Source organism: Cetorhinus maximus, chromosome 20, assembly GCF_964194155.1.
Source record: "Cetorhinus maximus chromosome 20, sCetMax3.hap1.1, whole genome shotgun sequence".
NCBI classification, from domain to species: Eukaryota; Metazoa; Chordata; class Chondrichthyes; order Lamniformes; family Cetorhinidae; genus Cetorhinus; species Cetorhinus maximus.
Window position 1 is genome coordinate 19,724,892 of NC_135898.1, and position 72,089 is coordinate 19,796,980.

Below are 72,089 nucleotides of genomic sequence, written 5' to 3' on the forward strand. Positions count from 1 at the left end.
TGAGCCTGGCAGTCAAAAACACAAAATGAAGGCAAGGCCAGAAGATGAAACTCAGCAAAAAGACAGTGTGTCGTCTTATTTTAAAAAGCTCAAAGTATTGAACAGTGGACATTCATCAAAAAGTGCGGGCATGGAAACATCTGAATTGTCCATCACTTGCCGAGTTGTGAGATGCTGCACCAACTGCAAAAGTTGAACAAGTGAACTCCGAAGTGACAATGGGACTACAAAGTATTGGTAATTTTGTGAATGCAAGGGAACCCTGAAGACATTGCATTGAGGCCAAAATCTGTTTCATTGGGTATGATGAAATATTTCTTAATAAACCGAAAAACCTGGGTAATAACGAAATTTTGAGGAAAGAGTATGAGGTTGGAAAGCAATTTAAGAGCTGTTCACGAGTCCCATTTTCTGAGGATGAAGAAAAATAGGACAACAGGAATGAGAAATTGGTGATTTTTTTCGGAAACCACTATGGCAGTCTACTGCTACGTTTGTGAATTATTCCCTGAGCCTCGTAAAGGAAAACAAACAATCGTCGATGGGCACTCTCATTGGAGAGACATTGGAGGAGATATTGCTGATCGTGAAACTTCCAAAGCTCACATTCACTGCTATGTATAAGTTCGTATGAAGGTATGAATTATCTGGAAGAGTTGATTCTGAGTTATTGGGTCAGTTTAAAAAGGAGTGTGATTGGAGGAAAGTGCTGAGATATGTTGGTGCCACGGTCAAACTGCTGCCTTCTTTGGGACTACCTCGAAGAGGACGTGATGAAACATCATTATTGAATCGAAAAGGTCATTTTTGAACCTGCCTCAAATATCTTAGTGAATTTGATGATTTTCTCAAACAGCATTTGAAAAATCGTCAGTATTGTGGCTCAGGGAAGACCGGCATTTTAATGCACCAAACCTGCGATGAATTCATCACTATAATGGCAGAACAGCTCAGAAACCAATTCGCTGATGAAGTGAAGGATGTCAAGTACTATTCCATAATAGTCGATTCAACACCAGATGTGTATCCTGTAGACTAATTAATATTAATTTTAAGATATGTGACCAATCATCATGTTGTAATTCGGCAACATTGACAATTAGGGGGAGGTGATGACATAGTGGTATTATCACTGGCCTAGTATTCCAGAGATCCAGGGTAATGCTCTGGGGACCCAGGTTTAAATCCCACCACAGCAGATGGCGAAATTCAAATCCAATTTTTAAAAAAATCTTGAATTAAGAGTTGGATGATAACCACAATATGATTGTTTTACAAACCCGTCTGGTTCACTAAGGCCCCTTTAGGGAGGGAAATCTGCTGTTCTTACCTAGTCTGGCCGACATGTGACATCCAGACCCACAGCAAAGTGATTGACTCTTAAATGCCCTCTGAACAGGGGTAATTAGGGATGGGCAATAAATGCTAGCTGAGCCATCCTTTGAATGAATAAAGAAAAGAAAATTGAAAGTGCCTCTTTATAAAATATTACTTACAATGACTTAATTGACGATTTTGTAAAAGTGTAGAGACAAAAGCTATCTAAACAAGTATTTTTTTCAAAGCGACTAAGTTTCTTCAGAGAAGTTAACTTTTATTTTTCCATCCATGTATCATCTTTACTTTTTTTTACACGTTTTTTCACGTTCGTGCAATGCTTTCATCTCGACCAAAAGTTCTCAAACTGTGGTCTGAGAACTCCATTCAGGTGGACCAAGGGAAGGTTATAAAGTTGTATTTTATATAAAGCGTTCTTATCCAAAGCACTTCACAACAGTTAGCTAATGGTACAAACAACATTTGGAAAGATCACTAAGTGGTCCGCTGAGATCCTCAGCAACTTTCAAGTGGCCTGTGAAAAAAAACAGTCAGACGACAAAAGCAATCACGGCACCTCACTTTATTTTCATTTACTTCCTATAATATAAGAGAAGGAAAAAATAATGAAAAACTGGGCGGGGTGGGGGTGAGATAAGAGAGAATGATCTTTTTCTTGGCTGGGTGCCGAGGCTGGGCAGGGTGGGTGGGGAAGGGGGGCCTGAAAATGACGCTGTGTGCAGGCCCCCACTAACTCCGAAACCAGCACTGAACACAATACTCTGTTTGAGGCTGAGCCTGTGTTCCACACAAGTTTAGCATGGACCTCCTTGCCCTTGTACTCTATTCATAAAGCCTGAGATAGTTGCAGGGCTGGAGGCAGTTAGAGAGAGAGCAGCAACACCATAAGAACATAAATAGGAGCAGGAGGAGGCCACTCGGCCCTTCGAGCCCTCTCCACCACTCAATGAGATCAATGGAGGGATTTAAACAGGAGGATAAGAATTTGAGATCTGTGGCATTATGGGTCTGGGCTATTGAAGGCAGAGGCAATGGGTGAGCAGGGCTGAGGTACAGGAATGGTTGTGGCTCGTAGAGTTTAAGACGAATTGAGACTTTGCGGAGAGAGAAGGTGAATATCGGGAAAGGATTGGATTGGATCTTTGAAGTCCTCTCCGGTCAGAATACCTGCTGCCAGAAAGCTTACCCTGGGTAATGGGTAAGGTGAGGAAAACCTGTGCAACTGTACCTCAGCAAGAAGACAATGATGCAGGGCAGGAATTAGATTGGTTACCGACTATGAAAGGTTTGGGGCGTGTACAGTTTGTGTGGGAAGTTTGATTGAAAGTTTGTGTTAAAGCTCGCCCGATGAACCAAAGGGCAAGCAGCCTGTCTCTAATTCCCAAAGTTACACCTTACCCAGCAGCCTAGCAACAATCTTTGGTGTCTTGATCTTTTTTTTTAATTCCCATCTCTGCACATCCCTGTCTCTGTAAAACTGGAATTTAATCGATGCCACCTTCGCTGATGATAATAAATGCCATTCTTGGCACGTGGATGAATTTGCGTTATTTTCTGAGAGTGAGGTCCAAACTCCGAATCTTAATTCAAACTCTGTTTACTCTCTGGTCCCAGATAAACCACAAATATCAGCCATGGCTCATTTCTGTGTCTGAAATTGTGGGTTCCAGTTCTACTGGACAGACTTGGGCACAAAAGCTAGGCTTGCGCTCCCGGTGTTGAGAAGCAATCCTCCGCTGACAGAGATAAGACAGGAAACAGACTCTGCAGTCTCCGGTGGATGTAAAAAGTCCCATGACACCATTTTGAAGAGCAGGGGAGTTCTCCCTGGCGTCCTGGCCAATATTTATGCCTCAGTCAACATCAGAAAAGACACATTCCCTGCTCATGATCGCATTATCGTTTGTGGGAGCTTGCTGTGTGCAAATTGGTTGCCCTGTTTCCTGCATGACATTCAGTGAGGACACGTCAAAAGTCAAAATACTGCGGATGCTGGAAATCTGAAACAAAAACAAAAAAATGCTGGAAAAGCTCCGAAGAAGAGTTATACGGACTGGAAACAGTTAACCCTGTCTTTCTCTCCACAGATGCTGCTGAACCTGCTGAGTTTTTCCAGCATTTTTTGTTTTTGGTTTACACTTCAAACGACCTTCATTGGCTGTACTAGGGCTTTGAGACGTCTGGTGGGCGTGGTGCTATATAAAGGCACGACTCCCTTTTATGAGACGAGTAGAGAATGGTGGGCGGGGTGGATTGCTCAGCAGAGGACCTGGAACCACTCAGCCAAATGCGAGAAATAACCTTCATAATCACCCGAACAAGGACCCAGAGCTGAGAGTTTTGGCACTATCGTTTATACAGTTACACTTTGGGCAACTTTCAGACAGATGCACACACACACACACACAGACATGAGTCACACTGACTGAACTTAACACAAATGGGCAAGAGCAGGGTTGGGCTTCATTGGAAGTGCAGATAATCGGTGTGTAAATTTGAACTATTTCACGGGCTTGCAGGTCAGTTGGAATGGGTCTTGTGTGCGTGTGTTTTTTTGGGTGGGGTAGTGAGCACACACAACGTGCTGGGAGAGAAAGCCTGCTGACTGCTGCAGCCTCTCTGCTGCCTCCTCTCGGCTGAGCTGTGGAGTGCCTGAAGGCACAGGGGCTGTTTGGAACCTTCCTTCTGTGACGGCCGAATTGGAACCGCTTCCCCTCCAACTCCTCCCAGTGTTTTCATTAGAAACTCGGCTCTGACAGACCCCCACCCCTCCCACCTCCTCTCAACCCAACGGTCAGAGGAGGTCGTGGGAACCCAGAAGGGAAGCCCTCGTTCGAGGGACGGGGCGGCAGGTTGGAATGGAGCTCTTTAAGTCGCAGACCGAGTACACAGTGCGAGGGGCTGACAGCTGCCTGTCTTGCAGTCGCTCCAGTGGGAGCATGGAGATCAGGGCAGGTCAGTGTGGCAGGGCAGGTCAGTGTGACAGGGCAGGCTGCCCCCTTCTCCACCCCTTCACTCCCCTGAGCTGAGGTCAGTCAGGTCCAGTGTGCCAGTTCCCTGTCACAGACCCCCCCCCAGCCCAGTGACTCCAGGATTCTTGGCCTTGCCCCTCTGCTCTACCCCTGTAATCAGGGGAAGTTTTCCCCAGGCCGCTGTTCCCACCCCACCTTACTGCCCGGGGCCCCCTTCGTTCTCCTTTCAGTTTTCCCGCCTCTGGCTTTGTCAAATGCCCTCCAGGTACCTCAATGCCCCTCCCTCAGCAGCCCCTCCAGGTACCTCAATGCCCCTCCCTCAGCAGCCCCTCAAGGCCTTCACTTTGCCCGAGATCCTGCTGCCGCCCTAGGCTTGCCTCTTCCCCTCCCAGAAGGGAAATAAGGCCATCAAACTTGGAGATGACTGGTTCCCAAGATGGCTCATATTGGACTCAAAAGGTTAACTCTCCTGCCAGACTGGCTGAGTTTTTCCGGAACTTTCTGTTTTTGTTATGGGAAATGAGTGGTCCTGTCTGAACTGGCCTTGTAATACCTGAACGCGGAACTCCAGTGGGTGCTGGTGCCAATGGTGCTGTGTTTTGACCATTTTGAACTGGGTTTTCCCTTCTTGTGAGGTGATTTTTTTTTCACATGGGCCAGCTGGACTGAATTTATCACGCTATCCGCTTTAGTCCTGCTTCAGAATATGAGTGCACAGAGTGCGTCAACACACGAGCATAGTATTGGACTGGGGTGTGGGGCGGCTGGGGACATGCGCAGGGCTTGTAGAGCTTTTCGGAGGTGCGACAGGGCTCTTTCTCACTGCAACTCTTATTTAAGAGCGCGTCGCAGCCTCATGAATGAAATTTAGTGCGCTAACTAATGGCTTCTTTTCCTCTGCAGCCTCTGATGTGGATCTGTCCAGTGCGGTTTGCCTTGGCCTGGTCGAAGGAGTTGTTGGCAAATTTCAGTTTCACGCAAGTAAGGCTGCATGTGCTGTGACAACAGGGCCCAGGTTACTAAAGTGCGCCCTGTTATATCACCATGGGGAGATGGTGACATAGTGGTAATGTCACTGGACGAGTAATCCAGAGGCCCAGGCTAATGCTCGGGGGACATTGGTTCAAATCCCACCAAGGCAGCTGGTGGAATTTAAATTCAATTAATAAATCTGGAATTGAAAGCTATAGTCTGAGAAATGGTGACCATGAAACTATCATCGATTGTTGTTAAAAACCCATCTGGAAATCTGCTGTTCTTACCCGGTCTGGCCTACATGTGACTCCAGACCCACATCAATGTGGTTGACTCTGAACTGCCCTCTGAGATGGACTAGTAAGCCAATCAGCTCAAGAGAAATTAGGGATGGACAACAACTGGTGGCTTAGCCAGTGATGCCCACCCACGTCCCATCAAAGAGTAAAGGAACTTCAACTGTGGCTGGGCTGTCTGAATTATTGGAGGGGGTGATCCCAGGCCACAAGATGCCACCCAAGCTACTGCAGTGAGAATGGAATTGGTTTCCAGGGTTACGCTTCAGTGCCATTGTTGATAAGTGCAGTAGCTGGCATACAGAGGAGATGGTCACATGACCAGGCTTATGGCCTGTGCTAAGTCAGCTGATCTCAGCTGGAGCAATTGTGCAGACACTTTAGTAAAGGCTTTGGAGATGGTACAGAAGAGATTTACCAGAATTGTCCCAGGGATGAGGGATGACGCTTACATTGATAGACTGGAAGAGCTGGGATTAGATAAATATTTGCAGGAGAGCATTTTTCAGGGATTTGGGGAACAAGCTGGTGTGTGGGATTGCCCTTCGGAAAAGCCAGGACAGACGTGATGGGCTGAATGGCCTCATGCTGTGACTGCACTTTTTCCATGATCCTGTGCTATAATAGGCCCCAAGCCTCTTGTTGGAAATGTTGGCTTCTCGTGGTCAGTTAGACCTGGCCAGGAACCCACTATCCACGTCCCCACAGGAATAATGTTCGCCTGGTAAGGTGCAGGAGCCAGGCAATAAACAGCACCTTCATGGGGTAAGCCAAGGGCGTAGCAACAAGTGGAAAGAAAGGACAATTGATGTGAGGAATGAGACTGCTGAGTTTCCAACTGGTGCCTGGGGTGAGCGTCCTCAATCCAAATTTCTTTGTATTGTGTCCAGTTCTGGGCACCACATTTCAGGAAGGATGTGAAGGCATTGCAGAGGGTGCAGAAAAGATTCACGAGGAAAATTCCAAGGATAAGGAACCTCAGTCATGAGGATAGATTGGAGAAGTTGGGACTGTTCTGCTTGGAGAAAAGAAGGTTGAGAGGAGATTTGATTGAGGTGTTCAAAATCATGAAGGGGCTGGACAGTGTAGATGGGGAGAAACTGTTCCTATTGGCAGAAGGATCGAGAACCAGAGGGCACAGATTTAAGGTAATTGGCAAAAGAAGCAATGGCGACATGAGGAGAAACTCTTTAACACATCGAGTGGTTAGGATCTGGACTGCGCTGCCTGAGAGTGTGGTGGAGGCGGGTTTAATAGAAGCTTTCAAAAGAGAATTGGGTAATCACCTGAAAAGGGAGAAGGTGCAGGGTTACGGGGAGAAGGTGGGGGAGTGGGACTCGGTGCCACTGCTCCTTTGGAGAGCCAGCGCGGTCACAATGGGCTGAATGGCCTCCTTCTGTGCTGTAACCATTCTTGGTTCTGTGGCCCTGTGATCACATTTGAAAACTAGGCCTTGCGCCTGCCAGATCCATGCCGGGGAAAAGCTTCCAGCCAGATGGGAAGAGGGAAGCTAGCAGATCCAAGAGAGGAAGGTGGCACGAGAGGGAGAGGTGTGTGTCTCTCCCCAAGCCGGTTGATGCTTGTTAAAACCAGTGGAGTTTGAGGGCCCACGTGCCAGGCAAGGGGACGGGGGGAGCACGAAGGGAAAAGGGAGAATGTGACAGCATTTGAAAGCCGGGAGTGTAGCAGTGAGGCATTCCCTGTTATTTTTGTAGATTTAGAATGCTTCCTGATCCTCATTCAACAGAAGGGCCTTGTTGGCACTGTGCCCGGGAAACACAAGATGTATAAAATCACCAAAGTGGCGGTGATCCCGCTGACTGACATGGAGCCCTCCGACCTGAAACTCCAGGTAAAAATTTTAAATCTTATCACCCAGCGTTGTGTTGTTTGATTGGTTTGTTTATTTGGCCCACTTTTTGCATTGGCAACTCTTGCTGACACCGATAAGCCCCCACCTTGCGGCTACGTCTCCAGCCCCACATTGGCAGTTGGCTAGGGCACCTGGATATTTGGTCAGAGTGAGTTCTCTGCTTTGCAAAAGCCCCCACCTTGCCCGGTGGCCCAAACGAAACTGGTGTCGGGCTCCGAACATTGCTGCTCAGCTTTAAGCCAAATGGTGCTGTCAGACCCAGGCTTCAGCTTCTCTGCTGGGCCCTTGCTCGTCTGGTGCCCAAGGTATCGGGAGTTGGTTTGGTTTCATCCCTGGTGTCTCCCTGCAGCTGCCTTTCCCACACTCCCGGCACTCTGGGACTTCTATCCGCCAAACCAGCCCCTCTCTACTCCCCTCCACTCCCGTTATGACCCTCCTTTATGACCAAGCCTTTAGTCAGCCCACTGAACTTGTCTCTTTTATCTCCACATCTGACTTTCTCCCCAAGCCAGAGTGAAGCTGAAGGTGATGCTTTTTTAAAAATTCTCTCGCAGCGACTCAGTCTCGGGCACCCTGTAAGTGCGAAATCATAAGCATTCCTTTTCGGGAAAGGAGGTTTTTTTTTTAAATATAAAAGGCAAGGCAAAGAGAATTTCTCCAGGTTGCAATGGGAATTGATTAAATTGATGTGGCTGGACAGTTCCCTGTGTCAAGGGGATCGCATTCCAAGGGATAAAACATGCAGAGGGAGACATTGGGATGGTGCACAGACCAGACTAGAGTGGTCAACACACAAAAACTTTTAAGCCTTAACGCGCTCGATGCTTTGGCAGTTTTCTTTATTAGACTCGCTTCCAACTTTCCCCTCACACAGTACGGTAACAATCGCTTCCCACCGTGGGCTTGAGGGAGTGCGGTGGTCACATTGATTTCCTGGGCCCCTATTGGCCATGTTTCTGCACAGGCCCCCCCGCTGATTTCTGCTGAAATAAAGCCTGTCCAAAATTCAGGCCAGGCGTCCAATGGGACGCTGAAGGCCCAAGGACCGGACAGACACTGGTTTACGGTGATTGGCGAAAGAAGCAATGGCGACGTGAGGCCTCGTGATGCAGCGAGCGGGTAGGATCTGGAATGCGCTGCCTGCGAGTGTGGTAGAGGCAGGTTCAACCGGGGCTTTCAAACAGAGAGCTGGATCATTATCTGAAGAGGAAGCGTTTTCAGGGCGACAGGGCAGAGTGGGACTGGGTGAGTTGCTCTTGCAGAGAGCCAGCACGGATGTGATGGGCCGAAGGACCGCCTCTTGTGCTGTAACCATCCTGTGATTCTCCCTGGTTTCCAATCTTCTGCTAGCCTGGGGTGACAGGGGAATGAAAATTAGTCCCCATGGTACCTGATTGGGCTTCAATGGCTGTTTTGTAACTGTGTCTTTTTTTCACCCGTGTCTATAGTTTTGTAAGATACATCAGAGACAAGCTTCAGACTCCAGCGACAATATCTTCCAGAAAAAATTGCCTGAAAATCCTTCTCCCAAGCGTCAGGTAAGGTGCTAGTCACCTCTCTCTCCCCTTTCTCGTTTTTTTTTCTTGTTCTGTCTCCTACTGCCATGTTTTTATCCCCAGGAAAATGAGCCTCTTGCTGCCTTGGCACTGGACCTCCTGCCATCCTTGGTGACAGAGCTGGTATTATCTTGCGGAACAAAAGGTGGCAGCTTTGCCAATCCCGTATTCTTCCTGTTCCTGATCTCCTGGCTTAGTTGGTCAGAGCAGCTGTGGAGTAAGCTGGAGGTCCTGGGGGTTTGTACCCCAGCGGTGCCCGCCCTCGCAAGTGGATTGGCACTATCGTGTGCAGCTCGTGGTAGCACCCTCCTCTCTAAAGCAGATGGTGGTGGGTTCAATTCCCGCCCCCCCATCCCCCAGAAACTGCAGCATGGAAACCAGGCCGACACTCCCGGTGCCGTGGTGAGACAGTTCCACAAAAGGAAGCAGAAAAATGGGACTCTGGTCCCATTTGGGTCAGGGATTATCTGGCCATTATCGCATTACTGGGTGTGGGATCTTGCTGTGCGAAGGTTGGCTGTCTTGCTTCCTGCATTACAACAGTCACTACACTCGATAAAGGTGCTTTCTTGGCTGTAAAGCGCTTTGGGACGTCCTGGGGGTTGTGAAAGGTTCCATATCAATGCACGTTCTTCCCTTTCCTCGTTATCCCCAGAGCCCCATTTTCCTGCTCCTTTCTGTGGAATTGTTCGTGGTTAAGATTTTCCGTGAATGTCAGTGTAAGGACGAAACAGAGCCTTGGCTGCAATCTCGTCTCCAGCTTGAACCCTTTTTAGTTTTGGCCTCGGTGGGAAGTGGCATCTGAACTGATGTTGGCACCAGTTAAACACTGGTGGCCAGTTGGCGAAGTCAAAACCAAGTCAGACATTCTCTTTACTGAGAGAGCTTAGTGACTTTGTCCAGGCTCATGGGAGGGAACTTGCGGCTCGGTGAGCGGGGGTGGGGCCCACTCGCTGAGACGTAAAATGACGCGGGGTGACATTGGGCGTGTGTCCCGACATCTTCGCACGACATTTAGATTTTCAGTTCAGCGTGTCTAAGGCCTGTTAAGGCCATTAATGAACTAATTAAGCCTATTGAGAAAACTGCCCGTCCAACCTTAAGGCCTTTGTATTTTTCATGGAACCTCATCCATGGGCGGGATGAGGTTTCATGAGGGGTTTGTTAATTAAATAAATCTTTTCATTAAAGTTCATTGATGTGTCCCAGCTCATGTGACACTGTCACATGAGGGGACATGTCTTCAAATTGTTTTTTCTTCATTAAAATTTTTAAAACTTAAAACTTATCTCCCTGAGGCACCCCTGCTCCCGGGCGTGTGTCACACTGGGCGGGCCTTAATTGGGCCGCCCACATAAAATGGCGGCACGGACCCTATTGGGGGCGCCGATCGGGTATGCGCCTGCCCCCTGCACAACTCCCCCGCACCCTGACAGGGGGAAAACTCTCTCCCATAACTCTCCCTGTACCAACTGTTCCCTACTTAAACACTCTTTTAATAAAAAATTAAAAAGCAATGAATTAAACTAATAACAGGTTATTACTGTAACAAAAATCAAAATGTCAAAGGAATCTTAATTAACTAAACCAAAATATCATTCCTGGGGGTGGTGATGCACCCCAGCCCCCGTGGTGCCCACTGGTCGTGTGCCTCTAGTGTACTGGCGGGCACCGCGTGCTCCCTCTCCTGGGCTATCCGGCCGTGAACATAGCCGCTGTAGAGGGGCAGACAGTCGGGCCGGATAGCCCCCTCGACCGCCCGCTGCCTGGAATTGTGGATGGCCACCTTGGCCGGGCCCAGGAGCAGGCTAACGAGGAGGTCCTCCTCCCTCCGCCCGCACCCCCCTCAACCCCCACCACCCTCCCGCCCTCCGCACCGGGCGATCAAACATCAGGAGTGTGGGGCTGAAGTGCAACCAAAAATTGAGGTTGCAGCCCCTTCAAATAAAGAGAAAGGGACTGCAACCTCGGGCAATCTATGTACACATGGCACACGGACTCCGCCTGGCTGCAGAAAACACGCGCGGCCTGGGAGCCCGTGGACCCCCTGAACCTACGATTGCATGGCACTGCTGCATGCAACACCCTCCACGCCAGTGGAAAAAGGGAGCCCTCCACTGGGGACCTGTTCCCTATTTATATGTGCTCAAAGTACTTAATGCCCTTCACCTGTGTCGCTTAATAATATAATTAACACACCGTTAACAACTGGCCACTGTCTTTCACTCTGAGTTAATTTCACTCTGAGTTAATTTCACTCTGAGTTAATTTCACTTGAGTTAATTTCACTCTGAGTTAATTTCATTGTCTGGAATGCTGGTATAATAACAGAATCTCGACGCCACCTTTCCCCCGCGATTTGCCTCCCGATCTTGCTCCTGCCAGTGCCTCTCGGTTGCACTCACCCCTGCGGTTTCTGTCTTCCAGCTCACAGGCGAGGAGAAGCTGGAACGTCGGCTGCTGGATGAGCTCGTCAAAATGTTCACCGACTCCGACTCCTTCTACTACAGCCTGACCTACGACATCACAAGCTCCGCCCAGCGGCAGAACGGCAGGGCGAAAGGCAAAGAAAGGTCGCCGCCATGGGCAAGGGTCAGAGGAATGCTCGTTGTCACACTCTGCACACCTTGTCTCGTACCCGTGTCCTCCGCACGTACGATTGTCCGCTCACCGAGCTCCCCGCCATAGCCATCTCGCGGCCAAGGCCTCAGCCTGATCTCCCCCTTCGCCCACACCCCTGACCCCCTCCCCACCCCCCACCAGCCCCCGCCACGGCCCAGGATTCTCCCTGACTGCTTCAGCTTCCTCTTCAGCAGTCCTGCTGTTAAGAGGTTGGCTGGTTAAGGGGAACATGCAGTGAGAGGAGCGGGTTCATTCACCCGCCCTGCATCAGAGGCCGTAGCCTTCGAGGCCCTGTTTCAGCGCTTTAAGCACATGACCTCAGATTGGACCGGGTAAAAGCAAAATACTGTGGCTGCTGGAAATCTGAAACTAGAACAGAAAACGCTGGAGGAAGCTCGGCAGGTCCCAGCAGCCTCTGCTGTGGAGAGAGAAACGGAGTTAACATTTCGAGTCCGTCTGACCCTTCTTCTGAAGATGCTGCTGGAGCTGCTGTGTTTTTCTGTTTTTGTCCCAGATTGCACTGTTTCTCAGGCCGGATGTGGAATCAAGGCCCTGTCGCCGCCTTTTTTCCTATGTTACTATTTTGAAGAGGACCAAGGGAGCTTTCCCCTGTGTGCCCTGACTAATATTTACCCTTCAGCCTCAGCAGTCTTTAATCTCAGTGCCGTTTGTCAGAACCCTGCTCTGCACCAATTGACAACAGCGTCAGTTGGCTTTGTGACACAGACTAAACTCCAAAAGTTCCCGTTTGGCTGCTAAGCGCTTGCGACCTCCTGAAAAGACCCCATTTTTCCCTCTCTGCAAGTTCATTTCCTTACTCGCTCCAGGTAGAATTTCCTGAACCCATGATGCCCGAGGTTATGGCCCACACAGATGATGCCTCCCAGAAGAGGTCAGAGTCCCAAATACCCTCCTAACTTATTGCCTGCTGACGCTCAGCCCAATGCTCTGCACAAACGAAGTCCCCTTTGCCTTAGGCAGGGAGGGAAGCGACAAGCATAAGATGTGAACGTCGAAAGGGAGAGATTCACCCTGTGGAGGATGGGATGAGCCAGCATTCTGTCTGCCACCTCAACTAGGAATGGAAGTATCCGAAAGATCAAAAGGGGGGCACACAGGATACCAGTTCTGCTTTTAAACAGAACCTCCTCTAAAATGTCTGTATTTCTGTTTCATTTAGGTTGACGATAGATTTTTCTGGAACAAATATATGATTCGCGACCTGCTAAAGGAAAAGGTAGGATCGGCGTTCTGTCTTTCTGCCTGGCAGCTAGTATCCTGTTTGCGTCTGAACATACAAACATAGGAACTAGCAACAGGAGGAGGCCACTCAGCCCCTCGAACCTGCTCCCCCATCCAATAAGATCATGGCTGATCTCAACATAACCTCAACCCCACATTCCGGCCTACCCCGGATAACCTTTCACCCCCTCGTTTATCAAGAATCTATCTCGCTGTGCCTTCAAAATATTCGAGGACTCTGCTTCCACCACCTTTTCAGGAAGAGAGATTCACAACCCTCAGAGAAAAAAATTACTCCTCACCTCTGTCTTAAATGGGCAACTCCTTATTTTAAACAGTGACCCCTAGTTCTAGATTCTCCCACAAGAGGAAACATCCTCTCCCCCCACTATTTACCCTCCTTTATTCCCCCCCACCATTTACTCTCCTTTATTCCCCCCACCATTTACCCTCCTTTATTCCCCCCACCATTTACCCTCCTTTATTCCCCCCCCACCATTTACCCTCCTTTATTCTCCCCAGCCACCCCACCATTTACCCTCTTTTATTCTCCCCACCCCCCCCACAATTTACCCTCTTTTATTCTCCCCAGCCCCCCCACCATTTACCCTCTTTTATTCTCCCCAGCCCCCCCACCATTTACCCTCTTTTATTCTCCCCAGCACCCCCACCATTTACCCTCTTTTATTCTCCCCACCCCCCCCACTATTTACCCTCTTTTATTCTCCCCAGGCCCCCCACCATTTACCCTCTTTTATTCTCCCCAGCCCCCCCCACCATTTACCCTCTTTTATTCTCCCCAGCCCCCCCCACCATTTACCCTCTTTTATTCTCCCCAGCCCCCCCACCATTTACCCTCTTTTATTCTCCCCAGCCCCCCCCACCATTTACCCTCTTTTATTCTCCCCAGCCCCCCCCACCATTTACCCTCTTTTATTCTCCCCAGCCCCCCCCACCATTTACCCTCTTTTATTCTCCCCAGCTTGCCGTTCTGACTCCTGACCAATGTTGTCTTTTCCATTCTGTTCCCAGAATGCAATGGCAGAGCAGTGGATTATCCCGATTATTCAGGGTTTTGTGCAGATGGAAGAGATCCACATCCATCTCTCCAGGTACCTCGAGGAGGAGAGCAGCCTCTCCGATTTTTCCAATCTTTCACTGGATGAGGAGCTCCTGGTCTCACCTGAACCAAAATTCCTGCTGGTTCTCATCTCCCGGCGAAGCAGATACAGAGGAGGTGGTTTGGTATTTCGGGGCACATCACCACAGTGTGAAGCATTGGCACATTTAATCATGGCTCTCTCTCTCTCTCTCTCTCTCTCTCTCACTCACTCTTTCTTTCTGTATTCCTTTCTCTCTCTCTTCCTTTCTTTCTCTCTCTCTCTCTCTCTCACTCACTCTTTCTTTCTGTATTCCTTTCTCTCTCTCTTCCTTTCTTTCTCTCTCTCTCTCTCTCTCACTCACTCTTTCTGTATTCCTTTCTCTCTCTCTTCCTTTCTTTCTCTCTCTCTTTCCTTCTTTCTGTCTTCCTTTCACTTTTTTTCTCTCTCTCACTTTTTTTCTGTATTTCTTTCTCTCTCTCTTCCTTTCTTTCTCTTTCTCTCTCTCTCTCACTCTTTCTTTCTTTCTGCCTTTCACTCTTTCATTCTTTCTTTCTCTCTTTCTCTTTTTCTCTCTCTCTCTCGTTCAGTGGTTTAATGCTGTTGAGAATGACAGTTTCTGTCAAGCTCGTAGGAATAAGATCAGCAGCTCTGATTGTCTCTATGGAGAGAAGAAAAGAAAGGCTTTTGCTGCTTTTCACAATCACTGGACATCTGTAAAGTGTGTTACAACCAATGAAGTACTTTTTGTAGTCACTGTCATAATGTAGGAAACACAGCCGCCAATTTGTGCACAGCAAGCTCCCACAAACAGCAAAGTGATGCTGCCCAGATAATCTGTTTTTGTGATGTTCAGTGGGGGATAAATATTGGCTGGGACACCAGATATAACTCCCCTGTTCCTCTTCGAAATAGTGCCAAGGGATCTTTCCCATTCTCCCGAGCAGGCAGACGGGACCTCAGTTTAACGTCTCATCCGACAGACTCTGATAGGCAACTTGGACATTGCAGCACTCCCTCAGTACTGCACTGGGAGCGTCGGCCTTGGTTTTTGTCCTCAAACCCTGGAATGGGGCTTGAATCTGGAACCATGTGACTCGAAGGCGAGAATGTGGGCAACTGAGCCACGGCCAACACTCCTGCCAGAGTTGACGTTTCGGTCAAAGAGCTATCCTCGGAACTGGCCGTCTCGAGATCAGTAGTTGCTAGCCCCCACTTTTAAGAGTTCAAACACAGTCTGGGAAAGCTGACACACTTGTGAAAAGTGCACAGTTCAACATAATAAATTGCTTTGCCTGGGTAACAGGTGCCTGACACACTTTGCCAGCGCTCTTCTCAGTAACAAGGCAATTTACATAAGGGTGTGAGAGCGGCTAAGACACCAACCCTCGCTCTGCCTTCAGCCACCATATTAACTGCAATGGAACCGGTAATGAGGTGTTTCCATCTCTACAGGAATGCGGTACAAACGCAGAGGCATCGACAGTGACGGAAGTGTGGCCAATTACGTAGAGACCGAGCAACTGATTTACAGCGGAGATAATATTCTGTCCTTTGTCCAGATCCGAGGCTCTGTCCCGATATATTGGAGCCAGCAGGGATATCGATATCAACCCCGCCCCAAACTGCACAAGAGTAAGTTGGGAGTGTGAGCTGAGCTGGTCAGGAGGTCACCAGGTTCCAGTTTCCGCTCGCTGTGAGGCCCCAGCTTGTGCTCCCGCTCCCAAGCCCAGTAAAAGGGGACTGGACTCGGAGGAGCACGAGTCTGCAGTTACCAGCCTACGGCAGTGTGGAACAGGAAGGGACTCGCTGGTCCAACAAGCTTACTCTGCAGCATCACAACAAAACACTTTCTCACTCCCCTCCCCGCCGACCTCCAGTGTCCTCGAAACACATCAGTCGTCCCTGATTTTTTTTAAATTATTCGTTCGCGGGATGTATGCATCGCAGGCTAGGCCGGCATTTATTTCTCATCCCTAATTGCCCCTGTTCAGAGGGCATTTTGAGAGTCGACCACATTGCTGTGGGTCTGGAGTCACATGTAGGCCAGACCGGGAAAAGACGGCAGATTTCCTTCCCTAAAGGACATTACCCAATGTGAGCTTCAGGAGGGATGAACCCTGAGACCTCACAAGAGAGTGTTCATTTAGCCCCTCGAGCCTGCCCCGCCATTTGATAATATCCTGGCCGATCTGATTGTGGCCTCAACTCCACATCCTGCCTAACCTCCCCCCCATCCCCCCAATAACCTTTGACTCCCTTGTCAGTGAACAATCTATCCACCTCTGTCTTAAAAATATTCATTGACCCAGCCTCCACCGCTCTCTGGGGGAGAGAGTTCCAAAGACCCACAACCCTCTGAGAGAAAAAAATTCTCCTCATCTCCGTCTTAAATGGGAGGCCCTTTATTTTGAAACTGCCCCCCCGTGTCCTCGTCTCTCCCACAAGGGGAAACATCCTCTCAGCATCCACCCTGTCAAGTCCCCTCAGGATCTTACATGTTTCAATAAGGTCACTTCTCATTCTCCTGAACTCCAACGGATACAGGCCCAGTCTGTCCAACCTTTCCTCATGAGATAACCGCCTCCTCCCAGAAATCCATCAAATGAACTTTCTCTGAAAGCTCACAATGCATTTACACCCTTTCTTAACTAAGAAGATGAAAACTGCACACAGTATTCGGGATGTGGTCTCACCAACTGTGGCAAAACATCCCTCCTTTACTATTCCATTCCCCTTGCAGTAAATGACAATTTGCCTTCCTCACCACTTGCTTCACCTGCATACTAACTTTTTGTGATTGATATAAAGAGTGTGATCATTATTTTATATGAACAGGAGTAAACATAAACCTGAGAGTTGAATATCTGCTTTCTTCATGACAGGCGATCAAGAAAACCAACTTGCCTTCAAGGCCCACTTTGAGGAGCAGTTCAGGATTTACAACAGAGTGGTTTGTTTCAGTTCCTGGTGACTTCCTCATCCTTTAACCTATTTAATACCCTGCCCTGTTCTATCGGAATTTTCTCCTCCTCCTTTCAGTCCTGAATGTTGATGAGACAGTTCAAACAGAGGGTGAAGGCTCTGAGTGGATTTCTTTGGGAGATGATCAGAAAAGAAAGACTTGTATTTATGTAGCACCTTCGCAACCCCAGGAAGGCCCAAATTGCTTTAAAGCCAATGAAGTACTTTCAAAGTGTAGCTACTGTTGTAGAAAATGCAGCAGCCAATTTGTGCACAGCAAGCTCCCACAGGCAGCAATGTGATACTGCCCAGTGAATCTGTTTCCGAATGTTGATTGAGGGATAAATATTGGCCAGGACACTGGGGAGAACTCCCCTGCTCTTCAAAATAGTGCTAGTGGATCTTTTATGTCCACCTAAGGAAACCTAATGTTTCGGTTTATGTCTTATCCAAGAGATGGTACCTCCAGCAATGCAGCACTCCCTCAGTACTGCACTGGAGTGTCAGCCTAGATATTGTGTGCAAGTCTCTGGAGTGACACTCGAACCCACTATCTAACATGGAAACAAGAGTGTTACCCACAGCTAACACCCAATGTGATCAAGGTCCTAACGTAAGGATCCTGAAGAGTTTGTTTGAGAGACATACAGGAGATAATCAATTGAGGGATAGAGGGAACAAGTTATCTCTTCTCCTTTTGAACTCAGGGCTGTCCCGAAGGCCCAGAATGGTCTCTTCTAGTAGAAGTTATACTCTTCCTAAAATCAAATGAAGAAGAATTCCTCAGAATATTTTCAGAGGTTACTCCTTAAATTCCCTTTACCTCAAATAACGGATTTCTAGATGGCTGCAGTGCACCTAAACGCGAACAGACAATGTGATTCCTGAATTAAAAATGCAAATCCATCTCTCTTTTTCTCCCTCCTCATTGATTCTCTCCCTCTTTTCCTACCCCTCCCCACCCCCTCACCTTTTATGTTGAAGATCATAGCTCCTCATTTTGGCTAGAATCCCACAGGTTGTGATCACTTCCCCAGCACCTCACTCTGGTGCCTTGTCCCCATGGGGACAGGAGTAGGCATTCCCACCCTCCAATGTCATCTGCCATTTAGATGTTCTGTACCTCAAGGCACTTATTCACCTCGGTATTTTAGCCCTTATTTGGCAAAGGTTGATGAATCACAGCTTTTTGAAGGAGAGAGTTGCACATTTCAATCACTTTTCCAGGACTGGTTAATGAGTCACTAATAGAAGCCAGGAAATGCACTTCATCCCATTAGCTAACCTCTCTCTTCCATGTTTGGTCTCTTTGTGTGGCATCTTACGCCCAGACCCAGAGGCAGGAAATCTAATCCTACTCTTGAACTAAGACATTGTATTAACAGAAAATGTGTTTCCCCTTCAATAGTAACTCCAATCTATAAAGCAGAATTCCTATCATTCTGCTTCAGAACTCCCTGGTGCTGCCTCTATTTGAGTCCTTTCATTCTTCTTACAACAACCTTCATCTGGGAATACTGAACAATGATTAATGGGTAGGACCAGTCAGGTTGCCATGGGACCAGAACCAGTAAGAACCAATGGGGGTAGGCTCAGTCGGGTCACCATAGGACCAGAACTAGTAAGAACCAATGGGTTGGCCCAGTTGGGTCGCCATGGAACCAGGACTGCTAAGAACCAATGGGTAGGCCCAGTCGGGTCGCCATGGGAGCAGAACCAGTAAGAGCCAGGCTGCTGAGGATAAAGGAAGAAATTGGAACTTTGTATCTTTAATTTGAGCTTACTGAGAGTTTAGATAGCAAAAGGTGTTTGAGTATAGAATTAGCTTGATCCCAAATCTCACACGGTTCCTGTTTTTTTTGGGGGGCGGGGGCGAATGTGACCCCTGACCCTTGATTCCTAACTGTCTGGTGTTTAAATTGGTTGTGTGTTTACTGTAGGTAATTATCAATCTCGTGGACCAGACAGGCCCGGAGAAGCTGATTGGCGATGCCTACTTGAGGCAGGTTGAGTTTCTCAATGATCCCCGCATCATTTATGTGGCATTTGATTTCCACCATCAATGGTAAGAGTACAGTACAACTGTGCTTAAACTCACTGCCCCCACACACCCCCCCCGCCCCCCAGCTACTCCCCCTCCCTCCCTCCTCACCATTATCCTCTTGTTATGTGACCTTTCTTACTCACTTCTTCTGTTTGATGTTTGGGGGTTAGAGAGGGCTTCCTCTTTGTGCTGTTTCCTGATTGGTGGACCCTCTTGACATCACTGGATGTCAATGTTGAGCAAGTTTCGGCCTGCCATTCCCATTACATCTTAGTGGCCCAAGAAGACATCAAACTTGATCATTCTACACTTAACGTTTCAAGGGTGAAGTTGCGGCTGCTCGTTTCTCGTAACATGCCCTTCCCTCCGAGACAATGTGTACTGACCAGGCGAGCAGGCTTCCAGGCTCCTCCCTGACCTTTGCCAGCCCCGCTCTGTGCTGCAGAATGACCATCACTGATTTATTTCCCATTCATGTTGCAGAGAAGCACTTGGCCCGTGATCACTGCCCATCTGCCTTGGCACAGGGAGAATTAACAATTTATATTGCTGGCATGAGTTGGCATTGGGTGACTCCCAGGCACCTCAGTGTTGGTGCTCAAAGGCCCTTGCAGCAAGGGGTGAATCACCCCTCCACTACCTCTTGACAGTTGAATGGTTCCTGCCCCCAAATATTCTCTCTTCACCACCTGAACAAACTGTGATTCCACCTGTGCCAACAGCTCTTGGCGACAATGGTCAGGTCTTGGTATGTGTGTGCCCATTTGGCAAGTGTCACCAGACTATCCGACTGTCCTCCTGTCAATGTGTTCCGGGTGACCCCAGCTATGGCACTCGCCACCCCGACTGAGACCTGGCACTGAGAGGAGCTGGCGCTTTGAGAAGGGGCATCAGGCTTTCAAATGATGGCAGCCTGTCCGTCACTGAAGTCTGCTGACCAGAGAGAGAGAGCGGAGAGTAACCATTGAGAGAATTCCACACTAACACTTCTCCCACTCCCTGAGTCCATGGTCCAGCGAGAAAGGCTGTGTTGCTCCCCTCCCCTCCTTTGTGAATCGATTTCTGCCCCTCCATTGCCTTCCAGAAGCTGACTGTGGTAACACAGATTGTTCCCTCTCTCCCAGCCATGGCAGGAAATTTGAAAACGTTGAGGTTCTGACCGACGGAATCAGCAACATCATCAATGATCTGAATTGGTTCAGGTAAGCGCCAGCCTTGCGTTATCTTCTTCGGCCTGGGATTCGGGCCTAGCTGCTCGAGGCCTCAAGCCGCATTTCGCAATCTAAGGCGAGATATCTTATCTCGGAGGAGAAATTTCCCCCATTTTTCTCAAACGATTTTTGTTTTGCCAAGGTTTAAAATGTTAGTTTCTCTACCATTAAAGAATCTGAGCCACAAAAATAAGCAGCAAGGGACAAGCAGTGGCTGGTTAGGGAGGGAAAACACTAGGCTTTACTACTGAGTGCAGAGGTCGTGTGGCACAGTGGGCCGTGTCCCTAACTCTGGACCAGAAGCCCTGGGTTCAAGTCCCACGCCAGGACTTGTTGGCCACAGAAGGAGCGTTCTTGACACAGTTGATACTTAACCTGCGATTCCTTCCTCTATTCGAAAGAGAAAAAAAACGTGTGTGAGAAAATTTGCTTTAAAATATAACCTGCTGGCTGTAGGCTCACAATACGAGGACGACATGAATGTGGGAATCATTTGAGAATAGGACTGAGTGCAGCTTTACTTCCTTATATGGGTAAACAGCCTTCCCCTTGCCTTTACTGCCTGGCTTGGATGCAACCACTGGGGGTAGGATGTGTCCCAGCAAGTTCCCTGTCCTGGGTTTTGTCTCTTCCCCCCACCTCCCCGGGATGTTCCTCCTGGCTTCTCACACAAATTTACTTCTCCGGTACCTGGGCTTATGCATGAAAAGTGGGCACTTGTGGTGCTGGAGGAATGATATCGCCCTCGGAAACGTCTCCCCAGCGAGGGTCGGAAGGGGAGGAGAGAAGTAATACGGGGAAGACATGGTGCGGTGTGAGAGCCATCACGCTGACACTCAGACCAGCGCAGTCAGGCCAGCAACAGAATGTTTCTTGGAGCCTGTGCACTGTTGTTGTGGATTGGGTTTTCCTGGGAATTCTACATTGCTCTCCCTCCAAGGCCAGTACATCCTTCCTGAGGTGTGAAACCCTGAAGTGCTCCCAGTAGTGGTCTAACCAGGGCTCAAGTAAGACTCCGGCCCCCCTTGTATTTCTGTTTTTAATGATTTATGTACCTGGGCCTCCACTGTTTCCAGCTTTCCACCATTTACAAAGCCCCCTGCTCTATTCTTTTTAGGCCCACAGTGGATGTCCTCACATTTACTCTCTTGAAATCCATTTGCCATCATCCATTTAATCTTTCATATCTTTGCAATTCTGTGCCTCGAGCAACGCTGCTTATGATGCCATCTATCTTGCTGTCATGACCAAACATGGCTGCCTGGCCCTCTATCCCGTTATCTAAATCGCTAATGGGTGCTGCACATGGATGTGGCCACTGTTGGTGTAACCAGGGCGACCTGAACAGGAAATTGGCCTCCTGCTTTGAGCGCTGCCCTCTGCGCAGTGAACTTGGCGACCTGCCAGTACGCTCTCTGATAGTTCAGGGCGAGCCTTCCTCTATTTTACCACCTTCTTCCACAGGTTGACAAAGAACGTGGTGATGAGCAGGCAGGAAGGTGCACTCCGCGTCAACTGCATGGACTGTCTGGATCGAGCCAATCTCGTGCAAGCCGCCGTGGCCCGGAAAATTCTGGAACAACAAGTAAAGCAGCGCCAACCCTCCTCCCCCTCTTGCCTCCCACTCTGTTAAACCCCCTTGCCCTCTCACCCCCGACCCATGCCCTCTCGCCCACTGTCCCGCACGCCCATCTGAGAGTTTCTTGGAGCCAGCAGCGTGTGAAGTGCTGCTGGCGCACGGAGAGGGATATTCATTTTTTTTTTGGGAAGTGGGGCGTGGGAGCAGCACCCTCAGAAGGAGGGTGCCCATTGATGCAGATCCCCATTTGTACCTGGGGCCTCCAGGGTCACATTGTCTTCCCCTGACAGTCTGCCGCAGAATTTTCAATGGTTCTGTGGTTATTGCCAGAGTCACTATCTCAAAAGCCAGTTCAGACCGAGGAGGACAAAGCTCAGACCTTCCATTCTGTCGCAATGAGCTGAACTTGACCTCTGACCCAAAGATGAAAGTCTGTGAGCTTGTCCGCAGCCCAGATGGAATGCTCAGAGTGCCACGCGGGAGGTAGTTTTTCCTGTTCGCTCTCCAGTGTCCATTGTCCCACAGGAAGCTCACCGAACCGAGCGCGAGTTTCATGGGATGTTTTTTTCTAATCTAGTTCCACCCTTCTGAGCCTCTTCTTTTACAGCTGAGGGTGCTGGGACTTTTGCCCCGACAAAGTGCTCTCCCCCAGGACATTCAAAGAACATTCCAGAAGATCTGGGCAAATAACGGGGATGCCATCAGCAAGCAGTACGCTGGCACGGCTGCCTTGAAGGTAGGAGTTCTCACCTTCCGCAGGGAGTCAGGACAACTGTTAAAATCGCCTCTCCACCCCACCCCTCCTCCCACTTGGCACCAAGTCCTGTCTTTGTATTGACCAGGAGGCCCTGAATCTGGTCCCGGTTTGAGTAAGCTGCTCTCAACTGCTGGAGAGCAGGTAACAAGGAGCTTCAAGAGGCAAAGGGAAAGAAAAGGGTGCCTCCATCTTGATTTGAGTGCACTTAGTGCATAGACTGGATTCAAGAGGTCTGTGATGCCATCTGTAGTCGAGTGGCCTGCCACACCTCTGAGCTAATGCCAGCGACACTACAGGGTGAACCCCTGGGTTCAGGTGGTCACTTGTCACTGGTGTGTCTTGACTTGGCGCGTACGCAGGGGCCAAAGTGCAGCAGCTGCCATTGACATGGGCCAGAGCTAAAAATATAACTGTCCTCTTCACACCTCTCGTTCCTTACAAGACCAACAGGATGTTGGGGGGGGGGGGGCAGAAAGGGAGAGAGAAAGAAAATGAAACAATAGATTTTCACAGAAAGCATCCTTTTATTTCGGTTGAACACTCTTGTCTTTTTGTGGTTGTGTTCTTTTAGAGTGATTTGACTCAATCTGGAGGGAGCAAATTGTCTGCCGTTATGAAAGACAGCTACAGGGCTGCGAACCGCTATTACCTCAATCACTTCAGTCATGCATACAGACAGGTTGTCATTGGTAAGAAATTGGTTGCGACTTCAGGGCTCTCATTAGATGTACCAGGTGGTGTAATGACGCCTACTGTTATGACCCAGCAGTGGGTAAAGGCTGAGCTGTTTAAATCCCAGAGGGAAACTTGAAACAACTGTCACAACCTAAATTTTCAAATGGTATGTCTGAGATGCAGCTCTGAATTCAGGAATAAGGCCTCCGAGCCTCAAGAGGTTTTTTACATAAAACTAAATTAAACACTTATTAATTTAACAGCAAATTAAACACATACACATGTCTACAAATTACTACCATAATAACTTTTAAACAGATCCCCAAATTAATCACTCCCAGGTAAATCTTCACCATGGCAACAATAACCCATAGACTTTAAACAGACATCAGGCAAAGCACTTTTGACCTTTCGAATTCAGAATGAGGTCCCTTTCAATTTGGTTCTCTTGCAGACAGTTGTAGGTTTACAGGCTGGTTAGATGTTAAAAGCCTCTGCCTCACATGCACAAACTCCTTTCGGTTTTCATCTAGCTTTCCGTTTGAATGTAAATTTTCCATTATATTACTAGATTTTTTTAAAATTACCTCTCTTAACAATAATCCTTTCATTCCACCAATTTTATTAGTAATATAAACACATTGCTTGGTGTCTCCCAGATTTCACCCATTCTTTTGATTGGTTTATTTCAACAAATGCAAGTTTACACTTTACCTTCTCCTACTTTTATTTATCTAATTAACCTCTCAAAACTACTATACATCAAAGCAAAAACATAACTACCTGGAAAAACTCAGCAGGTCTGGCAGCATCTGCAGAGAGGAACACAGTTAACGTTTCGAGTCCATATGACTCTTCAACAGAACTAAGGAAAAATAGAAAAGAGCTGAAATATAAGCTGGTTTAAAGGGGGGTGGGACAAGTAGAGCTGGATAGAGGGCCAGTGATAGGTGGAGATAACCAAAAGATGTCATAGTCAAAAGGACAAAGAGGTGTTGAAGCTGGTGATATTATCTAAGGAATGTGATGATAAAGGTACAGATAGCCGTAGTGGGGGTGGGATGGGGGGAAGGGATGGAAATAGGCTAAATGGCAGAGATAAAACAATGGATGGAAATACATTTAAAAATAATGGAAATAGGTGGGAAAAGAAAAATCTATATAAATATTTGGAAAAAAGGGGGATCGGAAAGGGGGTGGGGATGGAGGAGAGAGTTCATGATCTAAAATTGTTGAACTCAATATTCAGTCCGGAAGGCTGTAAAGTACCTAGTCGGAAGATGAGGTGCTGTTCCTCCAGTTTGCGTTGAGCTTCACTGGAACATTGGAGCAAGCCAAGGACGGACATGAGGGCATGAGAGCAGGGTGGAGTGTTGAAATGGCAAGCGACAGGGAGGTCTGGATCATGCTTGCGGTCAGACCGAAGGTGTTCTGTAAAGCGGTCACCCAGTCTGCGTTTGGTCTCTCCAATGCAGAGGAAACCGCATTGGGAGCAACGAATGCAGTAGACTAAATTGAGGGAAGTGCAAGTGAAATGCTGCTTCACTTGAAAGGAGTGTTTGGGCCCTTGGACGGTGAGGAGAGGGGAAGTAAAGGGGCAGGTGTTGCACCTTCTGCGGTTGCATGGGAAGGTGCCGTGGGAGGGGGTTGAGATGTAGGGGGTGATGGAGGAGTAGACCAGGGTGTCCCGGAGGGAACGATCCCTGCTGAATGCCGCCAGGGGGGGTGAAGGGAAGATGTGTTTGGTGGTGGCATCATGCTAGAGTTGGCGGAAATGGTGGAGGATGATCCTTTGAACGTGGAGGCTGGTGGGGTGATAAGTGAGGACAAGGGGGACCCTATCATGGTTCTGGGAGGGAGAGGAAGGTGTGAGGGCGGATGCACGGGAGATGGGCCGGACACAGTTGAGGGCCCTGTCAACCACCATGGTTGGAAAACCTCGGTCAAGAAAGAAGGAAGACATGTCAGAGGAACTGTTTTTGAAAGTTGGCATCATCAGAACAGATGCGATGGAGACGAAGAAACTGAGAGAATGGGATGGAGTCCTTACAGGAAGCGGGGTGTGAGAAGCTGTAGTCGAGGTAGCTATGGGAGTTGGTAGGCTTATAATGAATATTTTCAGTTCGGCGGGTGCGCAGCCAAGTCGGCTGCGTGTCCACCAAACTGTCAAAGGCCTATTAAGGCCATTTAAAAACTAATTAAACCAATGAACTGAGCTGCCTGTCCAACCTTAAGGTTAGACTGGCAGGCAAAGAGCCTAGGCGGCCTTCACATTTTTCATGGAACCTCATCAACGGGCGAGATGAGGTTTCATGAAGTGTTTATAAGTTAAATAAAATTTTTTTTAAAAAATTCCTTGACATGTCCGAGCTCATGTAACACTGTCTTAAAAAATTTTCTCTTCTTTATTCAGCTTTTTAAAACTTAAACGAATCTCCCTGAGGGAGCGCTCAGCACGTCCTGGCAAGCATCACGCTGGGCGGGGCTTAATTGGCCCGCCCATGCAAACTCGATAGCGGGCACTGATCGGGCTCGTGCCCGCCCCCCCAACGGGGGGAGAACTCTCCCCATAGACACACCGTTAGGAATCTAACTTCAAGCACATCAGATAAAGGGACGACAATGAGAAAGGGGACGGGAAATACAGGACTGAAGGTGTTGTATCTGAATGCACGCAGTATACAAAATAAGGTAAATGAGCTTGTGGCGCAGATTGAAATTGGCAGGTATGATGTGGTGGGCATCACGGAGACATGGCTGCAGGGGGATCAGGACTGGGAGCTAAATATCCAAGGATATACATCCTATCGACAAGATAGGCAGGTTAGCAGAGGGGGTGGGGTTGCTTTGTTAGTAAGAAATTAAATTAAATCAATAGCAAGAAATGACGTAGGGTCAGATGATGTAGAATTTTTGTGGGCAGAGTTGAGGAACCGCAAAGGTAAAAAAACCATAATGGGAGTTATGTACAGGCCTCCGAACAGTAGTCAGGATGTGGGGCACAAGATACATCAGGAGATAGAAAAGGTGTGTAAGAACGGCAAGGTTACAGTGATCATGGGGGATTTCAATATGCAGGTAGACTGGGAAAATCAGGTTGGTAGCGGATCCCAAGAAAAGGAATTTGTGGAATGTCTATGAGATGGCTTTTTGGAGCAGCTTGTGGTGGAGCCCACTAGGGAACAGGCAATTCTAGATTTAGTGATGTGTAATGAGGCAGATTTGATAAGGGAGCTTAAGGTGAAGGAACCCTTAGGAGGAAGTGACCATAATATGATAGAATTTACCTTGCAATTTGAGAAGAAAAAGCTGGAATCAGATGTAACGGTATTACAGTTGAATAAAGGCAACTACAGAGGCATGAGGGAGGAGCTGGCCAGAATTGACTGGGAGATGAGCCTAGCAGGAAAGACAGTGGAACAGCAATGGCAGGAGTTTCTGGGAGTAATTTGGGAGACACAGAAACAATTCATCCCTAGGAAGAAGAAGCATACTAAAGGGAGGACGAGGCAACCATGGCTGACAAGGGAAGTCAGGGACAGCATAAAAGCTAAAGAGAAAGCATACAATGTGGCGAAGAGCAGTGGGAAACCAGGAGATTGGGAAGTCTACAAAGAGGACAACTAAAAAAGAAATAAGGAGGGAGAAGATTAAATATGAGGGTAAACTAGCCAGTAATATAAAAGAAGATTGCAAGAGTTTTTTTAGATTTATAAAGAGTAAGAGAGAGGCAAAAGTGGACATTGGGCCGCTGGAAAATGACGCTGGAGAAGTAGTAGTGGGGAACAAAGAAATGTCGGAGGAACTGAATAGGTACTTTGCGTCAGTCTTCACAGTGGAAGACACGAGTGACATCCCCAAAGTTCAAGAGAGTTGGGGGGCAGAGGTGAGTATGGTGGCCATTACCAAGGAGAAGGTGCTAGGAAAACTGAAAGGTCTGAAGGTGGATAAATCACCTGAACCAGATGGATTACACCCCAGAGTTCTGAAGGAGATAGCTGAAGAGATAGTGGAGGCGTTAGTGGTGATCTTTCAGGAATCACTGGAGTCAGGGAGGGTCCCAGAGGACTGGAAAATCACTAATGTAACCCCCCTGTTTAAGAAGGGAGTGAGGCAAAAGACGGGAAATTATACGCCGATTAGCCTGACCTCGGTCGTTGGTAAGATTTTAGAGTCCATTATTAAGGATGAGATTTCAGAATACTTGGAAGTGCGTGGTAAAATCGGGCAAAGTCAACATGGTTTCATCAAGAGGAGGTCATGCCTGACAAATCTGTTAGAATTCTTTGAGGAGGTAACGAGTAGGTTAGACAAAGGAGAGCCAATGGATGTTATCTACTTGGACTTCCAGAAGGCCTTTGACAAGGTGCTGCACAGGAGGCTGCTCAGTAAGATAAGAGGCCATGGTGTTAGAGGCAAGGTACTAGCATGGATAGAAGATTGGCTGTCTGGCAGGAGGCAGAGAGTGGGGATAAGGGGGTCCTTCTCAGGATGGCGGCCAGTGACTAGTGAAGTTCCTCAGGGGCCAGTGTTGGGACCACAACTTTTCACTTTATACATTAATGATCTAGATGAAGGAACTGAGGGCATCCTGGCTAAGTTTGCAGATGATACAAAGATAGGTGGAGGGACAGGTAGTATTGAGGAGGCGGGGAGGCTGCAGAAGGATTTGGACAGGTTAGGAGAATGGACCAAGAAGTGGCAGACGGAATACAACGTGGGGAAGTGTGAGGTCATGCACTTTGGTAGGAAGAATAGAGGCATAGACTATTTTCTAAATGGGGAGAGAATTCAGAAATCTGGAGTGCAAAGGGACTTGGGGGTCCGAGTCCAGGATTCTCTTAAGGTTAACTTGCAGGTTGACGCGGTAGTTAGGAAGGCAAATGCAATGTTGGCATTTATTTCTAGAGGACTAGAATATAAAAGCAGGGATGTGCTGCTGAGGCTTTATAAGGCTCTGGTCAGACCACATTTAGAATATTGTGAGCAATTTTGGGCCCCGTAACTCAGGAAGGATGTTCTGGCCCTGGAGAGGGTCCAGAGGAGGTTCACGAGAATGATCCCAGAATGAAGGGCTTAACATATGAGGAATGTTTGAGGACTCTGGGTCTATACTCGATGGAGTTTAGAAGGATGAGGGGGGAATCTGATTGAAACTTACAGAATACTGAAAGGCCCGGATAGAGTGGACGTGGGGAAGATGTTTCCATTAGTAGGAGAGACTAGGACCCGAGGGCACAGCCTGAGAATAAAGGGAAGACCTTTTAGAACAGAGATGAGGAGAAACTTCTTTAGCCAGAGAGTGGTGAATCTATGGAATTCATTGCCACAGAAGGCTGTGGAGGCCAGGTCATTGAGTGTATTTAAGACCGAGATAGATAGGTTCTTGATTGGTAAGGGAATCAAAGGTTACGGGGAGAAGGCGGGAGAATGGAGTTGAGAAACTTATCAGCCATGATTGAATGGCAGAGCAGACTCGATGGGCTGAATGGCCTAATTTCTGCTCCTATGTCTTATGGTCTTATAGCCCCTACCACGAATCCAATTTAAAAATAATTTCCAATAGCATTATAGACATTAATATTTCTTCATGACACTACTGACCACCCCCCGCCACCACCACAACAAGCTGAGCTCCTGGCTGTGAACCCTATCTTTCAGAAACTCTCTGATTTAGACCCACTTTCCTCTTGGCCACACCAAATTTCTCTGGGCGCATCAGCAATGCAAGGAGTTTCACAACAGCAGCAGAAAGAAAACTTTGGCACCAAACCACACAGAGTTATATCGGGGAAGGGAACCAAAAGCTTAGTGAAAGAAGGAGCGTCTTAAAGAGGCAAAGAGAGAAGGAGTGGTGTAGGATGGGTTAGCCCAGGCAGCTGAAGGCATGGCTGCCAATGGTGGAATGATTAAAATCAGGAATGCTCAAGAGGCCGGAATTGGAGGAGTGCAGGTATCTCGGAGGCTTGTGGGGCTGGAGGAGATTACCGCGATAGGGAAGGGGCAAGGCCATTGAGGAATTTGAGAACAAGGATGAGAATTTTAAAATTGTGGCATTACTTCACTGGAATCTGACATGGGAGTGCAGGAGGGGGATGGGTGAAGGGAACTTGCTGCGAGTTCGGATGCAGGCAGCAGCGCTTTGGATGAGCTCAAGTTTCCGGGTGGCCCTGGGATAGTGAACAGTTCTGGCAGATGAGAGCAGAACCCAATAGCGCTTTGTGTGGCCCAGCCTGATCCGGCAGTGCATGACTCAGCCAGTTGCCCATTAAAGTCTGCGTTGCTTGGACCATAAGGGAGTGGAGGTGAGGCCCACACTGGTGAGTGGACAGGGTGAGAGCGCGCAGTTTTCTTGGGGACCAGGGTGTCAGAGCTGTGGGTGAGGTTGTGGTGATTGAGTGTGTCAGTAGCTGCAGGACTGTCACAGTGGACGGCAGGGTGAAGCCAAGACGATGAAGGTTTTGGAAGTTCAGCTGTCAGCAAATTGGGAGTGATGAGTTTTCCCTCGGCTACGTTCTCTGTGATTCAAGTAACTTGACTCTCACTGCTTCTCTAACAAAGGCAGAGTGACGATGCAGCCTGGAATATGTGGGAGTGCATGCTGAGCAGACATGAAAGGGTTAACACCTGTGATTTCTGCAAAGCGCTGAGCCTGGTGAACAGGAGCTGAGCCCGTGGGAGCGGGTGAGACTGGCGGTGATTGGAGATCAGGAATGTTCCCACCAGTTGTCAAGAACAGTTTAATCATGGAAAATGGTTCATCTTCAAGGACTAAAAACATTCTGGAAGAATTTGTGTTTTAAAAGACACTGCTTTAAAGGGATAATACAGGAAGGATTCTGCATATTATTCCTGGAAAATACACACTTTTAAAAGAAAAGGTAACCTTCTTTATTCGTTCACAGGATGTGGGCATCGCTGGCTAGTCCAGCATTTATTGTCCATCCCTAATTGCCCTTGAGAAGGTGGTGGTGAGCTGTCTTCTTGAACTGCTGCACTCCATGTGGGGTAGGTACATCCACAGTGCTGTTAGGGAGGGAGTTCCAGGATTTTGACGCAGCGACAGTGAAGGAACAACAATATATTTCCAAGTCAGGATGGTGAGTGACTTGGAGGGGAACTTCCAGGTGGTGGTGTTTCCATGTGTCTGCTGCCCTTGCCCTTCTAGATGGTGGTGGTCGTGGGTTTGGAAGGTGCTGTCGAAGAAGCCTTGGCAAATTCCTGCAGCGCACCATGTAGACTCTACACACTGCTGCTATTGTGTGTCACTAGAGGGAGTGAATGCTTGTGACTGGGTTACCAATGAAGTGGGCTGCTTTGTCCTGGATGGTGTTGAGCTCCTCGAGTGCTGTTGGAGCTGCACTCATCCAGGCAAGTGGAGAGTATTCCATCACACTCCTGACTTGCCTTTTGTAGATGGTAAACAGGCTTTGGGGAGTCAGGGGGTGAGTTACTCGCCGCAGGATTCCTAACCTCTGACCTGCTCTTGTAGCCACAGTATTTATATGGCTGGTCCAGTCCAGTTTCTGGTCAATGGTAGCCCCCAGGATGTTGATAATGAGGGATTCAGCGATGGCAATGTCATAGAATGTCTAGGGGTGATGGTTAGATTCTCTCTTGTTGGAGATGTTCATTGCCTGACACTTGTGTGGCGTGAATGTTACTGGCCACTTTTCAGCCCAAGCCTGGATATTGTCCAGGTCTTGCTGCATTTGGACATGGACTGCTTCAGTATCTGAGGAGTCACGAATGGTGCTGAACATTGTGCAATCATCAGCGAACATCCACACTTCTGACCTTATGATGGAAGGAAGGTCACTGATGAAGCAGCCAAAGATGGTTGGGTCTAGGACACTACCCTGAGGAACTCCTGCAGTGATGTCCTGGAACTGAGATGACTGACCAACAACCACAACCATCTTCCTTTGTGCTAGGTATGACTCCAACCAGCAGAGCCACTTGTTAGCATTGTTGATGATCCTCTCCCTGATGATGGAGAGTAGACTGATGGGGCGGTAATTGACCGGGTTGGATTTGTCCTGCTTTTTGTGTATAGGACATATCTGGACAGTTTTCCACATAGCCAGGTAGATGCCAGTGTTGTAGCTGTACTGGAACAGCTTGGCCAGGGGCGCAGCAAGTTCTGGAGCACAAGTCTTCAGTGCAATTGCCGGAATGTTGTCAGGCCCATAGCCTTTGCAGTATCCAGTGCTGTTTCTTGATATCATGTGGAGTGAATTGAACTGGCTGAAGACTGGCATCTGTAATGCTGGGGACCTCCGGAGGAGGCCGAGATGGATCATCCACTCGGCACTTCTGGCTGAAGATTGTAGCAAATATTTCAGCCTTATCTTTTGCACTGATGTGCTGGGCTCCCCCATCATTGAGGGTGGGAATATTTGTGGAGCCTCCTCCAGTGAGTTGTTTAATTGTCCACCACCATTCACAACTGGATGTGGCAGGACTGCAGAGCTTAGATCTGATCCGTTGGTTGTGGGATTGCTTAGTTCTCCCTCTCACTTGCTGCTTATGTTGTTTGGCACGCAAGTAGTCCTGTGCTGACACCTTGTTTTTAGGTATGCCTGGCGCTGCTCTGGGCATGCCCTCCTGCACTCTTCATTGAACCAGAGTTGATCCCCTAGATTGATGGTCATGGTAAAGTGGGTGAGATGCCAGGCCATGAGGTTACACATTGTGTTCGAGTACAATTCTGCTGCTGCTGATTGCCCACAGCGCCTCATGGTTGCCCAGTCTTGAGTTGCTAGATGTGTTTGAAATCTATCCCATTTAGCACGGTGGTAGTTCCATACAACACGATGGAGAATATCCTCAATGTGAAAATGGGACTTTGTCTCCACAATGCCTCTGCGGTGGTCACTCCTACTGATACTGTCATGGACAGATGCATCTGCGGCAGGCAGGCTGGTGAGGATGGTACATGGTAATCAGCAGGAGGTTTCCTTGCCCATGTTTCACCTGATGCCATGAGACTACATGGGGTCCTGAGGACTCCCAGGGGCAACTGGATACCACTGTGCCACCACCTCTGCTGAATCTGTCCTGCTGGTGGAACAGGACATACCCAGGGATGGTGGTGTCTGGGACATTATCTGAAACGTATGACTCCGTGAGGATGACTATGTCAGGCTGTTGCTTGACCAGTCTGTGTGACAGCTCTCCCAATTTTGGCACAAGCCCCCAGATGTTAGTAAGGAGGACTTTCCAGGGTTGACAGAGCTGGCTTTGCTGTTGTTATTTCCAGTGCCCATGTCGATGCCGGGTAGTCCATCTGGTTCAATTCCTTTTAGACTTTTTAACGGTTTGATACAACTGAGTGGCTTGCTAGGCCATTTCAGAGGGCAGTATATGGTCAACCACATTGCTGTGGGTCTGGAGTCACAGGTAGGCCAGACCAGGTAAATACGACAGATTTCCTTCTCTAAAAGGCATTAGTGAACTAGATGGGTTTTTACGACAATCAACAATGGTTTCATGGTCATCATCAGACAGATGTTTATTGAATTTGAATTTCTCTATCTGCTGTGATGGGATTTGAACCTGGGTCCCCAGAACATTACTCTAAGTCTCTGCATTACTAATGCAGTTACAATATCACTATGCCACCATCTCCACTTGAGCTGTTTTAAAGAAATTGGAAACCTCTTGACCCTGGTGGACTGGCTACAAAGGGGGCCACATGGTAGTTTATGGCTCTGAAAAGAAACCATGCCTGGAAAACTGTGTTCAAAAAGTTGGGTTGGTTTTGCTTTGAGAAGAAGGGCCAACTGCTTGTGAAAAGACAACAGCAGCCTTTTTGCAGTCCAGAGCCAACCCACAGCCAGAAGTGAATATAAGATGTCTATGTGCTGGAATAGAGTACCTGCAAGTATTCCTCGAGTCTGCCTGGAAAGCAGTGCAAAAGTCATTGATTGTTTCGCAGATCTGTACTGAGAGAGCAGCCATATAACCCGGAAGCCATTTCAAGGACTCCACCATCTTTCCTTTCCTTTTGAACCATTGACTTTTAACCCTTGGCAGAGTTCCTCTATTTTTATTTTTTTTGTGCATTTGTGCATGTGTGTGTGTCCATGTCCATGTGTGTTTTCTATTTGACTAGACTGGTTTTATAATGAACAAATAAGTTTGTTGTTTATTGAAAGAAGCCTGGTTAAAGTCTTTTTTATTCTGGGTAACAGTAGCGAAGGTTGGGCATTTTGGTGAGTGAATTAAACTTTTAAACTAATGTTGCGACCTGTGGGGCGAGATCAACTGTGCACCCCTCCCATCCTAGCTGGAACAGACTAAAATTCAAAAGTTTGATGCCGTCTCGTGGTCAGTGATAGATCAAGGGTATAGGAGCAATTTCTTAGGCAGAGTAAGGGTAACCTTAGCAATGGACAAGAAATGCTCTTCTTTCCAGTGAGGCCCATATCATCAAGGGAATGAATTTAAACATATTTTTTTCTTTATTCTTTCATGGGATGTGGGTGTCACTGGCAAGGCCAGCATCTGTTGCCCATCCCTAATTGCCCTTGAACTGAGTGGCTTGCTCAGCCATTTCAGAGGGCAGTTAAGAGTCAGCCACATTGCTGTGGGTCTGGAGTCACATGTAGCTTAGACTGGGTAAGGACAGCAGGTTTCCTTCCCTAAAGGGGCATTAGTGAACTAGATGGGCTTTTACAAGAATTGATGGTCACCATTACTGAAACTAGCATCATATTCCAGATTTATTAATTGAATTTAAATCCCACTAGCTGCTGTGGTGGGATTTGAACCTATTCCCCCAGAGTATTAGCCTGAGTCTCTGGATTATTTGTGTAGTGACATTACCACTACACCACAGTCTCCCCGCAAAATGAACAATCTCTTTAAGCAGTACCCAATGTGAAGCACCTTTAGTATTGACTTGATGCCTTGTTCAATAGATGCCTCAGCACCCCCAGGAGAGGAAACCAGGCAGGTTAATAATAACCCATGTTCTTCTGATTGCTCGCAGATCTGATGCATGGGGTTCAAATGACCAAGGATTTGCACTCCCTCGTCGAAGAGGAGAAGCCTGCGAAGGTTTTGCTGAAAAGGGAGCATCAAAGTTGGCAGGAGGAGGAAATTGAAATGTTAAACCAGGCCTGCTGTTTACTCCTGATACCAAGCACTGAGGAGTTCCTGGGAGGCTGGCTCTTCACTGACTGCAGAACAAGGTCTGTCAGCAAACATTCTTCTGAAGGATTTAGCCTTTGGGGCTTTTCATACTTTGGCCCAGAGTGGGAAAGCCCAGGCTTTCCCAAGTGTAGCGGGATTTTCAAATACATGAATCAGTGATTGGAAAATACAGTGTAACACGCATAGTGGCTGTCTGGGAAAACAATAAATGTGAGCTGACAACTTTTAGGTCGTTTGTACATTGTGTTGCATTAAACAAGGTTGTTAGACTGAAAAGTTTGTATTAAGGGTAGCGGGTGTAACACAGCGAGAATGATATAACCTCGATGCTGAGGGTTGAATGTTCAAATTTGGTTGCTTTATCCGCCAAATCTAACTGGGAGTCTGGGCTAGTGGACTATGTTTTACAGATGACTATCCTAACTAAGGCCTAGAGTTGGGTGTGGAATGGATTACTGCAACTAGAAGCAACGTTATGAGGTGTTGGTGTTGGCGGGGTAGATGGGGTAGATGGCGGGATGGATGGCGGGGTAGATGGCGGTAGATGGCGGGATAGATGGCGGGGTAGATGGCGGTAGATGGGGTAGATGGCGGGATGGATGGCGGGGTAGATGGCGGGGTGGATGATGGGGTAGACGGCGGGGTAGACGGCGGGGTAGACGGCGGGGTAGACGGCGGGGTAGACGGCTGGGTAGACGGCGGGGTAGATGGGGTAGACGGCGGGGTAGACGGCGGGGTAGATGGGGTAAATGGCGGGGTAGATGGCGGGGTAGACGGCGGGGTAGATGGCGGGGTGGATGCGGGGTAGACGGCGGGGTAGATGGGGTAGATGGCGGGGTGGATGTGGGGTAGATGGCGAGGTAGATGGCGGGGTAGACGGCGGGGTAGACGGCGGGGTAGACGGCGGGGTAGACGGCGGGGTAGACGGCGGGGTAGACGGTGGGGTAGACGGCGGGGTAGACGACGGGGTAGACGGCGGGGTAGATGGCGGGGTAGACGGTGGGGTAGACGGCGGGGTAGACGGCGGGGTAGACGGCGGGGTACACGGCAGGGTAGACGGCAGGGCAGACGGCGGGGCGGCTGAGCGACCTTGGGTTGAGGCTGAGTTTCACGAGGTGTTGAGCTGAGCAGGAGGAAGGGAAGGAAAATAAACGGAGCAGTCATCAACAAGTACACCTCACCCAACCACATGGCAAAGGCAGTTTAGAGGATAACTGGCCAGAGACAATTGAACAGTTTAATGAATGTTATTGTCGAACTCAGGAGAGAAGTTGGAAAGTGTAGTAGGTGACGGAGCTCAATACGTACTCAAAACATTTCTCTGTCTGCTGTTTTAACCAAACAGCTAGTCCCTACATTTCAATCAAGACAATGGACTGGGAAATATTGGGAATTAAGCTGCTGATCTTGGTAATCATAAATTCTCGGTTCAAATGTATTTGGTGTTAGAAGATTTCAATGCAATGCATCTATCAACAATTTCAGCTCCGTCAAACTTTTTTTAATTCATTCATGGGATGTGGGCTTTGCTGACCAGACAGCATTTATTGCCCATCCCTAATTGCCCCTGAGAAGGTGGTGGTGAGCTGCCTTCTTGAACTGCTGCAGTCCCTGTGGTGTAGGTACACCCACAGTGCTGTTAGGAAGGGAGTTCCAGGATTTTGACCCAGCGACAGTGAAGGAACGGCGATATATTTCCAAGTCAGGATGGTGTGTGGCTTGGAGGGGATATTTATATGGCTGGTCCAGTTCAGTTCTGGTCAATGGTAACCCCCCAGGATGTTGATAGTGGGGGATTCAGCGATGGTAATGCCATTGAATGCCTAGGGGCGATGGTTAGATTCTCTCTTGTTGGAGATGGTCATTGCCTGGTACGACTGTGGTGCAAATGTTATTTGCCACTTGTCAGCCCAAGCCTGGATATTGTCCAGGTCTTGCTGCAGTTGGACATGGACTGCTTCAGTATCTGAGGAAAACTCTTAACTGATGTGTTCTATTTCTTTCTTGATATAGATTGGTGGGTTCATCAGCTCAGGATGTGGATGTGATGTTTCTGCTCTCCAATCACGCCTGCTATTTTGCCTAGTGAGTACCCGAGTGTGAAGCACTGTGTCACACTGATGCACTGCCTGAACGGTGGTGGAAGCAGATTCAGTGGTAACTTTCAGAAGCAAGTTGGATTAATACTTGACAAGAAAAGAGTCGGGGGGAGTGGGGTGAATTGGTGGCTCTGACAAAGGGGCAGCACAGAAACATGGGCCCAATGGCCTTTCTCTGTGCTCACTCATTCTATGATGCTAAATGTGATCCGAAATTTGTTGACTCAATGTATATACTAAAATTTTATTTTGCTTGTTGATGCCTGACCTATTTTGCCTACTTTACAGCATTGACAAAGAATCTGAAATCACCCATTCCAGTCGGATTAGCCTGGAGGATATTGACAAGATTGAGATTGGTAAAAATGCTGCCTTTAACTCTGTCAGTATGTCATTGTTAGAACTGCAACTCTAAATTGTCAAGTGTTGGCCCGGCACATCAGTGTAAAAGACCAGGCTGTGATGTTTCACCCGTCTACAGCCAGAAGTGCCAAGTGGATGATCCATCTCGGCCTCCTCCGGAGGTCCCCAGCATCACAGATGCCAGTCTTCAGCCAATTCGATTCACTCCGCGTGATATCAAAAATGGCTGAGGGCACTGGATACTCAAAAGGCTATGAGTCCTGACAATATTTTTTATTTTATTCATTTATGGGATGTGGGCATTGCTGGCTAAGCTAGCATTTATTGCCCATCCCTAATTGCCCTTGAGAAGGTGGTGGTGAGCTCCTTCTTGAACCGCTGCAGTCCCTGTGGTGTAGGTACACCCACAGTGCAGTTAGGAAGGGAGTTCCAGGATTTTGACCCAACGACAGTGAAGGATCGGCGATATATTTCCAAGTCAGGATGGCGAATGACTTGGAGGGGAACTTCCAGGGGGTGGTGATTCCATCCTTCTGCTGCCCTTGTCCTTCTAGATGGCAGTGGTTGTGGATTTGGAAGGTGCTGTATAAGGAGCCTTGGTGAGTTCCTGCAGTGCATCTTGTATATGGTACACACTGCTGCTACTGTGCAACGGTGGTGGAGGGAATGAATGTTTGTGGATGTGGTGCCAATCAAGCGGTATGCTTTGTCCTAGATGGTGTCAAGCTTCTTGAGTGTTGTTGGAGCTGCACTCATCCAGGCAAGTGGAGAGTATTCCATCACACTCCTGACTTGTGCCTTGTAGATGGTGGACAGGTTTTGGGGAGTCTGGAGGTGAGTTACTTGCTGCAGAATTCCTAGCCTTTAACCTGCTGTTTTAGCCACAGTATTTATATGGCAAGTCCAGAACAATTTCTGGTCAATGGTCACCCCCAGGATGTTGATAGTGGGTTATTTAGCGATGGTAATGCCATTGAATGCCAAGGGACAATGGTTAGATTCCCTCTTCTTGGAGATGGGCATTGCCTGGCACTTGTGTTCACAAATGTTACTTGCCACTTGTCAGCCCAAACCTGGATATTGTCCAGGTCTTGCTGCATTTGGACATGGACTGCAATAGTACTGAAGACATGCTCCAAACTTGCTGTGCCCCTAGCCAAGCTGTTCCAGTACAGGTTCAACACTGGCATCTTACCCGGCTATGTGGAAAATTGCCCAGGTATGTCTTGTACACAAAAAGCGGGACAGATCCAACCCGGCCTATTACCGCCCCATCAGTCTACTCTCCATCACCAGAAAAGTGATCGAAGGGATCATCAACAGTGCTATCAAGCAGTACTTGCTTAGCAATAACCTGCTCAATGATACCCAGTTTGGGTTCCGCCAGGGCTACTCAGCACCTGACCTCATTACAGCCTTGGTTCAAACATGGACAAAAGAGCTGAACTCTTGAGGTGAGGTGAGAGTGACCACCCTCAACATCAAGGCAGCATTTGACCGAGTGTGGCATCAAGGAACCCGAGCAAAACTGGAGTTAATGGGAATTAGGGAGAAAACTCTCCGCTGGCTGGAGTTATGCCCAGCACAAAGGAAGATGGTTGTGGTTGTCGGAGGTCAGTCATCTCAGCTCCAGGACATCACTGCAGGAGTTCCTCAGGGTAGTGACCTCGGCCCAACCATCTTCAGCTGTTTCATTAATGACCATCCATCATCATAAGATCAGAAATGGGGATGTTTGTTGATGATTGCACAGTATTCAGTACCATTTGCGACTCCTCAGTTAATGAAGCAGTCCATGTCCACCTGCAGCAAGACCTGGACAATATCCAGGCTTGGGCTGACAAGTGGTAAGTAACATTTGTGTCATACAAGTGTCAGACAATGACGATCTCTAACAAGACAGAATCTAACTACCTCCCCTTGACATTCAATGGCATTACCATCTCTGAATTGCCCACTATTGATATCCTGGGGGTTACCATTGACCAGAAACTGAACTGGACCAGCCATATAAATGCTGTGGTGACAAGAGCAAGTCAGAGGCTAGGAATCCTGCGATGAGTATCTCACTCATCCTCACTCCCCAAAGCCTACTAACCGTCTACAAGTCACAAGTCAGGAGTGTGATGGAATACTCTCCACTTACCTGGATGGGTGCAGCTCCCTCACCATCCAGGACAAAGCAGCCCCCTTGATTAGCACCACATCCACAAACATTCACTCCTCCACCACTGACGCACAGTAGAACTATCATCTGGAAGAGCAGCGGATAGATGGAATCAGCACCATCTGGAAGTTCCCCTCCAAATCACTCACCATCCTGACTTGGAAATATATCGCCTTTCCTTCAATGTCGCTGGGTCAAAATCCTGGAATTCCCTTCCTAACAGTAGGTGTACCTACAACACATGGACCACAGCAGTTCAAGGAAGCAGCTCCCCACCACCTTCTCAAGGGCATTAGGAATGGGCAATGAATGCTGGTCTTGCCAGCCATGTACACATCCCATGAAATACGATATAAAAACGATGCCTTCCTCTTGTTTATCAATGATTGAATGTACTCAGTGTACCAACAGCAGATCTATTGAATGTACGCAGTTTACCAACAGCAGATTTACAGGATGTACACAGTTTACCAACAGCAGATTTACTGGATGTACTCACATACCAACTGCAGATTTACTAATTGTCTCCGTGTACCAACAGCAGATTTGCAGGATGTGCTCAGTGTACCAACAGCAGATTTACATGATGTACGCAGTATACCAACAGCAGATTTACAGTATGTACGCAGCATACCAGCGGCAGATTTACAGGATGTACGCAGTGTACCAACAGCAGATTTGCTGGATGTACGCAGTGTACCAACAGCAGATTTACAGTATGTACGCAGTGTACCTACAGCAGATTTACATGATGTACGCAGTGTACCAAGAGCAGATTTGCAGGATGTACACAGTGTACCAAAAGCATATTTACTGATTGTCTCAGCGTAACAACAGCAGATTTACTGGATATACGCAGTGTACCAACAGCACATTTACTGGATGTACGCAGTGTACGAACAGCAGATTTACTGGATGTATGCAGTGTACCAACAGCAGATTTACTGGATATACGCAGTGTACCAACAGCAGATTTACTGGATGTATGCAGTGTACCAACAGCAGATTTACTGGATATACGCAGTGTACCAACAGCAGATTTACTGGATGTATGCAGTGAACCAACAGCAGAGTTACTGGATGTATGCAGTGAACCAACAGCAGATTTACTGGATGTATGCAGTGAACCAACAGCAGACTTACTGGATGTATACAGTGTTCCAACAGCAGATTTACTGGATGTATGCAGTGAACCAACAGCAGACTTACTGGATGTATGCAGTGAACCAACAGCAGATTAACTGGATGTATGCAGTGTACCAACAGCAGATATACTGGATGTACGCAGTGTGCCAACAGCACATTTACTGGATGTACGCAGTGTACCAACAGCTTACTTACTGGATGTAGGCAGTGTACCAACAGCAGATTTACTGAATGTACGCAGTGTACAAACAGCAGATTTACTGGATGTATGCAGTGTACAAGATTTACTAGATGTATGCAGTGTACCAACAGCAGATTAACTGGATGTATGCAGTGTACCAACAGCAGATTTACTGGATTTATGCAGTGCACCAACAGCAGATGTACAGGATGTGCTCAGTGTGCCAACAGCAGATTTGCTGATTGTCTCAGTGTACCAACAGCAGATTTACTGGATGTACGCAGTGTACCAACAGCAGATTTGCTGGATGTACGCAGTGTACCAACAGCAGATTTACTGGATGTACTCAGTGTACCAACAGCACACTTCTTGGATGCATGCAGTGTACCAACAGCAGATTTACTGGATGTACGCAGTGTACCAACAGCAGATTTACATGATGTACGCAGTATACCAACAGCAGATTTACAGTATGTACGCAGCATACCAACAGCAGATTTACAGGATGTACGCAGTGTACCAACAGCAGTTTTGCTGGATGTACGCAGTGTACCAACAGCAGATTTACAGTATGTACGCAGTGTACCTACAGCAGATTTACATGATGTACGCAGTGTACCAAGAGCAGATTTGCAGGATGTACACAGTGTACCAAAAGCAGATTTACTGATTGTCTCAGCGTAACAACAGCAGATTTACTGGATATACGCAGTGTACCAACAGCACATTTACTGGATGTACGCAGTGTACGAACAGCAGATTTACTGGATGTATGCAGTGTACCAGCAGCAGATTTACTGGATATACGCAGTGTACCAACAGCAGATTTACTGGATGTATGCCGTGTACCAACAGCAGATTTACTGGATATACGCAGTGTACCAACAGCAGATTTACTGGATGTATGCAGTGAACCAACAGCAGAGTTACTGGATGTATGCAGTGAACCAACAGCAGATTTACTGGATGTATGCAGTGAACCAACAGCAGACTTACTGGATGTATACAGTGTTCCAACAGCAGATTTACTGGATGTATGCAGTGAACCAACAGCAGACTTACTGGATGTATGCAGTGAACCAACAGCAGATTAACTGGATGTATGCAGTGTACCAACAGCAGATATACTGGATGTACGCAGTGTGCCAACAGCACATTTACTGGATGTACGCAGTGTACCAACAGCTTACTTACTGGATGTAGGCAGTGTACCAACAGCAGATTTACTGAATGTACGCAGTGTACAAACAGCAGATTTACTGGATGTATGCAGTGTACAAGATTTACTAGATGTATGCCGTGTACCAACAGCAGATTAACTGGATGTATGCAGCGTACCAACAGCAGATTTACTGGATTTATGCAGTGCGCCAACAGCAGATGTACAGGATGTGCTCAGTGTGCCAACAGCAGATTTGCTGATTGTCTCAGTGTACCAACAGCAGATTTACTGGATGTACGCAGTGTACCAACATCAGATTTGCTGGATGTACGCAGTGTACCAACAGCAGATTTACTGGATGTATGTCGTGTACCAACAGCAGATTAACTGGATGTATGCAGTGTACCAACAGCAGATTTACTGGATTTAGTCAGTGCACCAACAGCAGATTTACTGGATGTATGCAGTGTACCAACAGCAGATTTACTGGATGAGTGCAGTGTACCAACAGCAGATTTACTGGATGTATTAGGTGTACTAACAGCAGATTTACTGGAAGTATGCAGTGTACCAACAGTAGATTTACTGAATGGATGCAGCGTACCAACAGCAGATTAACTGGATGAACGCAGTGTACAAACAGCAGATTTACTGGATGAATGCAGTGTACAAACAGCAGATTTACTGGATGTACGCGGTGTACCAACATCAGATTTACAGGATGTACGCAGTGAATCAACAGCAGATTTACTGGATGTATGCAGTGTACCAACAGCAGATTTACTGGATGTATGCAGTGTACCAACAGCAGATTTACTGGATGTATGCAGTGTACCAACAGCAGATTTTCTGAATGTACGCAGTGTACCAACAGCAGATTTACTGGATGTATGTTGCATAACAACAGCAGATCTACTGGATGTGCACAGTGTGCCAACAGCAGATTTACTGGATGTACGCAGTGTACCAACAGCAGATTCACTGGATTTACGCTGTGAACCAAAAGCAGATTTTCTGGAAGGACGCTGTGTACCAACAGCAGATTTACTGCATGCATGATGAGTACCAATGGCAGGTTTACTGGATGAACGCAGTGTACCAACAGTAGATTTACTGGATGTACGCAGTGTACCAAAAGCAGATTTTCTGGATGTACGCAGTGTACCAACAGCAAATTTACTGGATGTTTGCTGTGTACCAACAGCAGGTCTACTGGATGTACACTGCGTGCCAACAGCAGATTTACTGGATGTACGCAGAGTACCAACAGCAGATTTTCTGGATGTATGCAGTGTACCAACAGCAGATTTAATGGATTTATGCTGTGTACGAACAGCAGATTTACTGGATGTACGCATTGTACCAAGAACAGAATTACTGGATGTACTCAGTGTACCAACAGCAGATTTACTGGATTTGTGCTCTGTACCAACATCATATTTACTGGATGGACTCAGTTTACCAACAGCAGATTTTCGGGATGTACGCAGTGTACCAACAGCAGAATTTCTGGATGTACCCAGTGTACCAACAGCAGATTTTCTGGATGTATGCCGTGTACCAACAGCAGATTTACAGGTTGTACGCTGTGTACCAACAGCAGATTTACTGGTTATCTCAGTGTACCTACAACAGATTTTCGGGATGCGCGCAGTGTACCAACAGCAGATTTACAGTATGTATGCAATGTACCAACAGCAGATTTACTGGATGTAAGCAGTGTACCTGGAGCAGATTTACTGGATGTACGCAGTGTACCAACAGCAGATTTACTGGATTTACGCTGCGTACCAACAGCAGATTTACTGGATGTACTCAGTGTACCAGCAGCAGATTTACTGGATGAACGCAGTGTACCAACAGCAGATTTAGTGGATGTATGCAGTGTACCAACAGCAGATTTACTGGATTTACGCTGCGTACCAACAGCAGATTTACTGGATGTACTCAGTGTACCAGCAGCAGATTTACTGGATGAACGCAGTGTACCAACAGCAGATTTTCTGGATGTACGCAGTCTACCAACAGCAGATATAAAGGATGTACATCCTGTACCAACAGCAGATTTACTGGATGTACTCAGTGCACCAACATCAGATTTACTGGAGGTATGCAGTGTACCAACAGCATATTTGCTGGATGTACTCAGTGTATCAACAGCAGATTTACTGGATGTACACAGTGTACCAACAGCAGATTTACTGGATTTATGCTGTGTACCAACAGCAGATTTACTGGATGTACGCAGTATACCAACAGCAGATTTACTGGATTTATGCTGTGTACCAACAGCAGATTTACTGGATGTACGCAGTATACCAACAGCAGATTTACTGGATGTACGCAGTGTACCAACAGCAGAATCACTGGATTTACGCTGTGTACGAACATCAGATTTTCTGAAAGGACGCTGTGTACCATCAGCAGATTTACTGGATGCATGCTGTGTACCAATGGCAGGTTTTCTGGATGAACGCAGTGTCCCGATAGCAGATTTACTAATTATCTCAGTGTACCTAAAGCACATTTTCGGGATATACGCAGTGTACGAACAACTGATTTACAGGATGTATGCAGTGTACCAACAGCAGATTTAATGGATTTGTGCTATGTACCAACATCATATTTACTGGATGGACTCAGTTTACCAACAGCTGATTTACAGGATGTATGCAGCGTACCAACAGCAGAATTTCTGGGTGTATGCAGTGTACCAACAGCAGATTTACTGGATTTATGCTGTGTACCAACAGCAGATTTACTGGATGTACGCAATGTACCAACAGCAGATTTACAGGATGTACGCAGTGTACCAACAGCAGATTTACTGGATGTACTCAGTGCACTAACATCAGATTTACTGGAGGTATGCAGTGTAGCAACAGCAGATTTGCTGGATGTACTCAGTGTACGCACAGCAGATTTTCTGGATGTATGCAGTGTACCAACGACAGATTTACTGGATGTATGCAGTGTACCAACAGCAGATTGACTGGATGTACGCAGTGTACCAACAGCAGCTTCACTGGTTTTACGCTGTGAACCAACATCAGATTTACTGCATGCATGCTGTGTACCAATGGCAGGTTTACCGGATGTACGCAGTGTCCCGATAGCAGATTTACTGATTTTCTCAGTGTACCTAAAGTAGATTTTTGGGATATACGCAGTGTACCAACAGATGATTTACAGGATGTATGCAGTGTACCAACAGCAGATTTACTGGATGTAAGCAATGTACCAACAGCAGATTTACTGGATGTACTCAGTGTACCAACAGCAGATTTACTGGATGAACGCAGTGTACCAACAGCAGATTTTCTGGATGTACACAGTGTACCAACAGCAGATATAAAGGATGTACGTCCTGTACCAACAGCAGATTTACTGGATGTACTCAGTGCACCAACATCAAATTTACTGGAGGTATGCAGTGTACCAACAGCAGATTTACTGGATGAACGCAGTGTACCAGCAGCAGAATCACTGGATTTACGCTGTGTATGAACGGAAGGTTTTCTGGAAGGACACTGTGTACCAACAGCAGATTTACTGGATGCTTGCTGTGTACCAATTGCAGGTTTACTGGATGAACTCAGTGTCCCAATAGCAGATTTACTAATTATCTCAGTGTACCTAAAGCAAATTTTCGGGATATACGCAGTGTACCAACAGCTGATTTACAGAATGTATGCAGTGTACCAACAGCAGATTTACTGGATGTACGCAGTGTACCAACAGCAGATTAACTGGATTTACGCAGAGTACCAACAGCAAATTTTCTGCATGTATGCAGTGTACCAACAGCAGATTTACTGGATTTATGCTGTGTACCAACAGCAGATTTACTGGATGTACGCAGTGTACCAACAGCAGATTTACTGGATGTACGCAGTGTACCAACAGCAGATGTACAGGATGTATGCAGTATACCAACAGCAGATTTACTGGAAGTTCTCAGTGTACCAACAGCAGATTTACTGGATGTACGCAGTGTACCAACAGCAGATTTAAGAATGTATGTCCTGTACCAAGAGCAGATTTACTGGATGTACTCAGTGCACCAACAGCAGATTTGCTGGATGTACGTAGTGTACCAACAGCAGATTTACTGGATTTATGCTGTGTACCAACAGCAGATTTTCTGAATGTACGCAGTGTACCAACAGCAGATTTACTGGATGTACTCAGTGCACCAACAGCAGATTTGCTGGATGTACGTAGTGTACCAACAGCAGATTTACTGGATGTACGCAGTGTACCAACAGCAGATTTACTGGATGTACGCAGTGTACCAAAAGCCGATTTTCTGGATGTACGCAGTGTACCAACAGCAAATTTACTGGATGTTTGCTGTGTACCAACAGCAAGTCTACTGGATGTACACAGCGTGCCAACAGCAGATTTACTGGATGTACGCAGAGTACCAACAGCAGATTTTCTGGATGTATGCAGTGTACCAACAGCAGATTTACTGGATTTATGCTGTGTACGAACAGCAGATTTACTGGATGTACGCAGTGTACCAAGAACAGAATTACTGGACGTACTCAGTGTACCAACAGCAGATTTACTGAATGTACACAGTGTACCAACAGCAGATTTAATGGATGTACAGAGTGTACCAACAGCAGAATTTCTGGATGTACCCAGTGTACCAACAACAGATTTACTGGATGTACACAGTGTACCAACAGCAGATTTAATGGATGTACGCAGTGTTCCAACATCAGATTTACTGGATTTATGCTGTGTACCAACAGCAGATTAACTGGATGTACGCAGTGTACCACCAGCAGATTTTCTGGATGTATGCAGTGTACCAACAGCAGATTTACAGGTTGTATGCAGTATACCAACAGCAGATTTACTTGATGTACTCAGTGTACCAACAGCAGATTTACTGGATGTGCGCAGTGTACCAACAGCATATTTAAAGGATGTATGTCCTGTACCAAGAGCAGATTTACTGGATGTACTCAGTGCACCAACATCAGATTTACTAGAGGTATGCAGTGTAGCAACAGCAGATTTGCTGGATGTACTCAGTGTACGCACAGCAGATTTACTGGATGTATGCAGTGTACCAACAGCAGATTTTCTGAATGTACGCAGTGTACCAACAGCAGATTTACTGGATGTACGCAGTGTACCAACAGCAGATTTAAAGAATGTATGTCCTGTACCAAGAGCAGATTTACTGGATGTACTCAGTGCACCAACAGCGGATTTGCTGGATGTACGTAGTGTACCAACAGCAGATTTACTGGATTTATGCTGTGTACCATCAGCAGATTTACTGGATGTACGCAGTGTACCAACAGCAGATTTACAGGTTATATGCAGTATACCAACAGCAGATTTACTTGATGTACTCAGTGTACCAACAGCAGATTTACTGGATGTGCGCAGTGTACCAACAGCATATTTAAAGGATGTATGTCCTGTACCAAGAGCAGATTTACTGGATGTACTCAGTGCACCAACATCAGATTTACTAGAGGTATGCAGTGTAGCAACAGCAGATTTGCTGGATGTACTCAGTGTACGCACAGCAGATTTACTGGATGTATGCAGTGTACCAACAGCAGATTTTCTGAATGTACGCAGTGTACCAACAGCAGATTTACTGGATGTACGCAGTGTACCAACAGCAGATTTAAAGAATGTATGTCCTGTACCAAGAGCAGATTTACTGGATGTACTCAGTGCACCAACAGCGGATTTGCTGGATGTACGTAGTGTACCAACAGCAGATTTACTGGATTTATGCTGTGTACCAACAGCAGATTTTCTGAATGTACGCAGTGTACCAACAGCAGATTTACTGGATGTACTCAGTGCACCAACAGCAGATTTGCTGGATGTACGTAGTGTACCAACAGCAGATTTACTGGATGTAGGCAGTGTACCAACAGCAGATTTACTGGATGTATGCAGTGTACCAACAGCAGATTTGCTGCATGTACACAGTGTACCAACAGTAGATTTACTGGATGTACGCAGTGTACCAAAAGCCGATTTTCTGGATGTACGCAGTGTACCAACAGCAAATTTACTGGATGTTTGCTGTGTACCAACAGCAAGTCTACTGGATGTATACAGCGTGCCAACAGCAGATTTACTGGATGTACGCAGAGTACCAACAGCAGATTTTCTGGATGTATGCAGTGTACCAACAGCAGATTTACTGGATTTATGCTGTGTACGAACAGCAGATTTACTGGATGTACGCAGTGTACCAAGAACAGAATTACTGGACGTACTCAGTGTACCAACAGCAGATTTACTGAATGTACACAGTGTACCAACAGCAGATTTAATGGATGTACAGAGTGTACCAACAGCAGAATTTCTGGATGTACCCAGTGTACCAACAACAGATTTACTGGATGTACACAGTGTACCAACAGCAGATTTAATGGATGTACGCAGTGTTCCAACAGCAGATTTACTGGATTTATGCTGTGTACCAACAGCAGATTAACTGGATGTACTCAGTGCACCAACATCAGATTTACTAGAGGTATGCAGTGTAGCAACAGCAGATTTGCTGGATGAACGCAGTGTACCAGCAGCAGAATCACTGGATTTACGCTGTGTATGAACGGAAGGTTTTCTGGAAGGACACTGTGTACCAACAGCAGATTTACTGGATGCTTGCTGTGTACCAATTGCAGGTTTACTGGATGAACTCAGTGTCCCAATAGCAGATTTACTAATTATCTCAGTGTACCTAAAGCAAATTTTCGGGATATACGCAGTGTACCAACAGCTGATTTACAGAATGTATGCAGTGTACCAACAGCAGATTTACTGGATGTACGCAGTGTACCAACAGCAGATTAACTGGATTTACGCAGAGTACCAACAGCAAATTTTCTGCATGTATGCAGTGTACCAACAGCAGATTTACTGGATTTATGCTGTGTACCAACAGCAGATTTACTGGATGTACGCAGTGTACCAACAGCAGATTTACTGGATGTACGCAGTGTACCAACAGCAGATGTACAGGATGTATGCAGTATACCAACAGCAGATTTACTGGAAGTTCTCAGTGTACCAACAGCAGATTTACTGGATGTAGGCAGTGTACCAACAGCAGATTTACTGGATGTATGCAGTGTACCAACAGCAGATTTGCTGCATGTACACAGTGTACCAACAGTAGATTTACTGGATGTACGCAGTGTACAAAAAGCCGATTTTCTGGATGTACGCAGTGTACCAACAGCAAATTTACTGGATGTTTGCTGTGTACCAACAGCAAGTCTACTGGATGTACACAGCGTGCCAACAGCAGATTTACTGGATGTACGCAGAGTACCAACAGCAGATTTTCTGGATGTATGCAGTGTACCAACAGCAGATTTACTGGATTTATGCTGTGTACGAACAGCAGATTTACTGGATGTACGCAGTGTACCAAGAACAGAATTACTGGACGTACTCAGTGTACCAACAGCAGATTTACTGAATGTACACAGTGTACCAACAGCAGATTTAATGGATGTACAGAGTGTACCAACAGCAGAATTTCTGGATGTACCCAGTGTACCAACAACAGATTTACTGGATGTACACAGTGTACCAACAGCAGATTTAATGGATGTACGCAGTGTTCCAACAGCAGATTTACTGGATTTATGCTGTGTACCAACAGCAGATTAACTGGATGTACGCAGTGTACCACCAGCAGATTTTCTGGATGTATGCAGTGTACCAACCGCAGATTTACTGGATGTTTGCTGTGTACCAACAGCAGGTCTACTGGATGTACATTGCGTAACAACAGCAGATCTACTGGATGTACACAGCATGCCAACAGCAGATTTAATGGATGTACGCAGTAAACCAACATCAGATTCACTGGATTTATGCTGTGTACCAACAGCAGATTTACTGGATGTACGCAGTGTACCAACAGCAGATTTACTGGATGTACGCAGTGTACCAACACCAGATTTACTGGATTTATGCTGTGTACCATCAGCAGATTTACTGGATGTACGCAGTGTACCAACAGCAGATTTACAGGTTGTATGCAGTATACCAACAGCAGATTTACTTGATGTACTCAGTGTACCAACAGCAGATTTACTGGATGTGCGCAGTGTACCAACAGCATATTTAAAGGATGTATGTCCTGTACCAAGAGCAGATTTACTGGATGTACTCAGTGCACCAACATCAGATTTACTAGAGGTATGCAGTGTAGCAACAGCAGATTTGCTGGATGTACTCAGTGTACGCACAGCAGATTTACTGGATGTATGCAGTGTACCAACAGCAGATTTTCTGAATGTACGCAGTGTACCAACAGCAGATTTACTGGATGTATGCAGTGTATCAACAGCAGATTTAAAGAATGTATGTCCTGTACCAAGTGCAGATTTACTGGATGTACTCAGTGCACCAACAGCAGATTTGCTGGATGTACGTAGTGTACCAACAGCAGATTTACTGGATTTATGCTGTGTACCAACAGCAGATTTTCTGAATGTACGCAGTGTACCAACAGCAGATTTACTGGATGTACTCAGTGCACCAACAGCAGATTTGCTGGATGTACGTAGTATACCAACAGCAGATTTACTGGATGTAGGCAGTGTACCAACAGCAGATTTACTGGATGTATGCAGTGTACCAACAGCAGATTTGCTGCATGTACACAGTGTACCAACAGTAGATTTACTGGATGTACGCAGTGTACCAAAAGCCGATTTTCTGGATGTACGCAGTGTACCAACAGCAAATTTACTGGATGTTTGCTGTGTACCAACAGCAAGTCTACTGGATGTACACAGCGTGCCAACAGCAGATTTACTGGATGTACACAGAGTACCAACAGCAGATTTTCTGGATGTATGCAGTGTACCAACAGCAGATTTACTGGATTTATGCTGTGTACGAACAGCAGATTTACTGGATGTACGCAGTGTACCAAGAACAGAATTACTGGACGTACTCAGTGTACCAACAGCAGATTTACTGAATGTACACAGTGTACCAACAGCAGATTTAATGGATGTACAGAGTGTACCAACAGCAGAATTTCTGGATGTACCCAGTGTACCAACAACAGATTTACTGGATGTACACAATGTACCAACAGCAGATTTAATGGATGTACGCAGTGTTCCAACAGCAGATTTACTGGATTTATGCTGTGTACCAACAGCAGATTAACTGGATGTACGCAGTGTACCACCAGCAGATTTTCTGGATGTATGCAGTGTACCAACCGCAGATTTACTGGATGTTTGCTGTGTACCAACAGCAGGTCTACTGGATGTACATTGCGTAACAACAGCAGATCTACTGGATGTACACAGCATGCCAACAGCAGATTTAATGGATGTACGCAGTAAACCAACAGCAGATTCACTGGATTTATGCTGTGTACCAACAGCAGATTTACTGGATGTACGCAGTGTACCAACAGCAGATTTACTGGATGTACGCAGTGTACCAACACCAGATTTACTGGATTTATGCTGTGTACCATCAGCAGATTTACTGGATGTACGCAGTGTACCAACAGCAGATTTACAGGTTATATGCAGTATACCAACAGCAGATTTACTTGATGTACTCAGTGTACCAACAGCAGATTTACTGGATGTGCGCAGTGTACCAACAGCATATTTAAAGGATGTATGTCCTGTACCAAGAGCAGATTTACTGGATGTACTCAGTGCACCAACATCAGATTTACTAGAGGTATGCAGTGTAGCAACAGCAGATTTGCTGGATGTACTCAGTGTACGCACAGCAGATTTACTGGATGTATGCAGTGTACCAACAGCAGATTTTCTGAATGTACGCAGTGTACCAACAGCAGATTTACTGGATGTACGCAGTGTACCAACAGCAGATTTAAAGAATGTATGTCCTGTACCAAGTGCAGATTTACTTGATGTACTCAGTGCACCAACAGCAGATTTGCTGGATGTACGTAGTGTACCAACAGCAGATTTACTGGATTTATGCTGTGTACCAACAGCAGATTTTCTGAATGTACGCAGTGTACCAACAGCAGATTTACTGGATGTACTCAGTGCACCAACAGCAGATTTGCTGGATGTACGTAGTGTACCAACAGCAGATTTACTGGATGTAGGCAGTGTACCAACAGCAGATTTACTGGATGTATGCAGTGTACCAACAGCAGATTTGCTGCATGTACACAGTGTACCAACAGTAGATTTACTGGATGTACGCAGTGTACCAAAAGCCGATTTTCTGGATGTACGCAGTGTACCAACAGCAAATTTACTGGATGTTTGCTGTGTACCAACAGCAAGTCTACTGGATGTACACAGCGTGCCAACAGCAGATTTACTGGATGTACGCAGAGTACCAACAGCAGATTTTCTGGATGTATGCAGTGTACCAACAGCAGATTTACTGGATTTATGCTGTGTACGAACAGCAGATTTACTGGATGTACGCAGTGTACCAAGAACAGAATTACTGGACGTACTCAGTGTACCAACAGCAGATTTACTGAATGTACACAGTGTACCAACAGCAGATTTAATGGATGTACAGAGTGTACCAACAGCAGAATTTCTGAATGTACCCAGTGTACCAACAGCAGATTTACTGGATGTACACAGTGTACCAACAGCAGATTTAATGGATGTACGCAGTGTTCCAACATCAGATTTACTGGATTTATGCTGTGTACCAACAGCAGATTAACTGGATGTACGCAGTGTACCACCAGCAGATTTTCTGGATGTATGCAGTGTACCAACCGCAGATTTACTGGATGTTTGCTGTGTACCAACAGCAGGTCTACTGGATGTACATTGCGTAACAACAGCAGATCTACTGGATGTACACAGCATGCCAACAGCAGATTTAATGGATGTACGCAGTAAACCAACAGCAGATTCACTGGATTTATGCTGTGTACCAACAGCAGATTTACTGGATGTACGCAGTATACCAACAGCAGATTTACTGGATGTACGCAGTGTACCAACACCAGATTTACTGGATTTATGCTGTGTACCATCAGCAGATTTACTGGATGTACACAGTGTACCAACAGCAGATTTACAGGTTGTATGCAGTATACCAACAGCAGATTTACTTGATGTACTCAGTGTACCAACAGCAGATTTACTGGATGTGCGCAGTGTACCAACAGCATATTTAAAGGATGTATGTCCTGTACCAAGAGCAGATTTACTGGATGTACTCAGTGCACCAACATCAGATTTACTAGAGGTATGCAGTGTAGCAACAGCAGATTTGCTGGATGTACTCAGTGTACGCACAGCAGATTTACTGGATGTATGCAGTGTACCAACAGCAGATTTTCTGAATGTACGCAGTGTACCAACAGCAGATTCACTGGATTTACGCTGTGAACCAAAAGCAGATTTTCTGGAAGGACGCTGTGTACCTACAGCAGATTTACTGCATGCATGATGTGTACCAATGACAGGTTTACTGGATGAGCTCAGTGCCCCAATAGCAGATTTACTGAATATCTCAGTGTACCTAAAGTAGATTTTCGGGATATACGCAGTGCGCCAACAGCTAATTTACAGGATGTATGCAGTGTACCAACAGCAGATTTACTGGATGTACTCAGTGTACCAACAGCAGATTTACTGGATGTATGCAGTGTACCAATAGCTGATTTACTGGATTTACGCTATGTACCAAAATCATATATACTGGATGTACTCTGTTTACCAACAGCAGATTAACTGGATGTACGCAGTGTACCAACAGCAGAATTTCTGGATGTACGCAGAGTACCTACTGCAGATTTACTGCATGTATGCAGTGTACCAACAGCAGATTTACTGGATGTATGCAGTGGACCAACAGCAGATTTTCTGGATGTACGCAGTGTACCAACAGCAGATTTTCTGGATGTACGCAGTGTACCAACAGCAGATTTACTGGATGTTTGCTGTGTACCAACCGCAGGTCTACTGGATGTACACAGCGTGCCAACAGCAGATTTACTGGATGTACGCAGTGTACCAACAGCAGATTCACTGGATTTACGCAGAGTACCAACAGCAGATTTTCTGGATGTAAGCAGTGTACCAACAGCAGATTTACTGGATTTATGCTGTGTACCAACAGCAGATTAACTGGATGTACGCAGTGTACCGACAGCAGATTTACTGGATGTACGCTGTGTACCAACAGCAGATTTACTGGATGTACTCAGTGCACCAACATCAGATTTACTGCTTGTACGCAGTGTACCAACAGCAGATTTACTGGATGTACACAGTGTACCAACACCAGATTTACTGGATGCATGCTGTGTTTCAAATGCAGGTTTACTAGATGTACGCAGTGTCCCGACTGCAGATTTACTGATTATCTCAGTGTACCTACAGCAGATTTTCGGGATGTACACAGTGTACCAATTGCAGATTTACTAGATGTATGCAGTGTACTAACAGCAGATTTAATGGATGTATGCAGCGTACCAACAGTAGATTTACTGGATGTACGCAGTGTACCAACAGCAGATTCACTGGATTTACGCTGTGTACCAACTGCAGATTTTCTGGAAGGACGCAGTGTTCCAACAGCAGATTTACTGCATATACTCAGTGTACCAACAGCAGATTTACTGCATGTACGCAGTGTACCAAAAGCAGATTTACTGGATGTATGCAGTGTACTAACAGCAAATTTAATGGTTCTATGCAGTGTACCAGCAGCACATTTACTGGATGCATTGTGTGTACCAACAGTAGGTTTACTGGATGTATTCAGTGTACCAACAGCAGATTTATTTGATGTACGTAGTGCACGTACATTATATTTTCTGATTGTCTCAGTGTACCAACAGCAGATTTAATGGATGTACGCAGTGTACTAACAGCAGATTTACTGGATGTACGCATTGTACCAACAGCAGATTTACTGGATTTATGCTGTGTACCAACAGCAGATTTACTGGATGTACGCAGTGTACCTACAGCAGATTTACTGGATGTACGCAGTGTACCAACAGCAGATTTACTGGTTGTACGCTGTGTACCAACAGCTGATTTACTGGATGCATGCTGTGTACCAATGGCAGGTTTACTAGATGAGCACAGTGTCCCGACAGCAGATTTACTGATTATCTCAGTGTACCTACAGCAGATTTTCGGGATGTACGCAGTGTACCAATAGCAGATTTACTAGATGTATGCAGTGTACAAACAGCAAATTTAATGGTTGTATGCAGTGTACCAGCAGCAGGTTTACTGGATGCATTCTGCGTACCAACAGTAGGTTTACTGGCTGAATTCAGTGTACCAACGGCAGATTTATTGGATGTACGCAGTGTACCAACAGCAGATTTACTGGATGTACGCAGTGTACCTACAGCAGATTTACTGGATGTACGCAGTGTACCAACAGCAGATTTACTGGTTGTACGCAGTGTACCGACACCAGATTTACTGGATGTACACAGTGTACCAACACCAGATTTACTGGATGCATGCTGTGTTTCAAATGCAGGTTTACTGGATGTACGCAGTGTCCCGACTGCAGATTTACTGATTATCTCAGTGTACTTACAGCAGATTTTCGGGATGTACGCAGTGTACCAATAGCGGATTTACTAGATGTATGCAGTGTACTAACAGCAGATTTAATGGATGTATGCAGTGTACCAGCAGCAGATTTGCTGGATGCATGCTGTGTACCAACGGTAGGTTTACTGGATGTATTCAGTGTACCAACTGTAGATTTATTGGATGTACGCAGTGCACGAACAGTAGATTTACTGGATATACGCAGTGTACCAACAGCAAATTTACTGGATGTACACAGTGTTCCAACAGCAGATTTACTGGATGTACGCAGTGTACCAACAGCAGAATTTCTGGATGTACGCCGTGTACCAACAGCAGATTTACTGGTTGTACGCTGTGTACCAACAGCTGATTTACTGGATGCATGCTGTGTACCAACGGCAGGTATACTAGATGAACACAGTGTCCCGACAGCAGATTTACTGATTATCTCAGTGTACCTACAGCAGATTTTCGGGATGTACGCAGTGTACCAATAGCAGATTTACTAGATATATGCAGTGTACAAACAGCAAATTTAATGGTTGTATGCAGTGTACCAGCAGCAGGTTTACTGGATGAATTCTGTGTACCAACAGTAGGTTTACTGGCTGAATTCAGTGTACCAACGGCAGATTTATTGGATGTACGCAGTGTACCAACAGCAGATTTACTGGATGTACGCAGTGTACCTACAGCAGATTTACTGGATGTATGCAGTGTACCAGCAGCAGATTTAGTGGATGTATGCAGTGTACCAACAGCAGATTTAGTGGATCTATGCAGTGTACCAACAGCAGATTTAGTGGATGTATGCAGTGTACCAACAGCAGATTTACTGGATGTACGTCCTGTATCAACAGCAGATTTACTGGGTGTATACAGTGTACCAACAGCAGCTGTTCTGGATGTATGCAGTGAATTAACAGCAGAGTAACTGGATGTATGCAGTGTACCAACAGCAGCTTTTCTGGAAGTATGCAGTGAATTAACAACAGAATAACTGGATGTATGCAGTGTACCAACAGCAGCTTTTCTGGAAGTATGCAGTGAATTAACTACAGAATAACTGGATGTATGCAGTGTACCATCAGCAGTTTTACTGATGGTATGCCGTGTACCAAGAGCATATTTGCAGGATGTTTGCAGTGTACCAACTGCAGATTTGCTGGATATACTCAGTGTCCCAATAGCAGATTTACTGGATGTATGCAGTGTACCAACAGCATATTTACTGGATGAATGCAGTGTACCAACAGCAGATTTCCTGGATGTACGCAGTGTACCAACAGCAGATTTACTGGATGTATGCTGTGTACGAACAGCAGATTTACTGGATGTACACAGCGTACCAACAGCAGATTTACTGGATGTACGCAGTGTACCAACAGCAGATTCACTGGATTTACGCTGTGTACCAACAGCAGGTTTTCTGGAAGGACGCAGTGTTCCAACAGCAGATTTCCTGCATATACTCAGTGTACCAACAGCAGATTTACTGCATGTACGCAGTGTACCAAAAGCAGATTTACTAGATGTATGCAGTGTACTAACAGCAAATTTAATGGTTCTATGCAGTGTACCAGCAGCAGATTTACTGGATGCATTATGAGAACCAACAGCAGATTTACTGGATGTATTCAGTGTACCAACAGCAGATTTATTGGATGTACGCAGTGCACGTACATTATATTTGCTGATTGTCTCAGTGTACCAACAGCAGATTTACAGGATTTATGCTGTGTACCAACAGCAGATTTACTGGATGTACGCAGTGTACCTACAGCAGATTTACTGGATGTACACAGTGTACCAACAGCAGATTTAAAGGATGTACGCAGTGCACGTACATTATATTTTCTGATCGTCTCAGTGTACCAACAGCAGATTTACTGGATGTACTCAGTGCACCAACATCAGATTTACTGGAGGTATGCAGTGTACCAACAGCAGATTTACTGGATGTACACAGTGTACCAACAGCAGATTTACTGGATGTATGCAGTGTACCAACAGCAGATTCAATGGTTGTACGCTGTGTATCAACAGCAGATTTACTGTATGCACGCTGTGTACCAACAGCAGATTTAAAGGATGTACGTCCTGTACCAACAGCAGATTTACTGGATGTACTCAGTGCACCAACATCAGATTTAATGGAGGTATGCAGTGTACCAACAGCAGATTTACTGGTTATACTCTGTGTAGTAACAGCAGATTGACTGGATGTATACAGTGTACCAACAGCAGATTTACTGGATGTACACAATGTACCAACAGCAGATTTACTGGATGTATGCAGTGTACCAACAGCAGATTTACTGGTTGTACGCTGTGTACCAACAGCTGATTTACTGGATGCATGCTGTGTACCAATGGCAGGTTTACTAGATGTACACAGTGTCCCGACAGCAGATTTACTGATTATCTCAGTGTACCTACAGCAGATTTTCGGGATGTACGCAGTGTACCAATAGCAGATTTACTAAATGTATGCAGTGTACAAACAGCAAATTTAATGGTTGTATGCAGTGTACCAGCAGCAGATTTACTGGATGCATTCTGTGTACCAACAGTAGGTTTACTGGAAGTATTCAGTGTACCAACAGCAGATTTACAGGATGTACGCAGTGACGTACATTATATTTGCTGATTGTCTCAGTGTACCAACAGCAGATTTAATGGATGTACGCAGTGTACCAATAGCAGATTTACTAAATGTATGCAGTGTACAAACAGCAAATTTAATGGTTGTATGCAGTGTACCAGCAGCAGATTTACTGGATGCATTCTGTGTACCAACAGTAGGTTTACTGGCTGAATTCAGTGTACCAACAGCAGATTTATTGGATGAATGCTGTGTACGAAAAGCAGATTTACTGGATGTACGTTGTGTAACAACAGCAGATCTGCTGGATGCATGCAGCGTACCAACAGCAGATTTACTGGATGTACGCAGCGTCCCAACAGCAGATTTACTGGATGTATGCAGTGTACCAACAGCAGATTTACTGGATGAACGCAGTGTAACAACAGCAGATTTAAAGGATGTACGTCCTGTATCAACATCAGATTTACTGGAGGTATGCAGTATACCAACAGCAGATTTACTGGATGCATGCAGTGTACCAACAGGAGATTTATTGGATGTACGCAGTGTACCAACAGCAGCTGTTCTGGATGTATGCAGTGAATTAACAACAGAATAACTGGATGTAAGCAGTGTACCATCAGCAGTTTTACTGATGGTATGCCGTGTACCAAGAGCATATTTACAGGATGTTTGCATTGTACCAACAGCAGATTTGCTGGATGTACTCGGTGTACTAGTAGCAGATTTCCTGGATGTATGCAGTGTACCAACAGCATATTTACTGGATGAACGCAGTGTACCAACAGCAGATTTACTGGATGTACGCAGTGTACCAACAGCAGATTTTCTGGATGTATGTAGCGTACCAACAGCAGATTTCCTGGATGTACGCAGCGTACCAACAGCAGATTCACTGGATTTACGCTGTGTACCAACAGCAGATTTAAAGGATGTACGCAGTGTACCAACAGCAGATTTAAAGGATGTACGTCCTGTACCAACAGCAGATTTACTGGTTATACTCTGTGTAGTAACAGCAGATTGACTGGATGTATGCAGTGAATTAACAACAGAATAACTGGATGTACGCAGTGTACCAACAGCAGATTTATTGGATGAATTCTGTGTACGAACAGCAGATTTACTGGATGTACGTTGTGTAACAACAGCAGATCTGCTGGATGTACATAGCGTACCAACAGCAGATTTACTGGATGTACGCAGTGTACCAACAGCAGATTTAGTGGATGTATGCAGTGTACCAACAGCAGATTTACTGGATGTACGTCCTGTATCAACAGCAGATTTACTGGATGTATACAGTGTACCAACAGCAGCTGTTCTGGATGTATGCAGTGAATTAACAGCAGAATAACTGGATGTATGCAGTGTACCAACAGCAGCTTTTCTGGAAGTATGCAGTGAATTAACAACAGAATAACTGGATGTATGCAGTGTACCAACAGCAGCTTTTCTGGAAGTATGCAGTGAATTAACTACAGAATAACTGGATGTATGCAGTGTACCATCAGCAGTTTTACTGATGGTATGCCGTGTACCAAGAGCATATTTGCAGGATGTTTGCAGTGTACCAACTGCAGATTTGCTGGATGTACTCAGTGTCCCAATAGCAGATTTACTGGATGTATGCAGTGTACCAACAGCATATTTACTGGATGAACGCAGTGTACCAACAGCAGATTTCCTGGATGTACGCAGTGTACCAACAGCAGATTTACTGGATGTATGCTGTGTACGAACAGCAGATTTACTGGATGTACACAGCGTACCAACAGCAGATTTACTGGATGTACGCAGTGTACCAACAGCAGATTCACTGGATTTACGCTGTGTACCAACAGCAGGTTTTCTGGAAGGACACAGTGTTCCAGCAGCAGATTTCCTGCATATACTCAGTGTACCAACAGCAGATTTACTGCATGTACGCAGTGTACCAAAAGCAGATTTACTAGATGTATGCAGTGTACTAACAGCAAATTTAATGGTTCTATGCAGTGTACCAGCAGCAGATTTACTGGATGCATTATGAGAACCAACAGCAGATTTACTGGATGTATTCAGTGTACCAACAGCAGATTTATTGGATGTACGCAGTGCACGTACATTATATTTGCTGATTGTCTCAGTGTACCAACAGCAGATTTACAGGATTTATGCTGTGTACCAACAGCAGATTTACTGGATGTACGCAGTGTACCTACAGCAGATTTACTGGATGTACACAGTGTACCAACAGCAGATTTAAAGGATGTACGCAGTGCACGTACATTATATTTTCTGATCGTCTCAGTGTACCAACAGCAGATTTACTGGATGTACTCAGTGCACCAACATCAGATTTACTGGAGGTATGCAGTGTACCAACAGCAGATTTACTGGATGTACACAGTGTACCAACAGCAGATTTACTGGCTGTACGCAGTGTACGAACAGCAGATTTGCTGGATGTACTCAGTGTACCAACAGCAGATTTACTGGATGTACGATGTGTACCAACAGCAGATTTACTGGCTGTACGCAGTGTACGAACAGCAGATTTGCTGGATGTACTCAGCGTACTACCAGCAGAATTACTAGATGTATGCAGTGTACCAACAGCAGATTCACTGGATTTAAGCTGTGTACCAACAGCAGATTTTCTGGAAGGACGCAGTGTACCAACAACAGATTTATAGGATATACTCAGTGTACCAATAGCAGATGTACTGCATATAAGCAGTGTACCAAAAGCAGATTTACTAGATGTATGCCGTGTACTAACAGCAGATTTACTGGATGTATGCAGTGTACCAGCAGCAGATTTACTGGATGCATGCTGTGTAGCAACAGTAGGTTTACTGGATGTACCCAGTGCACAAACAGCAGATTTACTGGATGTACACAGTGTACCAACAGCAGATTTACTGGATTTATGCTGTGTACCAACAGTGAATTTACTGGATGTACGCAGTGTACCAACAGCAGATTTTCTGGATGTGCGCAGAATACCAACAGCAGATTTACTGGATGTTTGCTGTGTACCAACAGCAGGTCTACTGGATGTATGTTGCGTAACAACAGCCGATTTACTGGATGTACGCAGTGTACCAACAGTAGATTTTCTGCATGTACGCCGTGTACCAGCAGCAGGTTTACTGGTTGTACGCTGTGTACCAACGTCTGATTTACTGGATGTATGCTGTGTACCAATGGCAGGTGTACTGGATGTACGCAGTGTCCCGACAGCAGATGTACTGATTATCTCAGTGTACCTGCAGCCGAGTTTCGGGATGTACGCAGTGTACCAATAGCAGATTTACTAGATGTATGCAGTGTACTAACAGCAGATTTAATGCAAGTATGCAGTGTACAAGCAGCAGATTTACTGGGTGCATGCTGTGTACCAACAGTAGGTTTACTGGATGTATTCAGTGTACCAACAGCAGATTTATTGGATGTACGCAGTGCACGAACAGTAGATTTACTGGATATACGCAGTGTACCAACAGCAGATTTACTGGATGTACACAGTGTACCAACAGCAGATTTACTGGATGCATGCAGTGTAGCAACAGCAGAGTTCCTGGATGCACGCAGTGTACCAACAGCAAATTTACTGGATATACTCAGTGTAGCAACAGCTGATTTACAGGATGTACGCAGTGTACCAACAGCAGATTTAGTGGATGTATGCAGTGTTCCAACAGCAGATTTACTGGATGTACGATGTGTACCAACAGCAGATTTACTGGCTGTACGCAGTGTACGAACAGCAGATTTGCTGGATGTACTCAGCGTACTACCAGCAGATTTACTAGATGTATGCAGTGTACCAACAGCAGATTCACTGGATTTAAGCTGTGTACCAACAGCAGATTTTCTGGAAGGACGCAGTGTACCAACAACAGATTTATTGGATATACTCAGTGTACCAACAGCAGATGTACTGCATATAAGCAGTGTAGCAACAGCTGATTTACAGGATGTACGCAGTGTACCAACAGCAGATTTAGTGGATGTATGCAGTGTTCCAACAGCAGGTTTACTGGATGTACGCAGTGTATCAACAGCATATTTACTGGATTTATGCTGTGTACCAACAGCAGATTTACTGGATGTACGCAGTGCACCAACAGCAGATTTTCTGGACGTACGCAGTGTACCAACAGCAGATTTACTGTGTATTTGCTGTGTACTAACAGCAGATTTTCTGGAAGGACGCAGTGTACCAACAACAGATTTACTGGATATACTCAGTGTACCAACAGCAGATGTACTGAATGTACGCGGTGTACCAAAAGCAGATTTACTAGATGTATGCAGTGTACTAACAGCAGATTTACTGGATGTATGCAGTGTACCAGCAGCAGATTTACTGGATGCATGCTGTGTACCAACAGTAGGTTTACTGGATGTACGCAGTGCACAAACAGCAGATTTACTGGATGTATACAGTGTACCAACTGCAGATTTACTGGATTTATGCTGTGTACCAACAGCAGATTTACTGGATGTATGCAGTGTACCAACAACAGATTTACTGGATGTTTGCTGTGTACCAACAGCAGGTCTACTGGATGTACGTTGCGTAACAACAGCAGATTTACTGGATGTACACAGTGTACCAACAGCAGATTCACTGGATTTTCACTGTGTACCAACTGCAGATTTTCTGGAAGGACGCAGTGTACCAACAGTAGATTTACTGGATATACTCAGTGTACCAACAGCAGATGTACTGGATGTACACAGTGTACCAACACCAGATTTACTGGATTTATGCAGTGTACCAACAGCAGATTTACTGGTTGCACGCTGTGTACCAACAGCTGATTTACTGATTATCTCAGTGTACCTACAGCAGATTTTCGGGATGTACGCAGTGTACCAATAGCAGATTTACTAGATGTCTGCAGTGTAAAAACAGCAGATTTAATGGTTGTATGCCGTGTACCAGTAGCAGATTTGCTGGATGCATGCTGTGTACCAACAGTAGGTTTACTGGATGTATTCAGTGTACCAACTGTAGATTTATTGGATGTACGCAGTGCATGAACAGTAGATTTACTGGATATACGCAGTGTACCAACAGCAGATTTACTGGATGTACACAGTGTTCCAACAGCAGATTTACTGGATGTACTCAGTGTACCATCAGCAGAATTTCTGGATGTACGCCGTGTACCTACAGCAGATTTACTGGTTGTACGCTGTGTACCAGCAGCTGATTTACTGCATGTATGCTGTGTACCAATGGCAGGTTTACTGGATGTACGCAGTGTCACGACAGCAGATTTACTGATTATCTCAGTGTACCTACAGCAGGTTTTAGGTATTTACACAGTGTACCAATAGCAAATTTACTAGGTGTATGCAGTGTACTAACAGCAGATTTAATGGATGTATGCAGTGTACCAGAAGCAGATGCAGGCTGTGTACCAACAGTAGGTTTACTGGATGTATTCAGTGTACCAACAGCTGATTTATTGGATGTACGCAGTGCACGAACAGTCGATTTACGGGATATACGCAGTGTACCAACAGCAGATTTACTGGATGTACACAGTGTACCAACAGCAGATTTACTGGATGTACGTCGTGTACCAACAGCAGATTTACTGGTTTTAAGCAGTGTACCAACAGCCGATTTACTGGATGTATTCAGTGCACCAACATCAGATTTACTGGAGGTATGCAGTGTATCAACAGCAGATTTAAAGGATGTACGTCCTGTACCAACAGCAGATTTACTGGATGTATGCAGTGAATTAACAACAGAATAACTGGATGTATGCAGTGTACCATCAGCAGTTTTACTGATGGTATGCCGTGTACCAAGAGCATATTTGCAGGATGTTTGCAGTGTACCAACAGTAGATTTGCTGGATGTTCTCAGTGTCCCAATAGCAGATTTACTGGATGTATGCAGTGTACCAACAGCAGATTTACTGGATGAACGCAGTGTACCAACAGCAGATTTACTGGATGTACGCTGTGTACGAACAGCAGATTTTCTGGAAGGACGCAGTGTTCCAACAGCAGATTTACTGGATATACGCAGTGTACCAAAAGCAGATTTACTGGATGTACGCAGTGTACCAACAGCAGATTTACTGGTTGTACGCAGTGTATCAACAGCAGATTTACTGGATGTATGCAGTGTACCAATAGCTGATTTACTGGATTTACGCTATGTACCAAAATCATATATACTGGATGTACTCTGTTTACCAACAGCAGATTAACTGGATGTACGCAGTGTACCAACAGCAGAATTTCTGGATGTACGCAGAGTACCTACTGCAGATTTACTGCATGTATGCAGTGTACCAACAGCAGATTTACTGGATGTATGCAGTGGACCAACAGCAGATTTTCTGGATGTACGCAGTGTACCAACAGCAGATTTTCTGGATGTACGCAGTGTACCAACAGCAGATTTACTGGATGTTTGCTGTGTACCAACCGCAGGTCTACTGGATGTACACAGCGTGCCAACAGCAGATTTACTGGATGTACGCAGTGTACCAACAGCAGATTCACTGGATTTACGCAGAGTACCAACAGCAGATTTTCTGGATGTAAGCAGTGTACCAACAGCAGATTTACTGGATTTATGCTGTGTACCAACAGCAGATTAACTGGATGTACGCAGTGTACCGACAGCAGATTTACTGGATGTACGCTGTGTACCAACAGCAGATTTACTGGATGTACTCAGTGCACCAACATCAGATTTACTGCTTGTACGCAGTGTACCAACAGCAGATTTACTGGATGTACACAGTGTACCAACACCAGATTTACTGGATGCATGCTGTGTTTCAAATGCAGGTTTACTAGATGTACGCAGTGTCCCGACTGCAGATTTACTGATTATCTCAGTGTACCTACAGCAGATTTTCGGGATGTACACAGTGTACCAATTGCAGATTTACTAGATGTATGCAGTGTACTAACAGCAGATTTAATGGATGTATGCAGCGTACCAACAGTAGATTTACTGGATGTACGCAGTGTACCAACAGCAGATTCACTGGATTTACGCTGTGTACCAACTGCAGATTTTCTGGAAGGACGCAGTGTTCCAACAGCAGATTTACTGCATATACTCAGTGTACCAACAGCAGATTTACTGCATGTACGCAGTGTACCAAAAGCAGATTTACTGGATGTATGCAGTGTACTAACAGCAAATTTAATGGTTCTATGCAGTGTACCAGCAGCACATTTACTGGATGCATTGTGTGTACCAACAGTAGGTTTACTGGATGTATTCAGTGTACCAACAGCAGATTTATTTGATGTACGCAGTGCACGTACATTATATTTTCTGATTGTCTCAGTGTACCAACAGCAGATTTAATGGATGTACGCAGTGTACTAACAGCAGATTTACTGGATGTACGCATTGTACCAACAGCAGATTTACTGGATTTATGCTGTGTACCAACAGCAGATTTACTGGATGTACGCAGTGTACCTACAGCAGATTTACTGGATGTACGCAGTGTACCAACAGCAGATTTACTGGTTGTACGCTGTGTACCAACAGCTGATTTACTGGATGCATGCTGTGTACCAATGGCAGGTTTACTAGATGAGCACAGTGTCCCGACAGCAGATTTACTGATTATCTCAGTGTACCTACAGCAGATTTTCGGGATGTACGCAGTGTACCAATAGCAGATTTACTAGATGTATGCAGTGTACAAACAGCAAATTTAATGGTTGTATGCAGTGTACCAGCAGCAGGTTTACTGGATGCATTCTGCGTACCAACAGTAGGTTTACTGGCTGAATTCAGTGTACCAACGGCAGATTTATTGGATGTACGCAGTGTACCAACAGCAGATTTACTGGATGTACGCAGTGTACCTACAGCAGATTTACTGGATGTACGCAGTGTACCAACAGCAGATTTACTGGTTGTACGCAGTGTACCGACACCAGATTTACTGGATGTACACAGTGTACCAACACCAGATTTACTGGATGCATGCTGTGTTTCAAATGCAGGTTTACTGGATGTACGCAGTGTCCCGACTGCAGATTTACTGATTATCTCAGTGTACTTACAGCAGATTTTCGGGATGTACGCAGTGTACCAATAGCGGATTTACTAGATGTATGCAGTGTACTAACAGCAGATTTAATGGATGTATGCAGTGTACCAGCAGCAGATTTGCTGGATGCATGCTGTGTACCAACGGTAGGTTTACTGGATGTATTCAGTGTACCAACTGTAGATTTATTGGATGTACGCAGTGCACGAACAGTAGATTTACTGGATATACGCAGTGTACCAACAGCAAATTTACTGGATGTACACAGTGTTCCAACAGCAGATTTACTGGATGTACGCAGTGTACCAACAGCAGAATTTCTGGATGTACACCGTGTACCAACAGCAGATTTACTGGTTGTACGCTGTGTACCAACAGCTGATTTACTGGATGCATGCTGTGTACCAACGGCAGGTATACTAGATGAACACAGTGTCCCGACAGCAGATTTACTGATTATCTCAGTGTACCTACAGCAGATTTTCGGGATGTACGCAGTGTACCAATAGCAGATTTACTAGATATATGCAGTGTACAAACAGCAAATTTAATGGTTGTATGCAGTGTACCAGCAGCAGGTTTACTGGATGAATTCTGTGTACCAACAGTAGGTTTACTGGCTGAATTCAGTGTACCAACGGCAGATTTATTGGATGTACGCAGTGTACCAACAGCAGATTTACTGGATGTACGCAGTGTACCTACAGCAGATTTACTGGATGTATGCAGTGTACCAGCAGCAGATTTAGTGGATGTATGCAGTGTACCAACAGCAGATTTAGTGGATCTATGCAGTGTACCAACAGCAGATTTAGTGGATGTATGCAGTGTACCAACAGCAGATTTACTGGATGTATGTCCTGTATCAACAGCAGATTTACTGGGTGTATACAGTGTACCAACAGCAGCTGTTCTGGATGTATGCAGTGAATTAACAGCAGAGTAACTGGATGTATGCAGTGTACCAACAGCAGCTTTTCTGGAAGTATGCAGTGAATTAACAACAGAATAACTGGATGTATGCAGTGTACCAACAGCAGCTTTTCTGGAAGTATGCAGTGAATTAACTACAGAATAACTGGATGTATGCAGTGTACCATCAGCAGTTTTACTGATGGTATGCCGTGTACCAAGAGCATATTTGCAGGATGTTTGCAGTGTACCAACTGCAGATTTGCTGGATATACTCAGTGTCCCAATAGCAGATTTACTGGATGTATGCAGTGTACCAACAGCATATTTACTGGATGAATGCAGTGTACCAACAGCAGATTTCCTGGATGTACGCAGTGTACCAACAGCAGATTTACTGGATGTATGCTGTGTACGAACAGCAGATTTACTGGATGTACACAGCGTACCAACAGCAGATTTACTGGATGTACGCAGTGTACCAACAGCAGATTCACTGGATTTACGCTGTGTACCAACAGCAGGTTTTCTGGAAGGACGCAGTGTTCCAACAGCAGATTTCCTGCATATACTCAGTGTACCAACAGCAGATTTACTGCATGTACGCAGTGTACCAAAAGCAGATTTACTAGATGTATGCAGTGTACTAACAGCAAATTTAATGGTTCTATGCAGTGTACCAGCAGCAGATTTACTGGATGCATTATGAGAACCAACAGCAGATTTACTGGATGTATTCAGTGTACCAACAGCAGATTTATTGGATGTACGCAGTGCACGTACATTATATTTGCTGATTGTCTCAGTGTACCAACAGCAGATTTACAGGATTTATGCTGTGTACCAACAGCAGATTTACTGGATGTACGCAGTGTACCTACAGCAGATTTACTGGATGTACACAGTGTACCAACAGCAGATTTAAAGGATGTACGCAGTGCACGTACATTATATTTTCTGATCGTCTCAGTGTACCAACAGCAGATTTACTGGATGTACTCAGTGCACCAACATCAGATTTACTGGAGGTATGCAGTGTACCAACAGCAGATTTACTGGATGTACACAGTGTACCAACAGCAGATTTACTGGATGTATGCAGTGTACCAACAGCAGATTCAATGGTTGTACGCTGTGTATCAACAGCAGATTTACTGTATGCACGCTGTGTACCAACAGCAGATTTAAAGGATGTACGTCCTGTACCAACAGCAGATTTACTGGATGTACTCAGTGCACCAACATCAGATTTAATGGAGGTATGCAGTGTACCAACAGCAGATTTACTGGTTATACTCTGTGTAGTAACAGCAGATTGACTGGATGTATACAGTGTACCAACAGCAGATTTACTGGATGTACACAATGTACCAACAGCAGATTTACTGGATGTATGCAGTGTACCAACAGCAGATTTACTGGTTGTACGCTGTGTACCAACAGCTGATTTACTGGATGCATGCTGTGTACCAATGGCAGGTTTACTAGATGTACACAGTGTCCCGACAGCAGATTTACTGATTATCTCAGTGTACCTACAGCAGATTTTCGGGATGTACGCAGTGTACCAATAGCAGATTTACTAAATGTATGCAGTGTACAAACAGCAAATTTAATGGTTGTATGCAGTGTACCAGCAGCAGATTTACTGGATGCATTCTGTGTACCAACAGTAGGTTTACTGGAAGTATTCAGTGTACCAACAGCAGATTTACAGGATGTACGCAGTGACGTACATTATATTTGCTGATTGTCTCAGTGTACCAACAGCAGATTTAATGGATGTACGCAGTGTACCAATAGCAGATTTACTAAATGTATGCAGTGTACAAACAGCAAATTTAATGGTTGTATGCAGTGTACCAGCAGCAGATTTACTGGATGCATTCTGTGTACCAACAGTAGGTTTACTGGCTGAATTCAGTGTACCAACAGCAGATTTATTGGATGAATGCTGTGTACGAAAAGCAGATTTACTGGATGTACGTTGTGTAACAACAGCAGATCTGCTGGATGCATGCAGCGTACCAACAGCAGATTTACTGGATGTACGCAGCGTCCCAACAGCAGATTTACTGGATGTATGCAGTGTACCAACAGCAGATTTACTGGATGAACGCAGTGTAACAACAGCAGATTTAAAGGATGTACGTCCTGTATCAACATCAGATTTACTGGAGGTATGCAGTATACCAACAGCAGATTTACTGGATGCATGCAGTGTACCAACAGGAGATTTATTGGATGTACGCAGTGTACCAACAGCAGCTGTTCTGGATGTATGCAGTGAATTAACAACAGAATAACTGGATGTAAGCAGTGTACCATCAGCAGTTTTACTGATGGTATGCCGTGTACCAAGAGCATATTTACAGGATGTTTGCATTGTACCAACAGCAGATTTGCTGGATGTACTCGGTGTACTAGTAGCAGATTTCCTGGATGTATGCAGTGTACCAACAGCATATTTACTGGATGAACGCAGTGTACCAACAGCAGATTTACTGGATGTATGCAGTGTACCAACCGCAGATTTACTGGATGTTTGCTGTGTACCAACAGCAGGTCTACTGGATGTACATTGCGTAACAACAGCAGATCTACTGGATGTACACAGCATGCCAACAGCAGATTTAATGGATGTACGCAGTAAACCAACAGCAGATTCACTGGATTTATGCTGTGTACCAACAGCAGATTTACTGGATGTACGCAGTGTACCAACAGCAGATTTACTGGATGTACGCAGTGTACCAACACCAGATTTACTGGATTTATGCTGTGTACCATCAGCAGATTTACTGGATGTACGCAGTGTACCAACAGCAGATTTACAGGTTATATGCAGTATACCAACAGCAGATTTACTTGATGTACTCAGTGTACCAACAGCAGATTTACTGGATGTGCGCAGTGTACCAACAGCATATTTAAAGGATGTATGTCCTGTACCAAGAGCAGATTTACTGGATGTACTCAGTGCACCAACATCAGATTTACTAGAGGTATGCAGTGTAGCAACAGCAGATTTGCTGGATGTACTCAGTGTACGCACAGCAGATTTACTGGATGTATGCAGTGTACCAACAGCAGATTTTCTGAATGTACGCAGTGTACCAACAGCAGATTTACTGGATGTACGCAGTGTACCAACAGCAGATTTAAAGAATGTATGTCCTGTACCAAGTGCAGATTTACTTGATGTACTCAGTGCACCAACAGCAGATTTGCTGGATGTACGTAGTGTACCAACAGCAGATTTACTGGATTTATGCTGTGTACCAACAGCAGATTTTCTGAATGTACGCAGTGTACCAACAGCAGATTTACTGGATGTACTCAGTGCACCAACAGCAGATTTGCTGGATGTACGTAGTGTACCAACAGCAGATTTACTGGATGTAGGCAGTGTACCAACAGCAGATTTACTGGATGTATGCAGTGTACCAACAGCAGATTTGCTGCATGTACACAGTGTACCAACAGTAGATTTACTGGATGTACGCAGTGTACCAAAAGCCGATTTTCTGGATGTACGCAGTGTACCAACAGCAAATTTACTGGATGTTTGCTGTGTACCAACAGCAAGTCTACTGGATGTACACAGCGTGCCAACAGCAGATTTACTGGATGTACGCAGAGTACCAACAGCAGATTTTCTGGATGTATGCAGTGTACCAACAGCAGATTTACTGGATTTATGCTGTGTACGAACAGCAGATTTACTGGATGTACGCAGTGTACCAAGAACAGAATTACTGGACGTACTCAGTGTACCAACAGCAGATTTACTGAATGTACACAGTGTACCAACAGCAGATTTAATGGATGTACAGAGTGTACCAACAGCAGAATTTCTGGATGTACCCAGTGTACCAACAGCAGATTTACTGGATGTACACAGTGTACCAACAGCAGATTTAATGGATGTACGCAGTGTTCCAACAGCAGATTTACTGGATTTATGCTGTGTACCAACAGCAGATTAACTGGATGTACGCAGTGTACCACCAGCAGATTTTCTGGATGTATGCAGTGTACCAACCGCAGATTTACTGGATGTTTGCTGTGTACCAACAGCAGGTCTACTGGATGTACATTGCGTAACAACAGCAGATCTACTGGATGTACACAGCATGCCAACAGCAGATTTAATGGATGTACGCAGTAAACCAACAGCAGATTCACTGGATTTATGCTGTGTACCAACAGCAGATTTACTGGATGTACGCAGTATACCAACAGCAGATTTACTGGATGTACGCAGTGTACCAACACCAGATTTACTGGATTTATGCTGTGTACCATCAGCAGATTTACTGGATGTACGCAGTGTACCAACAGCAGATTTACAGGTTGTATGCAGTATACCAACAGCAGATTTACTTGATGTACTCAGTGTACCAACAGCAGATTTACTGGATGTGCGCAGTGTACCAACAGCATATTTAAAGGATGTATGTCCTGTACCAAGAGCAGATTTACTGGATGTACTCAGTGCACCAACATCAGATTTACTAGAGGTATGCAGTGTAGCAACAGCAGATTTGCTGGATGTACTCAGTGTACGCACAGCAGATTTACTGGATGTATGCAGTGTACCAACAGCAGATTTTCTGAATGTACGCAGTGTACCAACAGCAGATTCACTGGATTTACGCTGTGAACCAAAAGCAGATTTTCTGGAAGGACGCTGTGTACCTACAGCAGATTTACTGCATGCATGATGTGTACCAATGACAGGTTTACTGGATGAGCTCAGTGCCCCAATAGCAGATTTACTGAATATCTCAGTGTACCTAAAGTAGATTTTCGGGATGTACGCAGTGCGCCAACAGCTAATTTACAGGATGTATGCAGTGTACCAACAGCAGATTTACTGGATGTACTCAGTGTACCAACAGCAGATTTACTGGATGTATGCAGTGTACCAATAGCTGATTTACTGGATTTACGCTATGTACCAAAATCATATATACTGGATGTACTCTGTTTACCAACAGCAGATTAACTGGATGTACGCAGTGTACCAACAGCAGAATTTCTGGATGTACGCAGAGTACCTACTGCAGATTTACTGCATGTATGCAGTGTACCAACAGCAGATTTACTGGATGTATGCAGTGGACCAACAGCAGATTTTCTGGATGTACGCAGTGTACCAACAGCAGATTTTCTGGATGTACGCAGTGTACCAACAGCAGATTTACTGGATGTTTGCTGTGTACCAACCGCAGGTCTACTGGATGTACACAGCGTGCCAACAGCAGATTTACTGGATGTACGCAGTGTACCAACAGCAGATTCACTGGATTTACGCAGAGTACCAACAGCAGATTTTCTGGATGTAAGCAGTGTACCAACAGCAGATTTACTGGATTTATGCTGTGTACCAACAGCAGATTAACTGGATGTACGCAGTGTACCGACAGCAGATTTACTGGATGTACGCTGTGTACCAACAGCAGATTTAC

At 45.8% G+C, this 72,089-nt stretch overlaps 1 protein-coding gene across 1 annotated transcript; it reads left to right on the top strand.

Annotated features, from left to right (window-relative positions):
• The first annotated feature begins 4,196 nt into the window (after positions 1 to 4,196).
• On the top strand, positions 4,197 to 36,450 carry LOC144694751 (phosphatidylinositide phosphatase SAC2-like). Its single transcript, XM_078565325.1, has 17 exons — positions 4,197 to 4,293; positions 5,214 to 5,291; positions 7,297 to 7,433; positions 8,903 to 8,992; positions 9,074 to 9,247; positions 11,438 to 11,602; positions 12,813 to 12,869; positions 13,907 to 14,111; positions 15,430 to 15,609; positions 16,860 to 16,927; positions 18,879 to 19,003; positions 20,107 to 20,184; positions 21,658 to 21,778; positions 22,380 to 22,508; positions 23,101 to 23,218; positions 34,201 to 34,402; positions 36,378 to 36,450. Exons 1-17 carry the CDS (start codon positions 4,197 to 4,199, stop codon positions 36,448 to 36,450), a joined length of 2,097 nt encoding a protein of 698 aa, XP_078421451.1.
• The last annotated feature ends 35,639 nt before the right edge of the window (positions 36,451 to 72,089 follow it).

Bases quoted from the DNA above. Each gene is read 5' to 3' on its own strand.
- LOC144694751 (XM_078565325.1), top strand. From the start codon at position 4,197: ATGGAGCTCTTTAAGTCGCAGACCGAGTACACAGTGCGAGGGGCTGAC. The intron at 16,928-18,878 runs GTTTGTTTCAGT...TGTTTACTGTAG, and splicing joins TCAGGATTTACAACAGAGTG to GTAATTATCAATCTCGTGGA. The intron at 21,779-22,379 runs GTAAAGCAGCGC...CTTCTTTTACAG, and splicing joins GGAAAATTCTGGAACAACAA to CTGAGGGTGCTGGGACTTTT.